The following is a 72,089-nucleotide window of genomic DNA, read 5'->3' as shown; positions in this document are numbered from 1 at the left end:
TTCATTTCTCCTCCTGGATTTTGTCAGATATCATACCCCTCTTTGTTCTTCTTTGCTTTCTCTTAAAAAAAAAAAAAAAGCAATCCATTTAAAAACATAACCTAATTCTAAGCAATGTTATCCATGGGAGCATGATTAGTAGTTTGATTTCATATTCAATATTATCCCTGTGCTACATAAATGCATCTCGGTGTCTCCAATAGTTTGCTCTCCACCCTTAGCAAGCTCTAGCCTGACAGCTTCTTCTTCCTTCTCAGCAAACTAACCTCCTTCCCCAGACCATGACCTAGACAGGAAAGGTAGAGGGACATCCCTGCTGGACTCTTCCTCTTCCTCTCCCTCCACTCTGGCAAGTGTCTCTCCCATTTCCTTCCAAGTCCATTTGATTTCACAGAATTCCCTGGTGCATAACAGGAATGCTCAGGTGGACTTGCAACATATGACGAGTAATAGTTCATTTGTCCCTGTTCTGTCAACTTAGTGTTTAACCACAACTTCCCCGTCTCGATGGACTATCTCATGCATGCAAGCAGAAAAGGGGAAGTGAATGAATTTCTCAGGAACAAACACAGGATCCCGTCTTTCACACGGGACCCCTGATGCCTGCACAGACAAGGGACATCGGGAAAGGCGGTATTTTCTCCGACAGGCAGAATACAGGCTATGCTTTCCCAGCCAGGGTGAGGCAGAGCTCCCTGCTCACTAGGGAGCACACTCTCTGGGAATGGAGGGACTGTTACCCAGCTCTCCTGGTGCTTCCAGCCAGGGATCACCAACCTCACTCAGCGGCCACAGCAATAGGAAGGGAGACCTCTGGGAAACTCAGGAAACCATAATTAGGATTAATAAAGACTCATATGATAAGTCTTGGCAATGAGTTTTTACACCCCTGAAGGCTTTACTCAAACAGCATCACTGCTGATGGTTGCAGCTGGAATGGTTTGAAATAATTGGGGAAAAGTCCAAGTCAATATAAGTGCCAAAATATTTAAACCCAAGGAATCACAGTGCTCTCTTAGTAAAATTATAATGATCTAGGTGCTATAAAATATATAGACAAGCTCATGTTGGTTATAAAGCCTTTGAATTTTTGTTTGTATAAATGAATTGAATAAACATAGACTCCCTCACTGATTTAATAAAACATATTTGTGAAGATTCTATTGTATGGGAAACAAGGGTATATGTTACTACGGTCCTTAAAATTCTGCAGAACGTTTGAGTATGATTTTCATATTCTATAGGGAAATTCATTTCTAGGAAGCCACAGATCACCACAATTTTAATGGAGGAAATCGTTTTAAGGTGGGCACACATCACCAATTTTTTTATGAGATAGAACAGAAAAAGAAATATTCAATACACAAGTCAGTGCTTTCCAGGGACTTTCCCCTCTGTGTACTCATTAGCTATTGCTGCATAACAAATTGCCACCAATTTAGTTGCTTCAAACAGTACCATTTGAGGTATCCAGTAATGACTTTGGATCCGAGGAGACTTGTGCACGTGTGAGGAGGAAGGGGGTTCTTTCATACCATCTGTTTAGAAACCTTATGCTCTCCCTGTGTTTCTCTTTTACTCTCACATTCCTGCCACACCGACACTGTGACGTCAGATGTGTGGGTTTTTTCCCCCACAACTAACAATTCTCTGTGACACCAGCTGGGTGTCCTACAATTTAACCCAGTTCTGACACCATCTACCTAGAGACAGCATCAGATTTCACAGAGTGAGGGCTCATTTCCATTAGACCCACTCCCACTCCAAATGCCAGTCACAAGTAGTGGGTCTCCAAGTTACCCACCACTTCTGTTCCACTTTTACTACAAATTGGAGGTTCCCATGACCCCCGTCCCCTACTTGAATTCAATCATTTCTAGAACAGCTCACAGACTCAGGGAAACCCTTACTTCCATTTACGAGTTGATTTTATACTAAAGGACATGATAATACAGATGAATGACTAGATGAAGAGACACATAGGGAGATGTCTAGGGAGCTCATGAGCTCAGGTGCTTCTGTCCCCCTGGAAATGAGGTATGTCATTCTCCTGGTGTGTGGATACATGGAAGCTCTTCCAGCCCAATACTTTCAGGATTTTTGGAGACCTCATCACATAGGCGTGATCAGTCATTAATTCCACCCCCAGCCCTTCCCTCTCTGGAGAATGGAGTGGGCTGGGAACTCCAGGCTTTCTAATCATAGCTTGGTCTTTCTGGTAATCAGCCCCCATGCAAGAGCTTATCAAAAATCAAGGGGACATCTGTAAGACTTTCAACAATAAAGATACAGTTTTTAAAAATCACCTCATTAGTGGAATGGAGGAAGCAGACCCTGGAAAGCAGAAGTAGAAGCAGAGCTGCGGAAAGATCTGGAAACAGCAGGTACAAACCCACCCCCCAGAGCCGGTCTCCATTCTGGACACCAGTGCCTCAGGACCCGCCTGTACATCTGGCGGGTGGAGAAGATGAAGCCAGTGCCACTTTCTTCCTGGGGGGCTCCTACCTAGTGCTGTTCAAAGGCACGGAAGCGTTCTCCCACCTGTACCTGTGACTGGGCCGGCGGTCCTCCCGGGACGCGCAGGGAGCCTGCGCTGTGCTGGCTGTGCACGCTGTGCGCCCCGTCACCCAGCTCGGGGAGCGGCCTGTGCAGCACCGAGAGGTGCAGGGCAATGGGTCCGACCTCTTCATGAGCTGCTTCCTGAGGGGCCTCAAGTGCCAGGAAGACGGAGTGGAGACAGCATTTCACAAGATCTCCGCAGAGGCCACCCCAGCTGCCACCAGGAAACTCTACCAGGTGAAGGGGAAGAAGAATATCCGCGCCACTGAGCGGGGCTGAGCGGGGCCAGACAGCTTCATCCTGGACCTGGGCCAGGACATCTTTGCCTGGTTGGCGGAAAAGCCAACATCCTGGAGCGCAACAAGGCGCGGGACCTGGCCTTGGCCGTCAGGGCAGGTGAGCAGCAGGGCAAGGCCCAGGTGGAGAGCGTCACTGATGGGGAGGAGCCTGCGAGATGAGCCAGGTCCTGGGCCCGGGGCCTCACCCCTGACCAGACTAATGCCCACGCGGTGGCTCTGTAGAAGGTCTCTGACGCCACAGGGCAGATGAACCTGGCCCAGGTGGCTGACTCCAGCGCCTTTGCCATCGAGTCGCTGATACCTGATGACTGCTTTGTGCTGGACAATGAGCTCTGTGGCAAGATCTATACCTGGAAGGGGCGAATGAGGAGGAGCGGCAGAAGGCCCTCAGGTGGCCGAAGACCTCCTCTCCGGCATGCGGTCCCCGCCAAACGCTCAGGTGGAGATTCTGCACCAGGGCCAGGAGAGTCACATCTGCAAGCGATTCTTCAAGAACTGGAAGTGAGAGGGCCATCTCGCTGCGCCCACCCCCTGCCTGCCTGCTCTTCCCCCTGCTGCCTGGTCAGTGCCCAGCGGCCCCTGCAGGTGTTCAATAAAGGAGACAAGTGCTTAAAAAAATCACCTCGTTAGAACAAAAGACACTTCTATTACCCAGGAAAGTTCAAGGATTTCAGGAGCTCTCTGACAGGAACTGGGGGCCGAGACCAATATAGATACTTTTTCCATTAATTCACACTGTCCCCGCAGAGTGTTTGAGAAAGCGCAGAATTGGAGCCAAAGGGCCTGGCTTTGACGTCTAGCTCCAACACTTACAAACTCTGTAGACATGGAAACGTTTCTTAACCTATATCGTGCTCAATTGTTAAAAAGAAGTAACAGTTTTAGACTACCAGGTTTTTATAAATATACTTTTATAGACATGTGTTTTGAAGATTGCACTAATACAACAGCAATCATTATTTCCCAGATATTCAAAACTTTCCCTGGGATCAGGTGTTACATGGTAATACAAGGTAAAGAGAGATACTCAGGGAAATGTAACGCATTTTCTTGGTTCATGGTTAATATCTTTTTGCTCTAAAGGAAGAAATATAAACCATGTTACTAATAATATAAGACAGCATGATACAACTACCAAGCAATTGATATTCCAAGTTGCTTCATTGCAAATGCTGAATAATCTACACTAATAAAAGGGAAACATGCAAATTAACCATCACTCCACTAGGTCCAAAAGCCACTCCCATAAGCCAATCAGGAGTGAGTATGCAAATTAACCCAACCAAGATGGTGGCCGACCACGGAGCTGGAGCAAGCAGGAGGCTTGGATTGCCCTGGCAATGGAGGAAGCCTAGCTTTCCACTCGTCCTGGCCGGCCCTGGCCTCTGCTCAAGGCTACAAAGTTTCAATTATAGAAGATAAATAAATCCTAGATACTTGCTTCCAACCAGTCCTGGCCTCAGCTCAAGGAGGCACTGAAAAAAAAAAAAAAAAGTAAAAGAAAAAAAGAGGGGCTGGGACCTTGGGTCACCAGGGGTTGATCAGGCCAGGATGGGATGGCAGGGGCCGTTGGGGGTGAGCAGGCCGTCAGTGGGGGTCAGTGGAGGTGATCAGGACAGTGAGAGGGGGGCAGTTTGGAGTGAGCATGCCAGCAGGGGGGGCAGTTGGGGGTGAGCAGGTTAGTGGGGAGGGATGGTCGGGGTGAGCAGGCCAGTGGGGAGGGAAGGTCGGGGTGAGCAGGCCAGCAGGGGGGGGCATTTGTGGGTGAGCAGGCCAGCGATGGGGAGAAGTTGGGGGCAAGCAGGCTGGCAGGCAGAGTGGTTAGAGGAAATCAGGCAAGCAGGTAGGCAGGTGAGCGGCTGGAGCCAGCAGTCCCGGATTGTGAGAGAGATGTCTGACTGCCGGTTTAGGCCTGATCCCTGTAAACTGGCAGTAGGAGATCCTTTGAGGGGTCCCAGATTGGAGAGGGTGCAGGTCAGGCTGAGGAATACCCCATCCCCCGTGCATGAATTTTGTGCACTGGGCCGCTAGTTTCATTATAATAGGCTCATGGGATGTTGAATCAGAGGCAATACTTCAGTTAAGATTTTGGTATGAGGCAGATAGAGATTTGAAATCTGAGCCTACTCCTTACTAGGTGTGTAGACTCAGTTCAGTGCCTTCACTAGAAAATGGGAATAATAGCAACAATATCACCCTAAAATGGTTTTTACAATAATTAAACAAAATAATGTATGCTATATACATGTACTTCAATGTTTGTTACATAGTGTTTCTTGAGTGCTGATTCTTCTTAAAGTTAAAAATACCTTAAAAGTACCTAATTAAACCTTCTTACATTGGAAATGAGAAAACTGAGACCTTCAAATTCTCAGTTTTATTTCTTAGAAAGAAAAACAATTGTGACTATGATTCATGGAGCAGAGTAAGATCATTTTAAGAGGATTTGAACTTACCAAAGGAAATGAGTATGAGGAAATTATTGCTGTGCAATGAAATAAAGCAAAGAAAAACCAAATATTTTCCTCATAATAAACCGACAAGCTGAATCATCTGCTTCACAGATTGGGGCATTGCATCACTGTGCGTTCAGCAAGCAACTTGGTGGGTGCAAGCCTCTTGCCCACTCCCAGTGTCATGCACATCCTGGTGCAGAGGTTGCAATACCTTGGGTGTTTCCTGTCCACTCTGAGCAGTCACCCATGGGAAAATGCCAGCTCAAAGTTTCTGTCCTCTGCCAGGCATGGTGAGAAGGGGAGCCAGCAGCTCCTGGGCCTAGTGTGCACTTGCACCACCAAATTTTCAGAATGGTGCCCCAGGGAAAGTCTGAACTTGCCTCACAACTATTCCTGGGCTCAATGGAGTGTGACATTAAAAAACCTTGGGGTACTATGCTAAGTGAAGTAAATCAGACAGAAAAAAGCAAAGACCACATGATGTCTCTTACGTGTGGAATCTAAAAACAACCAAAACCCAAAAACCAAGCTCATAGGTACAGAGAACAGATTGGTATTTATCAGAGGTGATGAGTGAGGGGTGTGAAAAATAGGTGAACTTCTTTCTTTTTGGTTTAAATTTTATAAAATAAAGGGTATTATTGGAACAATTGGTAAAATTTGAATCAGACCTTTAGAATAAGTCATAGCATTTTATCAATGTTGATTTCCTAATTTGGTCATTGTTTTGTGGACAGGTAAGAGAAACTCCTTGTTCCAGGAAATATATACTGAAGTTGTTAGGAGTAGAAAAAGGCGTACACAGTGAACAAACAAAACATCATGACGGGATGCGAGAGACTTGACTGCCTGAGAAAGGAGCTGAACTCTGCTCTGGAGCAAGAACCCCGCATTTTGCACTTTGCACTGGGCACTGCACATCCTGTTGCTAGTTCCGTTTAGGAGAACAAACGATCACTGTTGGTAATAAAAGAGATGGTTGAGGCACGACTTTTGATTTCCACCAAATCCCCTTTTAATGATCTAATGTTGCCAACATTTCAGCAGATAGCTCATGGAGGTTTATCAGAGGCGATCACAGATCAAATGAGGCAGTCGCTCAAGTCATTCCAACAGATTTGATAGAGTAAATGCCATACAGTAAGTGCAAAGGCCAATGGGACCTGTACGCTGCTGTAGATTTGGCAAAAACCTTTCTTTTTATCCCAATTTCAGAGTCTAGCCTGGCAGAGATTTTTGTTATCCTGGAATGAAAACCAAGGATATTTGAATGTTATAATATAGTGAGGTGCGACAAGGATTTGATAATCATAAGAACCAGTTTGTGAACTATATTAATGATACCATGATACATATGATATCATCCACATCTCACACCAGCTGGTCTGCATCAACATGTCTTTTTTTTTTTTTCCATTCAAAGTCCTTATTACCCACAGCAGGATGTCTTGGTCTTTCTAACACCTAGCAATTTCTAGTTCTCTCATCACAGTGTGTCTGTTCTCCTGGGCCAAGTTTTAAGTTCTTCCGAGGGATCAGCACTTTTCTGAGTCCTAAGTCTTCAGGGGAGGAAGCTCTCTTGGCAGGAAGAGTAGATTTCCACTGAAAATCGATTTCCCCCTTCATGTTGTTTCATTGCCCTTTGAATAACCTTGACACATCCACCACTTCAGCAATAGCTCTGAGGTTATCCTTTGACCACACAGTGAGAGCCCAGGCTCATGTGGGTTCCCACAGAACTATACTGTGTATGTGCATTATCTCATTTGACCATCTCAGAGGTGAACTGACTTCCCACGGGGTAGGACTAGCAAGTGATGAAACCATCACTTGAATGCAGTTGGTGACCTCCCTCCAGAAACCACCTTTGATTTCCTTTCCCTAAAATACTCCCCACCCATCCCCAAAGCTGCATTCAGTCTCCTTACTCTTGGCAACGAAATTGCTGACCCACTATTGAAATGATCTGCTTTTCTGATTGTTACCCCCTCTGTTCTCCTTATAACTGGATTAAATCACAATTGGTATAGTCTGTGCTTAGTAAAGAACTTAAGCACAGCAATAACAACAATAAGAATATTTATTGCTCCACCAGACCTGGTTGTTGTGCAAATTACGTTTGCTGTGATGAAGTTTGAAAAAAAGTGGGGGAGTCTTTCATTTTGCAAAGTGCTGAATGGAAAGTGGGTGAGTGGAAAACCTTGCTTGTCCTCTTCGATTTGAAATACATACAGTTGGCTGTTCTCTCTTAAAGAAAGAGTGATGATAGGGGATATATAAAATGCAGTCATTTTAACCAGCTGCTAAATTTATTAACACTATGAAGGTTGAGGCATGAGAAAAGACTATTCTTAGTCTAACTAGCTGGAACTTAAACTTTTTTGAACTTTCCAGTCCTGTGTCAATGTCTGGATGCACATCTGGATCTCCAGGTAACCCTCTAATTATCCCCTGAAGGACTCATGTATTCAGGCCACCTGACACGCATTATCCAGACCACTGGGACTGACCAGACCTCCTGGTACCCACCTTCCATACATTCATCCACCTGGCACCCATCATCCTGACTGCCTAACATCTGACTGATAACACCTGCATGCCATGTGATCAGGTGTTTCTGCATCAGCATCACCTTGAGATAAAGTGTGATTCTCAGCACAACTGCTAAAATGGCATGTTTCTAAGAGAGATAAATTGTGCCCTAAAGTCATGGATCTTACATAACCAAATTTTTGGTTTAGCTCAGTGGTAGGCAAACTGCGGCTCGCGAGCCACATGCGGCTCTTTGGCCCCTTGAGTTTCTAGCAAAGACCAGCCTAGGAGTACCCTAATTAAGTTAATAACAATGTACCTACCTATATAGTTTAAGTTAAAAAAAATTTGGCTCTCAAAAGAAATTTCAATCGTTGTACTGTTGATATTTGGCTCTGTGGACTAATGAGTTTGCCGACCACTGGTTTAGCTAATGACAATGCAACACCACCTCATTAATGTTTGGGGAAAGCTTCATTGATGTAATCACTTACAAATCAGCTTTCAGATATTAACTCATCTATCACTGCCATGTCCGTGTTCCGGGGCAGACTCTTCCCAAGGAACTGTGTTCCCTACTGACCTTGCAGGGATCAAGTTTGTACAAATCCTAAGTATCTCTGTGGCAGGTAAAAGAATGGCCTCAAGTTTTTTGCATCTGCCCCACCTTTACCCCGTACCCTCTTGGCCTCTGAGAGGTTAGGTCTTTGTCCTATCCTCTTGAATCTGTGTGAATTCTATGACTGCTTTGATTATTTGATTAAAGCAAAAATGTCAGTTTCTTGTCAGCCTTTACTTTATGTCTTACATTTGCGTTTGGAGTCCTGAGCTGCCATGTACAAAATCAATCTTTGCTGAGGCCACAGGCTGTGTAAAAGGCCAAACCAGACAGAAAGGCTACGTGGAGGGCATCAGGCTATTTCCACCGTTCCAGCCAGGCGCCAGACGTATGAGTGAAGGAGCCTGGAATGACTCCAGCCCCAGCAACCATCTGACTACAACCACATGAGAGCCTGAGCAAGAACTGCACAGCTGTAAATAGTCAACCACAGAGCCAGGAGGGATTATCATTTTAAGCCACTAAGTTTTGGAGTGTTTTTATTGTTGTTGTTATGTAGCAATAAATAACCAGAAATCTCCATTGATTAAATCTTTGGGAGACTAGGTCATTCCACGGCCCCCCTCTACTCCCCCTCACCCCCCGGCACACTTACTGAAATAATGTTTATCTACTGAGATTTTAGAGAAATGTAGTATGTAGGCAGCAGAGGGTAGGTCAGTGTGCTTCTCAGCTGACTGAATACATTGTTTTTTCATTCACATCCTGTCTGCTTCAAAATTAATTTAACACTATGACTGAATGGTTATTGAATGAAGAAATTAATAATGGTGGTAAATGAGTCATTGAATACATAAGGTAAGCTTAGACATGAGCTTAATGATAAATTGACAAGTTGAAGGCTTCTTGATTTTCTTTCCAAAATGTATATCCAAATTCCTACAGTTCTTGACTCTTATCAAGCATCATGGGAGTCCCCAAATATGGCAGGTCATCTAACAACTCCATGCCATTGCTCACGTGGTTCCCTGAACTTGGAACCCCCTTCCTTTCCAAATTTGTGGCCTTACAACTCCCACTCATTCTTTAATCTAAGGTCAAATGGTCCTTCCTTCCTAGGCTTAGGGATCCATTTATTCATTCATGCAACAACCATTTATTGAGTATCTACTTCATGCCAATTATTGTGCCCTTGAGTAAGTTAAAGTGGTTAGTAATTCAAGGAAGTTGCAGCCTGATATGAGATAAATTTGACGTATTTGGGGAACACTTCAGCATGATATGTGATACATCTCAGACAAGTAGCTCCTGAGCTGAGTATAAAGAGGTAGCTGGAAAGCAAAAGAGAGAAGTTGTTGGGGAGAGCTTTTGTGGTTTGTTTGGTTTTCTCTTTATGTTTTTAATCAAGATGAACTAAATAGGGTTTATTGTAAGAAAATTTTCAACAAATAATAAAATTACTTAGAAAAAGGGATAAAATAAAGGAAGTTTTCTTCATCTTCTTGCCCAACATTTTCCCATTTTTTCTGTTTCAGTTGCTGGGATCCTACTGTCCCTATCATACTAGTCCTGGTGTTAACAATTCGGGGTTCTGAGGCTTTAATTGTTACAATTTACTCAAGTGCATAATCAAGTTTTAGACCATCCATTAATCTGAATGCTGCTCTACCCAGAGAGCACTTCTGGCGGTGGAGTTCCCTGATTTCCCCTCTTGCAATGCATACCTTTACTTGTCTACTACAGGACAGTGCTACTCAAAGTGTCATCTTTGCTGGCCCATAGACAGTTTGTTATTATTCCATAATGAGATGAGTACGAAAATGGAGAACAAGTGCTTAGAAAATTTTCTAGCAATTTGACAGAGTGATCAATGTCTATTGAATCTACTAATTTAAATATTGGGCATTCTTAAAATCTTTGTCATTTTATTTTTCTAGTAATTCTTTTTTATTGTGTTTAACAAAAGTATTGTTCCATAATTCATTGAAAGTTTAAGAAACTGGTTCCATCACAGATGGATTGAAAAGCACTGGTTTAGACCACAAGGTCTAAAATCCTTTCATATTCCCTTCTCTCTACCTGGACCACCTCCCTCCCGCTTGCTTCCTAAATTTTTGCTCTTTGATTTTCCACTCAGATGTTTCCTCTTCTTGGTGGCTTCCCATGACTTGTCAGTACTGGATATTGGGATGGATACCTTTCCACAGGATCCCTCAGCTCTGCGTACTTCTCCCATTATGCCCACTGCACTTGGTATCATGTCACATAGACTGTCTTCCTCTGGAGAATATAAGCTCTGGAAAGGTGGAGCCATGTCTATAAAGCTCTATATTACAGACATGAGTCCTCAATATGGTGCCAACTATACAGTAGACCTCACTGAATATCTGTTAAATGAGTGAATTAATCAAGAAGGGAGGAGTTGAGGGGGTACATCCAACCTCCAGGAACCTACTTCATGCAGTCACCTCTGTCTCCACTTGGAGAGCAGTCAGGGCTTGTGTCTTAGGTGGACCAGCTTGAACTCTCTCTGATCCTGGTCTTTGAGGCATACAGACCCTCCCACCAGGTTTTTTGTTCACCCCGGGATTTAGGATGAAACTGCTCTTCAGTCTACTCTTCCTTCCCCGATCTCTAGGTTGCTTCCTAGATGGCCGGGCCTCGTGTAACTTCCTAATGTAGTCCTGCCTTCTCTCATCTTAATCTTTTCCTTCTCCACTCACTCTGCCCCTCTATCAATCCACAGACTTTTCCTACTTAGGTCTGAGCATGTCTGGATCATCTCTCTGCATTTCAAATGCGGTTCACACATTCTTGCCCAAACTTGTGCTCAATGCCACCATTCCCTTTTGCTTCCTCTAGTCTCTCCTTCTTTCTCTGTCTGTCTGTCACTCTGCCTCTTTTCTCTATCTCCCTTGGTGTGTATACTAGTATGTGTGTTTTGCTCTGACTCTATCATTTCTCTGTCTCTTACAAGCATATTTAACACAAACCCCTAATACTTGTCAATAGCAAGAAAGGGACATTTATAACTCAAACATATCAGGCATATTATCACTCAGAATTTCATTAATGGCTGCAAATATTATGCAATAGTGTTACTTGATGCCTGGATAAAAAACAGAAAGAGAAAAATACCCCAAATCAAGCAAGGCCATAAATGTTCTACTTAAAAAATTTGCTTCAGAGCTCACCTAGACAGAGTGATGTTTTTCTATGTCCAGGGTAAGATTGCTAGATTATAAGCTCCCAAAAAAGGCATTTCTGCTTTCAGACTTTCTTTAGCAGAATTAGATTTTGACCTGAGTTATCTGGTTAAATGTTATATGTCTGTGACTCCACATAATTCACTATGGAAGACATGTAATACAGATTTAAAATACCACAAACTGTGGATTCAAACACACATTTATTACTTCAGTTTCTGCGAGACGAGCGTCTGGACGTGGCTTAGCTGGGGTCTCTGCATAAGATCTCCAGGCATTATCTGGAGGCTCCACAGAAATCTGCTTCCAAGCTCCCTCAGGCTGTATTTACTTTCTTTCCTGGCTCATTACCACCTCCCGAGGCTATTTCCTGATGAGTCCCAGCTTGTGCACAGAAACAGCTTCCCTCCATCTCCCCAAACCTAGAGTTACTGGATCCCTTCCTGCAGGTGCAGTCATACTTCTCCCAATTGCCTGAACCAAAACTGACCAAAGGTAGGAATCACTAATACATCCACTGCACCTCTTTCTGAGAATCCTCCCCAATTCACCATTGATGTGCAAGCTCAAGTTTGTCAATAGTCCTTGGTTTCACATTGGGTAATTTGCTTTGTTTCAGTTTCTTTTTTTTTTTTAAATATATTTTATTGATTTTTTACAGAGAGAAAGGGAGAGGGATAGAGAGTTAGAAACATCGATGAGAGAGATACATCGACCAGCTGCCTCCTGCACATCCCCCACCGGGGACGTGCCCGCAACCAATGTACATGCCCTTGACCGGAATCGAACCTGGGACCCTTCAGTCCGCAGACCGACGCTCTATCCACTGAGCCAAACCGGTTTCGGCTTTGTTTCAGTTTCTTAATAGATTTTTGTTCTGATATTAGACCAGCCTATGACCAAACTTTAGCTGGTGGTTTTCTCCCCCACATTATTCTCCCTTGCCACTCTGTCATTTCTTTAATAACATCTTTATAATTATCAATTATATATTTATTTGTGTTCCCTTTGTTTGATGTCTACTCTCACTAGACAAAATTTAAGGAGGTTGCATTAAATGTGTTTTCCTCACTGTCCTACACCTTGCATCCAAGACAGTGCCTGTCATTTAATGAATGGATAAAAGAATGAACAAGCTTCTACATCATATCTGGTATGGCGCAAAGCATAAAACTTAGTGTTGATAAACCTGTCATACAATTAGCATCTGCACACAAACTCTTATCACCAGGAACTGCCAAGTACAAAATGGTAACAAATAACAAGGGAATATTTTAACGAGACAATGAGGAGGATATGAGAAATTTTGTCTCCAGGGCATTCAGAGAGCTCAATGAAAGAAACTTTTGGATTAAAAAAGAGGTGGCTAAATTTCAAGCTAATTCTGTTTTCTCATCTGTAAATGATGACATGGGCTACATGATTTGTGAGGTTTCTAAGCTCAAATATTCTAGAATTCCATTTCCCTGTTTTGTCCAGAATCAGTACTATGGGACAACTATTGACTAAGGTTTTTCTTCCTTAGGTGTGTAAGGAATTTACAATATCTGGGAGGTAAAAATAAAGATCCTGTTGGTAAGGGAAGGGGAGAGGGTATGTGATAGCGATATGCCCCACCATGGAGTGTGTGTTCCTACTACACTTACTAGCAGAACATCTGTTCAATGATCAGTCCACAGTGTGGTCATTGTGTTGAAAATAAATTATTCTAGAAAGTAAGGAACAGTCCAAAAATATAAATCTTTATTTAAACAGTAAATAAAACCCCCATGGAGATACAGTCTCTGCCTATTGCACACGAGTACTTCTCACTTCTCTTTAATATAATCTAACAGCAAGTGAAGTGGTCCAGATAAATGCCCATGACCTGTGAAGATGACTGCAAGGCTCGTCTTCTTTGGCATTGCACATGCAGAAAAATCCATCATTCTGACTCATTATAAATTATGTGAAAAATTATTAAATTCATTAAAAATGAATCTGTCTTTTCCATATCTCACCTCACATAACCAGTTGTTACTCTTCAATATGCATGTCACCATCCTGATGTTGAGGTCAAACTCAAACTTTGATGATCCACTGAAGAAACAGAAAAATCCTGTAAATATAAATGAGGAAGATAATGAGGAGTGCTTCAAATAAATCAATTTGCAACACATTTATTATCAGAGTGGGTTGATAATAAATGGCATTTAAGTGGTTACTCTATGCCAAGGACTGTTCTCATGCTCTGCATGCTTTATTTCACCTATAGTTATTATAAAAGTGTAAGGTACTGCCAATGAGGAAAACTCTGAAAATTAGGGATATATTGCAATTTTCCTAAGGTAACATCTCTAATGAAAGATGGAGGAAGTACTTCATCTCATCAGTCTGACTCCAAAGCCAATGCTCTAAAACATGAAATTATACTACCTTCAAATTGATAAAATTCTGTGATATTTCAAAAATTTAATTTATTCTCTCTCTTCCCAGTCCCCTCTTCCCCCACTAGGTCCTAAATCACAGTTTAGGAGGAGATTGGACCCAAGAGAATTAGGCCAATGATAAAACGCACTGGGGGCCACTTCCTGCTGAGCACACATTAACTTTACCTTAGTAACAAGACCATCAGCCTCATGAGCATTCTGATTGTTAAGCCCTGGCCATTCTCTCCAAATTAATTAAGAAAAAGAACCAATTTTATTTTCTTATCTACCCATTACCAGGGATGAAATCTTGTCTATTTTGAGCATATGGGAGGGCTACTATTTATTTACAAATGAATTATTTAGTGCAGACAATTGCCAACTGCCCTGAAGGCCAGACTTGGCACCTGGAGATGTAATAGGAGAGAGTGAGAGAGGAGGATGACACCCAGCCATTCTTAAACATGACTCACACTTGGTTGTATTATTATGCCAACGATAATGACTAAGCTGTTAGGAACTATCGTTTAGATTTGATGTGCAGGTGTAAAACAAGGACTTGGAAATTGTTCAAGAAAAAAAAAATTTAATCTAATTTGCATAAATTAGAAAATCAAAGTTTGCAATAATTTGGAGTAAAAAGACATAAGACTGAATAGTTTGAAATATTTTTGATTCTCCAAATCATTTTGATATAAAATGCCCCAACATGTCCCCATTGGCAATGAAATAAGTGTCTTCATACCAAATGCCTCTAATACAGCATCAACCTTTGGCTCAACTCCTGGAAAATCATCTGCTATCAGTCTGGGGAGGCCTTGCTCCATGGACTGGCTGTTTTCGTCACATCTGTACCGAATGAAAGAAACACAGCTCAACATTGTGCAGAGGTCCCACTGCATGCGACAGTATGAAGTAATGTGAAGGCTACAGTGTGGAATCCTGGAGAGTCCTCAAGTAGTGTTTTGAAGTGTTAAACATTTTTATGGTTAAAAACATATGTGACTTTCCTGGACTTTAAACTTAGCACATAAATCAGAATTTTCTCAGGAACAAAGACATAATGCTATTGTACAGAGGCTCCATATGTATGTGTGAGGTCGGTTTTCTAAACCTAGACACACGGAGCCGAAGTGCCCTTCTGCCAGAAAGGCATGAAGACTGCATACACATAAGACGCAAAGTGAATTAAATCATTTGACTAAAAATAAACGTTTTGTTCTCTATCACACTTGCCCCATAAACTTTGTCTTTACAGCCTGACACACATAAGCTTCCAATGGTGGCCATTGTCTAGACCTCAGTTAGTCTCTCCTGATGTCTTTTTTTTTTTTTTAAGGATTTTAAATCGATGTTTAGAGAGAGAGAGAAGGAGAGGTAGAGAAAGAGAGGGAGAGAAATTGATGTGAGAGCAAAACATCGATCAGCTGCCTCCTGCACGCCCCACTCCTTGGGATGGAGACTGCAACCCTGGCATGTGCCCTGATGGGGAATCGAACTGGCAACCTTTCAGTACACAGAATGACACCCAACCAACTGAGCCATGCTGGCCAGGGCTCTCCTTATTTTTTTGGAGTCTGGATATATGAGCCAGGAATTAACTGTTCTGAGAGCCCTTTATTCTATCTGGGAAGTTGAATAATCATAAGTTGGTTCCCTCATAATCAGAAAGTTTGAAGTTAGACAAAATTAGAGGGTAAGAGTGAAGGATATCCTTGAAGAAAGAAATAATTTTCTTAATTCATTAGGCTGCATACAAAGTCATTCACATTGTGTCTTACCTCCCGTATTTGTCCTCTACAAAGAAGTATGTTTTCTTTTCCTTATCAGAAACAGCTGCATCAATTTTCCTTATGGTTGGAGAAAAACGCAGGGTGTGGATGCCTCTCAGATAACCTGCTTGCACCTCATTTCCTCTGATGGCCCAGAACTGCTTTCCTATTGAAAAAAGAAACCCAAGAAATGGTGAGAGAACCCTTTTGGTTTTAGAAATGATTTTAGTGCGTTATTATGAAAAAGAGGAAGTCTTGGTTTTAATTCTAACCACTAACCCAATGCCCAGTTCATAGCTGATATTTAATAAATATTCTCTGAATGAGTAAATGAGTAAGTTAAAACGCCTTGGGATGCGGGACAAATTGTTAAAAATCAGGACTGTCCCGCCAAAAGCGGGACATCTGGTCACCTTAGCTTATATGCATGCATACAAGTCCTTTGGTTGATCTCTCCCCCTAACTTTCCTGACAATCATCAGGGGGAAGCTAGGATGCCTCATTTCCCCAGCATCACTCACCATACAGCGACTGAATGCCATTCACATCATCTTGAAAAAGGCGGAACCTGGCCAGGTCTGTGAGTGAGTTGTAGACTGGGTACATCAAAGCTTCAGTGTTGGCCAAGTGTTCGAGACCCAGGGAATGGCCAAGTTCATGAGCAGCAACGAGGAATAAATTGGTCCCTATTTAGGAAATCATAAATAAGAGTTACTTATGTCTTAAATGCATGTACATTACAGATGTCAGCTGTGTATTTTATTTGTTTACTTTCAGGAAGCACACAGGCCTTTTTATGCCTTTGTTTTTTGGTTAATTGGTCAATTGGCTGATTACACTTTTAATGGAAAGTCAAGTATTTTTCAAGATGTTTTTCTGACATTAATCTTTGAGACAAAGGGTCCATCCATGTCCAACTTCTCCCCTCTCCAGCCTCAGAAACAGATTAATTTCATGAATACTGGGTCCCTTTCCTTGTACTCTAGAATAGAACAAACCTACTGGTTTAGTACATCATAAATATTTCTCTTCATTTGTCAGTGAAAACCTTAACCCTGTTTCAAAGAATTAACATTTCTGAGTTACTAAGTTAAATGAATCACAGTTTATTTATTTGAATTCTGAAATCCTTAAACAATCTTATTGCTATTGTTTAGCATCAGAAGATTGCCTACATAATTTCAGCTTCATGATTATTATTCAGCACATATTAGGTCCAAAAATATTAATAATAATAGATGTTATAAGAATTTTAGGAGAGCTTTTAGACATAACATGCTCAATCATGTCTAGTATTTGTCACAATACTAGCTATATTCAGTTGTTTTTCAGATTATTGAAAAAAATATTGTTGAGATTGGAAGTCATTGGGTAATTATGATTGATATAACAAGTAAGTCAACAAGTATTATTTGTGTAACTTGTGATTCTAGCAAAGTTCTCATTTTAAATTTTGCAGGAAGAAGTTAGTTCAATTAAATCAAGAATTTAATCTAACACTAACCTTCCATTTATACTTTCTGTAGAGATATTGTTTGTATTTTGATTATAAATCCCAGTTAAATCTCAGAGTTAGTATTATTTGTTTTAGCTAATTGGACTAATAATTTAGCTAACGTTTGAAAATTTTGGAATCCATTACTCAAAGTATACAGTTATAAAATGGGAAACATTCTGCCTAAAAAGTTTGGACATTTTATTTGGGGTTAGTCCTGTCCTTCAGAACAAGTCCATAAAAACTCTTTAACCTGGAGTGAGTACAATGCTGATTTAACCAGGAAAACCTGGTTAATTAAATTCTGGAATTTAATTCCCATTTTGTAATTGTCAAAATTTCATTCTTTAATATGACCTTTTCTCCTTTCTTTCCTTTTGATTCAAACTGGCCCAACCAGCACCCTGACTCACCTGCCTCCTTCTGCCATGCATATCCACACCCTTAATCATTAAGCCCTCAGGACAATGAGGTTCTGATAAGTATCAAATAATCTTAGGAACAAAGCCTGACCTAGAGACAGAGTTTTAGTCAAACTAGTGGTGCCATCTAGGCCTCAGGTGTTTCAGCTCCAGGCCCAGAAAAGAGGGGAAACCATGGCAACACCATGGCTGACATTAGGACCAGATGCACTGATCAACAACCCCTATCCTTACATAGACCAATGAGTAGAGACCACAACCCTGACCACAATCCTAACTCCCTTAGTCACCATGATTAATGATTTTCCCTCTCTCCTGAAAGCCATCAGGGAGCCAGGTCTTTGAGCATTAGCTAACCTGTCTCCAGGTGGGGTACACTTCCTAAAACAAACCCTTACTTTCTTTGCTACAAGCTCCTTTTTGTGTCTTATTGGACTCTGATGTTGGCAGGCAAATGACCCCTTTAGTCCAGTAACAACTTCTGTTTTGAAAAGTAAAGAAGTAACTGGGAAAGACTTTGTATGCATATCCTATCTAATAAAAGAGTGATATGCAAATTAACCATCACTCTGCTATACCCACAAGCCACGCCCACCAGCCAATAAGGAGCAAATATGCCCAACCAAGATGGCTACGGCCACAGAGAGCAGGAGGGAAGCTTGGGTTTCCCGGGCAATGGAGGAAGCCAAGCTTTCTGCCTACCCTTGCCGGCCTAGGCCTCCACTCAAGGCTACAAAGTTTAAATGATAGAAGATAGATAAGTCCCAACAGAAATGGCTGCTGCCACGGAGCAAGCAGAAGGCTTGGCTCTGCTCCAGGCTACAAAGTTTCAATTGTAGAAGATAAATAAACCCCAGATACCAGGGCCTCCGCTTGGGTCACCAGGGGGCGTGGCCAGCCTGCAAACCACCACAGGCCCCTTGCCTAGGCCGCCCCATGCCCCAAGGGAACCCCCACCCTGACCTGGGACACCCTTCAGGGCAAACCAGCCAGCCCCCACCCATGCACCAGGCCTCTATCCTATCTAATAAAAGAGTAATATGCAGATTGACCATCAATCCAACACACAAGATGGCTGCCCCCATGTGGTCAAAGATTCTTCTCCCATGTGGACACAAGATGGCCACCACAAGATGGCCAGCAGGGGAGGGCAGTTGGGAGGGACCAGGCCTGCAAGGGAGGGCAGTTGGGGGTGATCAAGTCTGCAGGGGAGGGCAGTTAGGGGTGACAAAGCTGGCAGAGGAGTGAAGTTGGGGGCAACCAGGCCTGCAGGGAGGGGAAGTTGGGAGGGACCCAGGCCTGCAGCGGAGAGCAGTTGGGGGGGACCAGGCCTGCTGGGGAGGGCAGTTAGGGGCAAACAGGCTGGCAGGGGAACAGTTAGGCATCAATCAGGCTGGCAGGGGAGTTGTTAGGGGGTGATCAGGCTGGCAGGCAGAAGCTGTTAGGGGCAATCAGGAAGGCAGACAGGCAAGTGGTTGGGAGCCAGCAGTCCTGGATTGTGAGAGGGATGTCCGACGGCCCGTGGGATCGGGCCTAAATGGGCCGTCGGACATCCCTCGAGGGGTCCCAGATTGGAGATGGTGCAGGCTGGGCTGAGGGACACCCCCTGCCCACCACGAATTTCATGCACTGGGCCTCTAGTATGTATATATATATATATATATATATATATATATATATATATATCTCCATGGGATATATAAGACCCTCATATATATCCCATGGACACAGACAATAGGGTGCTGAAGGCCTGGGGTGGGGAGGTGGGGATGGGCTGGAGGGGGTCAATGGGGGAAAAAAGGGGACATCCGTAATACTTTCAACAATAAAGAATTATTTTAAAAAAATAAATGTAAAAAAAAATTAAAAAAAGAAGTAATTGGGGGAAATTTTCCCAATTGGATATAAACAATAGCCAGGACACATGTTCATATAGACTTAATGCAATATATTATTCCTTGGGTACCTGCAATTTGATATAATGAGAAGTTATTTTTAATGAAGGTTCTAAGATCAGACAAAACCCACAGTCATCAAAGAAATACTTAATGGTCTATCCTATATTTTGCTTACCAAAACAGAGAGTAAACTTTTAAGACATCTGGAAATGTTTTTGATAATGATTAAAATAAAAGTATATTCTGTAGATGCTTGACTCATTGGAAAATCCAGAACACCCCATTTCTGGAATAATCTTAGTTATCAAGACTATTATTATTAAGTTATTAGTTACAGTTTCCAAGTATAAAAATAATCAGCACCAAAATTATTCTGACAGAAGTATAACTAACCTGATGCATCCTTTGTCCATTGTTCATCATCATCAAAGTGAGCATCTCCATTAATCTCTGGCCCGGGTGGGCAGGCATGAGCCAAAACCTTTCCAGGTCCATCAAAAGGGTAAAAGTCTCTATGTTCTAAAACAGAGAATGTTTTTTACTGGAAAGAATGGTAATTAGAATCTCTTTGGACCCTTTTTCAATAAAACAGCATCATGTAAAATAGATGCATTTCATGATTTGTTTGTTTGTTTGTTTCTTACTTCTAACTGCAGAAGTGATCATTATGTCAGCCTCTCCTTCATACATCCTCGAGAATGTCAGTGGAGTCATCTCCTCCCAGACTCTCAGAGCTTTCTCAATGGCAGAATCAACAGCATCTCTTGGCAAATCCAGTGTGTAATTCACAATCCTGAATGAGAACAATTGAAGAAGATATTTTCTCCTGACATAGCCCTTTATAAAATCCCAGTATAATGTGGAAACCGCTCAGGCCCCATTCATTACCTGTAGGTGAGGTGAGTCTTCCTCCACTTTGGCATGCCAGGAAAGGTCCTGAATGCTCCCACGTCAGGGACTCCACACCTGGGCTTGCGCATCATCTCCAGCATGTCTGGGTCCAGCTTCCCTGTCACCGTCAGCCCCAGGAACTTCTGCATTTCTTGGATTTTTTTAACCACAGGGCTACTGTCCTTCCTTCTAGCAAACTGTTTTGTGTCTTTTTTGCAAGGTTGTAGTAGTCTTCTAGGTAGTGCTATTGGGATAGAATGTGTAGTTTTTAGGTCATTCTTAGGATTTTTTAGCCTTTTGGAGAAGGACATTTGTGCAGTTGCCCACTTAATCTATTTGAAGTATTTCTCCAGTTTGCTGAAATAAAAATAAATGTCATATTCTGTTTTGCATCCTTTGCAAGGTTGTAGTACTTTTGTAGATATTGCTTATGTATCAATAAATGCAATTTTAAGGTTATTTTTAGCAATTTATCCAAATTTCAGAATTTATTTTAGTCATTGCTTAGTTTATTAAAGCAAAAGTAGTTATCACACTTAATCTGATTTTTAATTAAGACCCTCATTTAATCATTTTATCTTCATACTAAATTTTAAGTTCATTGCAATTTAGCTTGTTTACCAAGTAAGCAATTTAAAGTTAAAAATTTGAGTCCTGCATCCTTAAAGAAACTCTCCTTGACATGACTGTATGGAGAGTTTGGGTGAATATATATAACTTTATCCACTTTGTTAATATAGACTTGGTTCAAGACTGAAGTGGAATAAATTCTTTTGACAAGTAACATATGAATCAGAAATCATTTGAAGATTAAAACGAGCAAGTTCTCCCTCCCTAATTATTTTAACTACATAAATTCTAAAGCAAGAGATGTTTCATGCATTTTTTATTTGCTATTTTCATTTGTAAAGCCCCAAAGCTGCTACTATTTCATTGTAAAACATTGATTAATTTTATCGCCTTCCTGTGCCTTTCTTTCCTTCTCTGTGAAAATAAAGGGACTTCCCACCTCCAGCAAATTTAATATTGTCTAATGTTAAATTGTGGCAACACAGTAACCTCCAATCCGATCACATTTGCTTTACCACTTGGGGGGCAGTGGTGGAATGACTGCAACTTAAGGAAGTACCTGGACAAGATCCATGTTGGGGCCCTCCTCCTCCTCCTCCTCCTTCTCCATCGCTCCATTCAGGGAATACACCTAGCAGACTGACAGACAAAACAGCACAAGGATGGTAAGACGGTTCATTCTCACTGTTCTTCCCTTGTTATAGAAGACCGGAGAAGAACCAAGCAATGCTTAGAGAGATGGAATTACACTTTATTATTGTTACACGTGGGCCAAGAGAAAACTGTATTTCAAATTCTGGGCCCCAACATGGAGGAACTTTTCCTATTTATATCTTTTTACCTTCTTTGTCTCCCAAATATGGGGTGTTTCTGGCCCCCTTTGCAACTTCTTAAAGAGCCCCTATGTGCTGGGGCTTTGAGACCTCAACCAAAGGCTTGGCCTGGTGCCAGCACTGATAACTTCATCTGGGGAAGGTTTATGGCCTCTCTGGAATGGCAGTAATCTTATTTCCTTATTATTTAAGCAAGCATTTACAGAAGCCAAAATAGCAGGGTTAAAATTTCAAACAGCAGTTTTTATATAAGTTGAATGCTTCATTCCCCACTGGTTTTATGTACATGAGTCAAATCATTGACTCTTTTGGGTCATTGTTGGGGAGGGAGTTATATTGACCCCTGAGGACTATAAGCTTAATAGAATTAAGTCAGTGGACCTGTTTATAAGATAAGGGCCAGAATGAGGGCCCAGAATAATCTCTAGAGGGTCCGAAGAGTCCTGGACTCTCTATTTTGCCTGGCTGTCTTAAGTCGGGTGTGATGAAGATATGTCGGGATCCTGTCGACCTTGACTGCCGTGGGGGTGGTCCTTTCCAGGTAGGAGTCAGTCCTTGGGTGGCAAATTTCTTTATCTAAACAGAGTAACCAGGGCAGTAGGGATGAACCGGATCAGAAGTTGGTACAGGCAGAGCGTCTTGGATGTGCTTCTGGACTGCTTTCTGGGTGGACTATAAAGCCTGTAAGAACTTGAGTAAAGATTGGTTCTTGATTTCAGTTTTTATTTACTAGAATCTGTAGAGGCCCCACTGGTTTTTAGGGCAGCCTCCCAGGCTGCTTCTTCTGCTTCTACTGCCCGGAGGCAGGAGATGCAATGGGGTCAAATCTTTTGGATCAGTAGGCCACCTGCCCTTTTTTAGGGGCTGAGACTTTGGGTAAGAACCCCTTTAGCTATGCCCCTTGTCTCACATATGTAGGGGTGTAAAGACTTAGTTACATCTGGTAGCACTAGTTGGCCCATTGTCCTTGCTCTGCTTATGTCTGTCTAACTGCCTACTATATATTACCTCAAGGATCCTGGCTCTGAATTTTTTCAGGGAAAATGGACGTCGGATTTCTTCTGCAATTACTTCCTGCTAAAGGGGGACGGAGTTTTCTTTCAGAGCCAAGAGATCCTTGCTGTCTGTAAGAGGGATGATGAGGCCTGGGCACAGAAGGAGGTAGGCTTGTGACCTGGTGGAGACAAACTGTAACAAATGGTCCAGTGGAAGGGAAAGAAAACATTTCAGTGTTAATAACCTCTATTGAAATAAAATTTTTCTCCTCAAAATTACCTCTATGTTTATCAAAAGAGCCAAATCAAGACCAATTTATCTATTGTATTCAATTTGGCCTGATTGTTTGCATAAACAACAAGAATGGTAACTGACTACCTTTGCTGGAATTTCATGATTGAATCTTAATGTGCCCCGTAGAGCCAGGGAGCCAAGCTATCCAGCTGCCATCAGGCCTGCCTGCAGTAAGGCCCATCTCAGTAGCCCTCCTACTCATTGCAGCCTAGAGTGCATGGGAGTTCTGCAGGGACAAAGAGGCACCCTTATTGCTCCCCTTCTACTCTGACCAACCGCCGGCAATGGTAGGATATGGGCCTGATGCTCCAGCGCCAGCTGTTTTCACGGCTACCAAGCAGGATACCAGGCTTTCTTTGTGGCACTCTTATTGTCTTCAAGTCTCCAGAGTTCAGACAGGGCTTTTTAAAACATGATACTCCAGTCAAAGTTTTCAGTCAATAAAACCACTATTGGAAACTGTTCTTATTGATTTTATGCAAATAAATGTATTGCCATGATTTATTAAGCATTGCCAAATTTCGAAGGAATTATATAAGGAGAAAAAATATACTGACTTGCTTTAAGATCTTCTGATTTTCCTTGTCAGTCCTTTTCTGGACTCTTCACAGTAATATAACTGTCTACAAATGGCAAGAAGAAATTCAAAATGTGTCTATACTAAAATAGACAGTTACAGCTGTCCCTGTAGTAGGGTTCCCCCTACTTGACTTGTCCTTAAATTATATATGGTCTCTGGAAGGGGTGACTCGCCCTCTCAGAATGGTTAAGGAAGCTTTATTCCTTCACAGGGTTTCACATGTCACATGTCACAGGACCTCACAGGGTCTGTAATTCCTGTGACAGAGGGCTGGCACTTACCATTCCCCTCTGTTCTATACAGGCCTTCCCCACTTTCCTAAAGTTGAGGTTTGTGCCACCCCTGACATGGGCACGGTCACACAGGCCTGCAAGGCAGTATACAGGTCTCAATAGAGACCAAAACCTGAGGGGTGTTTTTCTTTTCCCATTTGGGCACCTGCCCTTTTGGCAACTGCATTCAAATCTGCAAGAGAATTAAAGGTCAATATATTTACATACTGAAGTATAACATTGGCACTGTGGCTGCTTCTGACAGTCAAATTTTCTGCTACCAAACATGACACATAGTAGGGCTATGCAAACATCTCAGGGAGGTGACTAAAGTCCATTTTTACCTTCCTACACAAAGCAAAATTGTCCTTGTCTCTCTGGAGTCATGTCCATGAAGATGCAGGCATCATCTAAGTCTATTATACAGTTTTCTGCAGGCCACAGTCAGGGCTATGCGTGGCAGCCGGTTCTTCTTTCTAGCCATAAACACAGTCTGTCCAATTTCCCTAAAATGTATTCTGGCATGGGAGAAAGTTGTTTTGCTGTAAACAGGCAGCTTAACTCTTACATAACTGGGCTTTGACATCTGCCTAGAAAGCCGTAATTTATAAGTTTACCATGCGGCCTTAGGTCCTTCCAACCTGGCAGGATTTCTGCCAGTCCCTCAGTCAGACTCCCCCTCTCTTGGAGAATCTCAAAGTCCTGAAGGCTTCTGGGTCCAGGAAGCGCGCCTTTCCTTTGCCCTTTTTGTTAACCCTGTTTACTAGTTACAGGGCCCTGCCTTCCTTGTCTCTTGTTGCCCTTTGACTTTAAGCTGCCAGTCCAAAACAGCCAGAGTTGCAGTTAGAAACAGCTTTGCATATTGCAAAGCGCTCCTGTGGCAGTGGCTTGGGTATTAGGCTCCTGCCTTCCCACCCGTCTCTTTGTGGCAGAGCAGCGACCAGGCCTCTCCCAAGGGAGTGCACTGGCAGGGGATCTCAGCCCCTCTGCTCCCAGCAGCAGCAGGTATTGGCAGTTGTTCTTGTAGTTCTGAACCCTTTCAGCACATTTGCAAACAGGGAGCTTTCACTAGCTCTATCTGCTGCTTTCACAGATCCCGGGCTCGCTGCTCTATTCCTGGGGCTGTTGGAAGGCTAAGTAGCAGTCACTGGCTTCTGGTTTAACCCCTGTAGCCAGCAAGCCAAAGGCCTAAGTCTTGTATTGCTTGTTGTAAAATGCTCGGCAGCTGGGCAGCTCTAGTGTCAGGTAAACGTCTGCAGTCCCCCGCTTGTCACTATTGCTGCTGTTTCTTCCTGTGGCTGCAGGCTTCTAGGGCATCCTAAACAACAGCCTCAGGCCCGCGTCCCTCCCCCCCCCCCCCCCCCCCCCCCCCCCCCCCCCCCGCACCTACCTTCCTTCTCCTGGCTCTTGGGGGCTGAGTCTGCCTAGCAACCAGTTCTAAATCACCAGGGCGGCTGGGGACTTCAGCTCTGTTTCTCCTCTGCTTGGCTCCTGGGAGTTTAGGTTTTTTTTTGTTTTGTTTTGTTTTTTAATGTATTAGAATTCTTTATTCTTTTTTTTCTTTTTTTTTTTTAGAATTCTTTATTCTTAGAAACCTCAATCCTTTATGATTACCAAAAGTGAACGTCAGCATTTTTAGATTAATATTTATGAACACACTTTAAATGTACTTTTCCAAAAAAATATACCTAAACCTTCTGTGATAAAGCTAAGAGCAGGTAAATTAAAACTTGTCTAGTAAAAACTGCTATATTTTTCCTTATGTAATTTCAAGTATATTGCATCAGTCTAATTTAGTATTGGAAGGGTTAAAAAGAATAAAACGAGGCAAAGATTAATTGTGCTCGCAGAAAAATTGCAACCTTGAGTCTAGTGCAGTTCAGATAAGACACCTGGTGGGCTACAGACCAGACCCCTACGCCAGCAGAGTGGTCTGCAGCCAGTGAAAATCAACAAAAACCTACGAATCCCTGCTTCATAATTAACTGCCAACACCCACCCACCCACACCTTTCTCTATTAACTATGTACTCTGAACTGAAACAAGGTAAATGGTCTGAGAACCTGTATATTTAGGCTTTTTACATTTAAGGATACTTTTTTCTTTCTGTAACAGTTGCTTTCCCTCATAGATTTTTCCTCTTTACTCTAATCCCCTAGAGAATCTTAAATCCTCCTTCTTTACTACTCTTGATCTCTCCAACCACCCCTGTCCCCCAGCCCAGGGCTCCTCTATCTCAGCAGGCTGAGAGCCTACCACCCTACCCAGCGAATCCCATCACCACTACCCTATCTCACACCCGCTCCGGAGCAGTTTTTGGCTCTCTTCCTCCCCCCACTCTGGCACTAGCCTTAAAGTGCCCCCTTCGGGAGATTGCTGGTGCCAAATCTGCCTTCATGCCCAGGGCCACGCATATACTCCCCACTGGTGCCCCCCCCTTCTAGTCAGAGCGGGTGCTGTCTCTGATAGAGACCCACTGTAAATCTATCAGGAAGGGCAGGCAGGTGGCTGGTCTCGGGATCACATGATTCTCCTTTTGCTAGCAGGGCTAAAAATGCAGCCTACAAAGCAGTTAATTATGAGAAATCTGGCAGTCTTTCTCTCTCACCTGACGGAGGCCATGAGAAAACGTATTCATCTTAACCCAACAAGCCTTAGCAGGGGAGAAAAGGGGCGTGGTCTAGCCTTTGTTTAACCTTCTCTGCTGGAACATTTCCAAGAAGCACCCAGCAGCCCCGCCTTACCAGGGTTGGAGGCAAACCTTTTTTTCTAGGAAACCTCAATCAGCCAGAGGGGAGATAAGAAAGCCATAAATAAAAGTTCTTTGTTCTTTGAAATATACTACTTTGTTGCAAATAGTTCACTTGAAAAGACTTCTCTCTTGCTTTTTTACAAGCAATCTTGAAACCTAGTCAGCTTTTGTTTTAGCCTTTTTTTTTTTTTTTTGGCTACAACCTTCACAAATTTATACCTTTAAATTAACCCCAGAATTCCAAAATTTCAACCTAATACAGTAAAATCACAAACATAGACAGGAATTTCATTAGCTAAGTGGGCTGATTCCCTCTCTGACAGAGAGCAAAGAAACAAACAAACAAAAACCCTGGGAGAAAGGATATCCCAGCAGCTGCTTGGGGGGTTTTTGCAATTTGCCAGAGCACCCAGCCTTACTATACACAATCAGGCTTTCCCCTAAAGTGGGGTTTGCCCTATCTTTAAACAAATTAAACAACAGAAAGAGATAACAAATACTCTCATGTGTACAGCCAGATGGCACAAAGTAGCTTTTGCTTCACACAGACTCTCACACTTACATTTATACACCAGACAATCTGAGTTTTTGACTTCTACCAGATATTTACTCAGAGTTTAAACAGTCCATCTGATTCCTGATTAATTACCTGAGGAAGCCGTATGGCTTCTGGGGAAGTGATCAAACTCCCCCCTCCACTCACTTGGAGTGGGCCTGACTGACTGGGGCCCCTACCATACTGATTCTGTCGACAGGTCCAGAAGTGTCTGTCCACTCTCTCCAGATGCCGCCGGCCGGGTCTTGGGCTGAGGTCCATGGGCGCGCAGAGTCCCCTGGTTCAATTCTGCTAAATCAGCAGGGTGTGCCTTCCTGAGGCCTGTCTGGCGCCCCCTGGCCCCAAACCCGGTCCACTCACCGGAGGCCAAAAAGGCCAAATGTGGTTGATTTCCCAGTCGTTCAGGGAACCATTAATGTTATAGAAGACCGGAGAAGAACCAAGCAACGCTTAGAGAGATGGAGTTATACTTTATTATTATTATTATTATGTGCGGGTTGAGAGAAAACTGCATTTCAAATTCTGGGCCCCAACATGGAGGAACTTTTCCTATTTATATCTTTTTACCTTCTTGGTCTCCCAAATATGGGGTGTTTCCTGTCCCCTTTGCAAGTTCTTAAAGAGCCCTATATGCTGGGGCTTTGAGACCTCAACCAAAGGCTTGGCCTGGTGCCAGCACTGATAACTCCATCTGGGGAAGGTTTATGGCCTCTCTGGAATGGGAGTAGTCTTATTTCCTTATTATTTAAGCAAGCAAGCTTTTACAGAAGCCAAAATAGCAGGGTTAAAATTTCAAACAGCAGTTTTTATATAAGATGGATGCTTCACCCTCAGAAAAACACTTTCCTTGCTATTGGTTTCTGTGTCTACCTTCTAGTGGCTGCCCTTTTATAGGGTGGCAATCTGAACAGCATGATCATGCATCTGTTTTCTTAATCTGAATGACATCAGGAATGTTCACAAAAATTCAATGTAGAAATTATATAGCTAGCCTACATCAGTAATTTACCCCAACCTTCTAAACTTGAGTGATAAAAGAATGATTAGTTTCCAGGAAATGACATTATGTATTGGTAAAGGGGGGAAAATTGACCAGATAATTTATGTTTGTGTGTTTACTGAGAGGTAGCTGACAAGCCTGGTAAAATGCCATGTGTTTAGACAATTAACCAGTGTGATTTTCTTTTATAAAGTCAGTATTTTAAACTCAAATATAAGTAGGTTAGGAATAAATAGATACATGGAAAGAAATTTTAAATATAATTATGGTCTAAAAATGGGAATTGCTGTCTAGGAAGATCTTGGAAGTGATGTTTTATTTCTTGAGTCCTTGTTTGAAACAGCTACTACTGATTTTCAGGTGGATTTGCTGGCCCGAAGGAGGAGGAATGTGAGAAGGAAGGGCCTGTGGAGGAGGGGAGGAGCATGACGATTCTTCTCTGGTGTTCACTCAATTTTGAATGGATATTATGGATTTCAGAATGAATAATATGTTTCTAGCAACCACTCCCTGAAAGCTTGCTAAATGGAAATAAATAAAATTGCATACTGGGCTGAAATGTTCCTCCTACTTCTTCTTCTTCTTCTTTTTTTTTTTTTTCTTTATAAAATTTTTCTTTTTATCTCCTTTCCTCAACCCCCAAGTGCAGAGGAAGAGAAGGATTGAGATTGCTAAGGAAGAATGATTTCAAATCTTCCCTATCTAATCACTCACTTCTGCCACTATAACTTTTTTACATAGTAAGTCTTTCATAACTATTGTTATTAAATTAACCTATTGCTATAAAGGGCTCTAAAATTCTTATTGTATAGAATTATATTTGTTCCTTCACTAAAGATAAATTAACTCTACCATACCTGAATTATATACTTTCAAAGTGGTGGGAGACTAAATTAATGAGTGTGCAGGAAGGATCCTCTGGGCACCGCCCACCACTTCTACCTTACTTGAGGTAGAATGGACAGAGTGCGATTTCTAGGCTCTCAGATATCCAAGCTATGCACTGAGCCAGCCAAGTCAACCTGTGACATAATGCAGCTGAGAAGTTAGCTAGGCAGCATGATGGAGTGTAAATGGACATCAGCTTGAAAATTAGAGGGGTGGGTGGGTGGTGGCACTGACCACCAGATCAGATTTAGAGCAAGCATATATTTTCCATGAGCCATTGTTCTTCCATCCATAAAAATGGGGGTGGATGTAACCTCATTCACAGAGTTATGCTGGGAACAAGTCTTCTCTTATTCACTATAGTGTCTTTACTAGACAAAGCTTGTTGGCATGAAAAATCTGTGGCAGTGCTCTCAATCACTTACTTAGCAAGTTCTGAGATGCCTCATCTTTGTTTGAGTCATAATTTTATTGGTGTTGGCACATTCTGTTGATGGATCTTATTATGTGGTTAGGATACAATGGAAGTTCATGTACTAGGAGCTGTGATTATAATTGGCATTAGCCAAGTACTTGTCTCATGGGAGTGATGTTGGTATATAAGCTTATCCTATATTAAACCATCACATCTTGAAAAATTAATGATTTGAGGTGAGAAGGGACCTACGTTTGTCTTTAAATAATTCATAACTTGTTAAAATTCTGGAGTATGTATGTGGTCAGCAAGTATAGAGTTGTTCTTACAGCAAGGTGAAACCTTTCTAGATACACAGCTGCTCCTGTATGCCAGGCCCTAAATGTGTTATTTCTAATCTTTAGAACAACTCAACAGGGTAGGGATTAGGATCAGAAAAATTAAGTAATAAACTAAAGGTCAGCCAGCTACCCTGATAAGGGATTACTCAGAATCCTAATTATTACAACTTATGTTTATCTAAAACCTCTTGCCTTGCTGAAACCGGTTTGGCTCAGTGGATAGAGCATCGGCCTGAGGACTCAAGGGTCCCAGGTTCGATTCCGGTCAAGGGCATGTACCTTGGGTGCGGGCACGTCCCCAGTAGGGGGTGTGCAAGAGGCAGCTGATCGATGTTTCTCTCTCATTGATGTTTCTAACTCTTTAACCCTCTCTCTTCCTCTCTGTAAAAAATCAATAAAATATATTTATAAAAAAATAAATAAAAATAAAAACCTCTTGCCTTAAACCTTAGCTCTCCCCCAACTTCTTTCTCTCATGTTTTGACAGTTGTTTTACTCATTCTTAGAACTTACCCATGAAATTGCCTTCAACTTACCTCCTTACTCTCTGTTCCCCCCACCACCAACTATCTGATCTGACTTTTCTTTTTATCTATGTCCACCTCCTTTGTCACCTGTGGCTCTTGGCCTGGCTGCACAGATGTTATTCAGATAGAACATATGTCGACAATCCTTTACATTCTGTAACTAAGACTACTTACTTAAAGGTGGAAGGTGGTCCAATTCTTGGGAAAATTGATCAATTTTCAACAACTAACAGCCTCTGAAACTAAAATTGTATATATATATGTGTGTGTGTGTGTGTGTGTGTGTGTGTGTGTGTGTACACACACACACTAAGTCAGCTGTGGCATAATACTAATGACAATATTTTGCAACTTCTTTCTTTGGAAACTGATTTTATTACAGATTTAGTTATTCTGCTGTCACATACTGAGAAATCCACCTCATTTCCTATGCTTTTAATACCAATTTGACTGCTTCAGAATGAGAATACAGTTTATTTCTCGATTTTTACCCATTTTATTTCCCTCAGAGTAATTTAGCTAAATATTTAAGTCACCAGTACTTGCCATGAAAAAGGTTATCTGCTGAAGGAAGCAAAGTATCAAAGTAGGGGTTAGACATATCTCAGAATTGTGGCTTCAGTGCTTGTTATAAATATTAGAAAGCAATGTAACATAATTAAAGCATTGTAACATAAAGAGTCATTATTATTAATAACAGTTGGATACATAAAATAATGCTACCATACTTTCCATTTGCATTAGGTTTCTTTGTTGGGTTGGTTCATTGGGATGGCAGGCTTTTTGGTGGGGGAGAAGCTTATAACTCTTCAGGCCTTAGAAAGGTGTGGGCAGGAAAAGGCACTTGTTTATTCAATGCTTTATCCATGGCAGGCTCTATGCTAGGTGATTTAGCCTTGTGCATCCTCATGACACTCCTACGAGTTATTGAAAAGCCACATCATTTGCTTAGGATCACAGAGAGTAGACTGGCAAAGCAGAGAGCCACCACCATGGTGAGCCAATGAGATACCAGTGTGTCTCCTCACTAGTGTGTTCCTTCCATGCTCAGTGAAGGGGTGTTCTCTGGGCCTACCCAGGGAAAAGATTCCAGTGATGGGTTCTCTAATCTCATGTAATATAACCATTCTAAGGTTTTCATTTACATAGGCCCTCTGGCTCCTTCTGTAATATTATGCCACAGAAGTTTTGGCATCCCTACCTCATCCTATATAATAAAAGCGAAGTATGCAAATTGTCCCCTCAACCGGGAGGTCACCCAGGAGTTCAACCAGGGGGTGGGGCTGGCCGGGGGAAGGGAGGGAGGCCCCGACTGGCAGCCCACAGCCACTAGGGACCCTACCAGTGCACGAATTTCATGCACTGGGCCTCTAGTATACTATAAGACATTGTAACAGAGATTTGAGAATCTATGTCTGCAGAGTATCTGACAAACTTGTGGTTTCTTTGCCAGAATATCAACTGGAGTCATGAATGAGTGCAACATGTTCATAAATTCTTCCCTGTCCAGCCTTGTATTACTCCATCCCAGTTCAATGCCTTTAAGGTACACTCCCACACATGATCCCCTGGTTAAGGGCCAGATCCTCTAATTGGTTTGTAAGTGATTGCTGTTATAGCTAGAATTTGAACTGTGCTGAGACCTGACCTTAGCTATTTTCCTGAAAATAATGATGGGTACAGGTGTTTCAGAAAACCGGAGAAGAACCAAGCAATGCTTAGAGAGATGGAGTTACATTCATTATTATTATTATTACGCGCGGGCCCAGAGGAAAATGTCTCTCAAATTCTGGGCCCCAACATGGAGGAACTTTCCCTATTTATACGTTTTTACCTCCTTTAACTCCCAAATATGGGGTGTTTCCGGACCCCTTTGCAAGTTCTTAAAGAGCCCCTATGTGCTGGGGCCTTGAGACCTCAACCAAGGTGCCAGCACTGATAACTAAAAGATTAAATAGAGGGCCGGAGACCGTGGGGTACCAGGATACAGGCTTTATTGGAGATCACCCTGCCGGGCCGTCTTCCAGAAGGGAAAAGGGCCGGGCCGGGGGTGAGAGCGCCTTTTGAGGGGAGGAAGGAGGGGACGGGGCTTAGGGTACTCAGTCCACGCTGATTGGTGGTTTCATGTGAGGTACATGGTTAGGGGCCTAGGGAATTAGGAATTGGGGGCTTAGGGTATATGGCAGGTGCTGATTGGTGGTTCAATGTACAGTCCATATAAGGTGTTCAGGAATGTCCGGCTGCAGGTGAAGTTTACGTCATACTCTGTCCATCAGTTGGGGGAAGGGAGGATCTATCAATAACTTCGTCCGGGGAAGGTTTAATGGCCTCTCTGAAGTGGGAGTAGTCTTATTTTCCTTATTATTTAAGCAAGCAAGCATTTACAGAAGCTGAAATAGCAGGGTTAACATTTCAAAAAGCAGTTTTTATATAAGATGGATGCTTCACGGGAACCAATTTTTGAGGAGTTAATATCTTGTGAGGTATTGACTCATATAAAGTATTTGTTGATTCTCTATGCAAGGAAGGCTGCATTCCTCTGGCAAGAGGGAGATACTACTTTTGCCCATATGGAGCTTTCAGGGAAATGTAGGTCTTCAATATTTTCAGGTTTATGCACCAATTATTCCAGCTAGAAAGGGTCCAACTTTGCAATTAAATCTGGGACTGATTTTCAGCACAATCTATAATAGATACAGGATTTCCTTTAATGTTGCCATTAATGTCTGTTGGCTTTCATGGTGTAGTTGGAGTAGGTATTTGGTTGTCCTAAGCCTATTACTTTCTTCTGTCAAAATCCCAGAGCAGTTAACCAGCCAATGTTACATGTGTAATTACCATTCCTCTCATACTACTGAAGTGTCACAACCACCTGATTACTCAACACCTCACCATCCACCTTTATCTCTTCACAATCAACCACAGGTGAGATTCTTAGTCACTGAGTCACTGATGCCACTGCAGTCCAAGGGTTATCACTATCCCACTTTCAACACAAATGATCTTAATCTGGTATTCCTAGAAAGCAAAGCCTAAGTTTCAGCATAAGTACCTATTGAGACATATGATCCAGAGGGCTGGATTGAGGGCCAGGGAGAGCAAAGCAGGGAAAATGGAAGAGACAGAAACAAAGATGAATTGTCAACTGAACAGAGATATGAGAAATATGTTGCTCAGTATGAGACTGAAGACCCACTTGAAATATGTTTTGGAGGACATCCTTCTGAACAAAGAAAGGAGGGTGACTTTATCTATTCATTCCTCTCACGTGGTTAAACATTTGCTCCACAAAGGATTGTTCTTTTCACTTTTAGGTTGCATGTGAAGGAACTCTGCATTCCCCCCCCCCACCCCCCCCCGCAGAGCTTGATGCAACACACATAGGAGCAGGAAAGGCAAACAGCGGCGGGGGTGGGGGGTGCAGGGGGGGGGGGGGGGCGCCGGGGGGACAAGAAGCCCACAGCACAGGCCTGTCAGTTTAAAGGTGGGTTTAGAACCTTCACAGAATAGTCGTCACTGCTGTGGTTAGGATATAAGATAGAGATGAGGCCAAGGGAGAATCTGAAGGGGTGTCTGGTAATCTCTGTGACTCAATAATTGTGTTCTTAGGAACATAATCGACAGAAATGCCTACAGATGTGCAGCATTATTTGTAAAAGTTACCAAATGGGACAACCCAAAGCCCATCAGCAGGGGATGAAATGCACAAGCATAACGCTGAGCACAGTAAGGCGTATCAAAGAGAATATATAGTTGATTCAATTTAGTTCAAGAATAGACAAATTTAAGACATGCGTCAAAAGGTGGTTACCTTTGAGCAATAGAGCATAGGGAGTGGATGCTCCTGTGCTGTTTTCCAGGTCGTTAGCCCCAGGGCAGCCATCCTCCTGGCTACTGTGAGGGTTGGTGGCTTCAGCTCCCAGTGTTCCCTGTGCCTTTGTCAGACAGGAGCTATCTTGTCTGGGAGCTATGCCCCTCCCCTCGAAACCAGACCTCAACTGATGACTAATTGACACAGGGGCACAAAAGGCTCATTCCTTTGCCTCAAGGTGAGACTAATTGTGATTCAGTTTTTGCTGGGAGCTCCCTGCTCCTGAGATCAGAACAATCTCTGCCTGAGGCCACATACTTTACCATTTAGCATTTTTTCCTCCTCTAAGATGTTTCCCCGACTCCTCTTCTACCGTGAGCACTTCTCTCCTGTGGCCACAATGAAAAATTCCCATTTCAGGTTCTAACTCTAATGAGCTGAGCTAACACAGAGTTGACCATTGCTGAGAGAGACTCCAGAGGGGCCTGCTGTGATGCTGGTAATGCTCTATTTATTGTTAACTTTGTGATAACTCATTGATATAAACATTTATGACACGTGAATTTTCTGCATTCACGTTATACATCAATATAAAAATGCATCCTAGAGAGAGAGAGACTTGGCCAAACACTGTGAGTGATAGGAGCAGAAATTGAATATTGGGGACCAATTGGAATGATAAGAAATATTAATCATGCTCTGTTAACTGTGAGTTTTATTCTGATTAAAGAAGGCGCATTCTAACCTGGCTGGGAGCTCATCTGGAATTGCAGCCCATCCTCCCCATCAGGGAGCTGCCTGTTATCAGGGAAAGATTAACAACCTTGTTGCAGAAACCAGAGTTGCCAGCCCTTTGAAGACCCCCAGCCTTTGTATATCACTAGCCCTTTGAAGGCCACCAGCCTTTCTATACCCACAGGCCATTGCAAATCTCCAGCCCCCATTACCTGTAAACTGTCCATTTGGCATATACTTTTTGCCTACTTCCCCATGTAATCTTTGTCCTTCTACCCAATATAAGCAGCTGGCTTATGGTGGGGTGCAGAGCAGATTTCTGTGGATGACCTGCTGCTTTCTCATACTGCTGGCAGGATTGGAATAAAGACTCATACATGATTCAACCCTGTCTCTGCTGAATTGGCTCAAGTAGTGACAGGCAGCATGGACCTGTCACTACTTGATTGTCTGGTTACATGAGCACCTTCTGAGCAACTCGAAATTCATGGTGCTGGAAGCTACCTGTATGACTTCTACGTATATTAACACCCTCCCAAATTAGGCATGATAGACTAGACAGCACTTGTCTAGAAAAACTAGATTATGCAGCTTTAACCAAGTCTAAAATCTTATGTGGATGCAAAAGAGGTCATGTACTTGTGGACGAAAGGGGCCACATGCTAACCTGACAGGCTCAGGGGAGGCCTGCATGGCAGCCTTGCAAACTCAGAGACCTAAAGTAACCACAAAGGATGGTCTGAAATTGAACTTCAACTAAACACAGTGATGGTGGGCAATTACATCCTAGGCCAGTATCTTCATTGACAAGGTCAGCCTTTACCTTAACTGAGATGTCTTTTTGCATCTATGATAACATACCCTTGAAATGTCTGGGTAACTTGTAACTTCCCCTTTTCTGGAGCCCCTGGGGCACAACCAAATGTGGTGGGCGCCAGGACAGATGCCACAAATTCCTTCATTATCATGTTAATTGTTTCTGTACCCACCTAAGTATGTGTCCATCATTTTACTTTTTATCCAATCCCAGGGGTTTCCCACCACTTGGCTTTATCCCACCTCCTTAATCTATCACCAATGAATTTCATGTAACCCACCTATGTCCCTCCTTTGATTGCAACGTATAAATACAAATGTAATCCGCCATTCTCCTGAGCATTATCTCAATTCGTTGAGGTTCTGCTTCCCAGCATATGTCCACAGTTTGGCTCAAATAAACTCACAAAAATTCTTTATAGGTTTCAATGTGTTTTTTTTTCGTTAACATATTAAACCTGACAAGCTCAGGGGAGGCCTGCGTAGCACCTTACAAACTCAGAGACCTAAACTAACTACACAGGATAGTCTTAAATTAAAACTTTCTAACTAAAAGCAGTTCATGGTGGATAGTCATGTCCTAGGTCAGTATTTTTTCCTAACAAAGATCAAGCTTTACCTTAACTGAGTCTGTAGATTTTTCACATCTATGATAACATACCTGCTAACACACCTTTGGAATAGCAAAGTAATATCCCTTTTTTTCTGGACCCCTCAAAGCACAACCACAGAACCAGAGCAGAGACCACAAATCTCATTGTTATTGTATTAATTGTTGACTGTTGACTATCCTATTCCCACCAATGTAAAAGAAGTATGTGTGTATTTCCTTTATTTTTTATCCAATCACAGTGGTGTCCCCACTTTGCTTTCTCCTGCCTACCTAAGCTATCATCAATGCATTTCATGTAACCCCCTTATGCCTCCTCCTTTGATTCTAATGTATAAAGTGAGGTGCAACACTGCCATTCTCTAGAGCATTTTCTCCATTTGTTGAGATACTGCTTCCTGGCCAATCGTCATCAGTTTGGCTCAAACTCATAAAAATTCTTACAGGTTTGGACATTTCTTACATTGACACTTAGTAGCTTAACACAATAAAAGATTGAAGTTTGGGGTAACTGTTTGGAGTAGTGGCCCAGCAATTCAGACTTCTTCCATCTTGTGGAAACTCTCCTAAGACATGCTTCTAAAATCGGCACAGCAGAGGAGGGAGACCCCTGGAGAAATTTGCACCAGAAATCAAATGTTTCCATCTGGAAGTGATCTTGGTCACTTCCAGGCACCATCCACTGGCCAGGACTAGTCAGATGCCACTGCCCATCCCTCCCCACACCAACTGCAGGAAGGTGGACGGTAGGAAAACATAACCCTTCTGTGTGCCCAGAAGAAGAAAGAAGAATGTACCCTTAGAAAACTCTACCATGCTGCTTTTACCTAGAATTAATTTTAGAATCCTAATATGGAACATGGAAAATAGACTTTCTCCCCCTTCTATATAATATAAATTCCATAAGAATGAAAAATATTTGAAGTTTTTGTATTTCTAGGTTTCCCACATGAATATTTTGCATGGTTGTCTACTTCCCATTTCAAATTTGAAAATTAAGCTCTGTGAGTGGGGCATTATAATCAGTAATAAAAGTATTATAACTTAACCATAATAGAAAGTTTATAAAACAGTAGAGACAAGGATGGCTTTACTCCAAACATAAAACATTTTATTTTCTGTAACGAAAGCTGTCCCTGGCATTTCAGAGTGATAGTAGGTAGTGGCTGTGCACTTTTTCCCAAACTGTTTTTTCTCTGGTGTAGACTCGGATCTCTGCCTCTTTCTTTCTTGGGAGGAGACGTTCATCACCGTGGCTGCTCCCAGGTTTAAAATAGAGTCTTATACTTTGTAAAAGAGCTTCTCTCTTTGCAAAGTTGGCCCATACGTATCGATAAGCTATGAAACTTGACCTTTCTTAGCGCTCATTTGTAGAACTAAGTTATAAAAGTACACAAAGCATTGCATTCTAAATCATGCAGAATGAGGTATAGATAAAATTATACTAAATAGCTATGAATTAAAAAAATATATGTGGCTCTTCAGGAAAATTCTTTCCTTGTGCTCTTGAAATACATTTTTCTGTTCAATGTTGAAACAGTCGATCAATTTTGTCTACAGTTGAACCAGCTGTTAGCTTTCTGGAGAGTCAAAATTCTCTTTGTTTTAGGATCAAATTTGTACTGCCTCGTTCCACGGAAGAAATAGAAAAATCCTAGAAATAAAACAAAAGGTATTTACTACATTACACAAGTAATTTCTAGGTTTAACTTGAATTCTTAAAAAACCCAAGTCATTTGTGAGAACAAATCTTTTTTTTGGCATTTGCTGTTCTAAATAATAATACTGATGCTATTCTATGGCAAAAAAAAAAAAAAATAGAGGAAATAGGTGTATATTCACTTACCATCTTTTTGGAAAACCGCATCAACTTTGTTGCCAATTCCAGGAAAGTTAGCTGCTATCTCTTTGGGATAACCTGCATCCATGGATTGTTTGTATTCATCATACCTGATCCAGAAATGATTAAACGTGTCAGAACCATTTGTTAAACAAGTAGCCTTCTCAAAATCACTACAGGGTATTCACCAACAAGAATGTAATAAGAACTAATTCCATAGATCATGTGTACAATGGCGTGGGGGTGGGATGAGGTGAGGTAGGATGTTGGGTAGACTAGAAGATTCATGAGGTCCCTCTAAACTCCAGCATCTAAACCTAATTTTCCAGGTGATGCCACACAATGTCTTACTAAGGTATAATGTGACTAAACATAAGTTTCTTTTAGCTGAAGTAGCTCTCTTTCTCTCTCCTTTTTTTTTTTTTTTTTTTTTTTTACTTCTGCTTTTTCAAATTCATCCCCAGCTGATCCCTGAATTTCTGGGACAGGTATTGCATGATGATTATTGATCAAGAGACTTGGATGCTTGACTGGCTACAGCCATTCATAGAAAAGGCAGCTAGCCAAGGCAATATGAGAATCATCTATGAGTGGTTCCATTTAGAACTTTCTTTCTATGTAGAGAAATCTGGTGCCCTAACTTTTTCTTTACCTCCAGATCTTGTCAGCAACAAAGAAGTATGTTTTCCCAGTATCTTCCTCAAAAACAGCAGCATCGATATTCTTCACACTTCTAGGGAAGCCAAAGGACCTGTAGATGTCTTTGGGGTATCCAGGCAGCGTTTGCTGCCCCTGAACAGCCCAGTACTTATTGCCTGCCAATCAAGAAACAGTGATTAAAACACCCTGAGCACCAATAGGCAGTGAGGAGATTTCTACCTAAGTTAGTTTCACTGACTAGAGCTATGTCCTGGCTACACATCAGAATTAACTAGGGAAATTGTTAAAAATACAGATGTTGGTATCCAACCACAGACAAATTAAATCAATATATTTAAAAAAAGTTTTCTTGATGATTCTAATACGCAGCATCTTTGAGAATGGCTGGTTTATGGGGTTGGGGACTTCCATCCGGAGCCAGGCATTGACATGACTAAAGAGTTCATGAGGCCACCTCAGGGATAGTCAATTCATGGACTTTCAGGACCTCTCCTGCTTTGATGTACATACAAATTGCCTGGGAAGCCCGTTAAAATTTAAGGAAGTCTGGTGAGACCTGGCATGAATGGACCTTGAGGGCATTCTGCTGAGTGAGATTCTGTATTTCTAACAAACTCTCCAGGCGATGTCAATGGTGTTGGTCTGAGGATTACCTCTTGACAGCAAGGCTGCATGGCAGCATCCCTATCTGGCTGAGGGGAGTCATTTATATAAAAATAGCTCTAGGACATTACACAACTCAAATGCTTCTGTTGCATCCCCTCTACAGCATTGGTCCAAGTCTCTGTATTTCATTTCTCAGCAACCCCAAGAATGTAGATAGGGTTTAAAATACATAACTAGTATTCACAGAACACAATTTTGTAAGTCTAGAGTCATAAACAGGTTAAAACATTTATATCTCCAATCATATGCTTTTGATTTAAAATGACTCAGAAATGCACTGTGCAATTCTTAATTAAGGCGATGGACTCCCTTAACTGATTTGGTGAGACTTACATTTTTAAAATTTCTTAAAGAGAAAGAAGGTAGTGCTCTCTTCTATCTCAGCCAATGAAAAATTAGTTCATACAATCATTGAAAGCATTACCTTTGAAAAACCGGACTTCATCTCTATCAGCAAACTCATAAGCAGCTTGAAGTCCATTGGGCAGATTTGGCCAGAAGATAGTGATGAAATTGAGCTCAGGTTCCGGGTAGTAAGAACTTATGCGTATGTAGAACCTGGTTTGAAAAAAAGAGAAAAGGGTTTTTATCTAATCTATAGCAATTTATGGTTGATGTCCAACTCCTTACTGCTGGCAGGAGTGGTGTGCTGGTAAATGTTTAACATCTGGCTCTCCAAGGTGAGGGTGGGGCAGAGTTCTAGCATTTGCTTATTCCCAGGTTGGAAATATTCCCACCATGGCAGATTTAAAGAGATTTGCAGTATCACACCATTGTGTGGTATTTCTGCCACCAAACACATTAGGCATAAACAATCACAGAATATAAATAAAGAGTAAAATGTAACAAAATAATTACAAAAGGGTGAGTTGTTCTTTTTAATCCTTACCTGAGTATATGTTTATTTATTTTAGAGAGAGGAAGTAAGAGAAAGAAAGAGAGAGAGAGAGAAACATCAAGTGAGAGAAACATCGATGGATTGCCTCCCTAAATGTGCCTCTACCAGGGATCAAACCTGCAACCTAGGTATATGACCTGACTGGGATTTGAACCACAACTTTTTGGTGTATGGGGTGATGCTCCAAGCAACTGAGCCATCTGGCCAGGGCCAAAGAGGTAAGTTTGGATTATTTTTATTACCTTTGGTTAAATACAATTGTAAGTTGATGTAATTTAAAAATCTTTAAATTCATTTTTAGAGAGAGAGAGGAAAGGGGAGGAAGAGGGAAAAGGAGAGAGAGAGAAACACCTATGTGAGAGCAAAACATTGATCATATACCTTCTGCATGCCCCCCATCATGAATAGAGCCCACCTTTTCTCTCTCTCTCTCTTTCTTTCTCTTACTTCCTCTCTCTAAAATAAATAAACATATACTCAGGTAAGGATTAAAAAGAACAACTCACCCTTTTGTAATTATTTTGTTACATTTTACTTTTTATTTATATTCTGTAGGCATGTGCCCTGACCAGGAATCAAACTGGAAAACTCTTGGTGCATGGAATGATGCCCAATCAACTTAGCCACACTGGCCAGAGCTAACTTAACTCTTAATAATGTTTGTGTTTAACACCAGCTTGCAAAATTCTCAAAATTTAAAACTCGGCTTTGGCGAGCCCTTAGGATTCTGCTGCAGCACACCGCTGGCTGGAATACAGCACTAACATCCTACACTAGTGTACACTTTCAACACCCAGGGCCTTCCCTGCATCGTGCCCTATCTCACACAGACCCTGCAAGAAAGCATTACTCTCCTTTTACAGGTGAGAAATTAAGGTCAGGGGAGGTGAAGGGAGCTATCTAAGGCTGGGCAGCTGATGAGACAAAGGTTAATTTTAAACTCAGGTCTGGCAGCCCCTCCCTTTGTCTTGCTGTGGCTGGTGGTTTGCAATGTTGATTCTACAGTCCATAGTGACTGCAGAAACAGCAAAACATAGACTGCCATTGGCCCGTCAGAAGCATTTCCAGATTCCAGGCCACAGGAAAGACTGTGACCGTGACTTCTAGATCCAGTCCTGCCTCAGTCCTACCTCAGCCTCTGTGAGACCTCGGAGGTCGGTTACTGTCACTGTTTCTAGTCTTCCATGTCTTCATGACTTGGTGATGCTTTCATGATCTCAGGGTCCCTTTAGTGCCTGCAAATCCTAGACTTGGTCCTATTCCTTGGAGTAATCTTTCATGTACTCGCTTGAATAGGTGTTCTATACTGTACTGAGAGCTTTCCTTAAGCACCATGTATTTCCTGAGCACCCCCAGCACTGAGCTGCACCCAGTGGCTTACATCCAGCCTTATCTTTTACATTCAGAACTAGTCCAGAAGGGGATAAAAAGCATTAGCAGTCAATGCCCTGCATTGTGGGGTAGATATGACCACGATGTATTAGAACAGCACCACTCCATAAAGAGGAGATTAGAGCCTTTCTGAGCACCCCTACTTTCTATGTGCTGTGGACTGCATCATTCAGAAAAAGAGAATATAGTGATGATGCCTGGTCTTTTAGGAATCAGTACAGTGTGTAGGGCAGGCCTGTTCTTCATGTGTGAGGGCTCCCCAGCCTTCCTGAGGCCACATGCTGCACAGGGAGAATCTAGGATCCTCCTTTGAGGAGGGAAGCACATTGTGTTTGCTCACATCTACCCAAGAGAGGGGCCTCCTGAACTCATGGGGATTCTCCAGCAAGGGCTCCTGCCCCTCTCTGGGCCTCTGGAGGCAACAGAGACCTGTCACCACCACAGGCTTTGGGAGGATTATCTTTCCCAGAAAGGAAGGGGTGATACTTAAAGGGGACAAGCATGATGGTGCCATGAAAATAACTGATTTCTCTTAATAATGCACTAACATCCTGATCATCATAAAGAATGTCATAAGTGACAAGAGCCCTGGAGAAGGAGTCAGAAGACCAACTTGGTATCCTCAAAGGATCTCTTTCTTTCTCTATGCCTTACTTTACTGATCTGTAAAATGGGATTATATTTACTGACTTTCTGCTTCGGTGTTTGTTTGCTTTTCCTGATAGTCAAATGGCAGCATACATGTGGGAAAACAAAGTTGTTATAAATTAATTAGGTTTTTCCAATGCAAACAAGCGCTATCACATAATTATGTATGTAAACAAGTGTAAGATAAGCAATGTGTGAGGCATACTAGTGGCCCATATGGATCCGTAGTAGTGAATGTTGTTATTATTACAAACACCAAACAAGAAGAATTGATGTCTTACCTGTCTTTGAGGAACATCACTTCTCCTCGAATCGTAGTGATAGCATCAAAGGTTAGCTTACTATCACACACTTGTGGGGTTTGGGGGCCGATTGGCTGGATGGGATTTTCAGAGGGTCCTAAAGAAAAAGTAGATCTGAAGTTAGTGCTGCCTGGCTTGTGAAAAGGACATAAACAATGAAAGGCAGCTTCTTAAAAGATACTGTATCTAATGGCCCCTTGTCTGTGATGGTTTTCTTAGTACTCACCATATATGGTCTGGATACCATTGATGTCATCCTGGGAGAGTTGAACATCACCACTGAAGATGTAGTTGGGGAACATCAAAGCCCCAATATCAGTAGAATGAGAGAGTCCAAGAGAATGGCCCAATTCATGAGCAGCAACACGATACAAGTTGTAATCTAAAAGGGCCAGTAAAACCATTTGCAATTACTTGAAATGTTTTCAGTTTCTAGATATTTAATGAAGATATACAACTCTACAAGAACTAATGCTCTTATTTTCTTCATAGCTTTTTAAAATATATATGAAACGTCTTCCTAAGGTGAAAGGAATGCATTAGTTAATAGTAAAGAGCGTGGTTAAAGTCTAAAGTCTATGATTATCCTGATATAATAAAAAGGCAAACTCAGTTGACTGAGGGGCTAGCACAGACTCATCAGTCTCATCAATGATTGGATAACACATATTTCACAGAGAAGCAATGGATTTCTATTAACACAAATTGTTTTTCCTATTTAAAAAACTGATACATCCTCCATGTTGGAAATTTTGTAAAACACATAAGCCTCTCCTTCCTTAATTTCCATATAATCTTACAACCACTATTAAATTTTGGTATGTCTGCTAGTAAAAAAAAAAAATTTTGGGAGATGCCTACAGGTAAACCAGTAGGGTTCTCAACATTTTCTTAATAGAGATTTTAGTGTGGCCTATTTGTAGCCAATAAAATGCTGTTACTAACAGAAATATTATTTTCTTACCCTTTTCTAAATGTATCATGACTTTTCTTAATGGTAGTAGAAAATACATACTTCCTTTAATGCGTTTTTTTTTCAGTTAAATCAACCAATTATTACATGCATCACGAAGGGGTGGGAAAAATTGATAAAGGCAAGATTAGTTGACTTACTTCTGTAATCTTTGGTCCATGTTTCATCTTCATCAAAGTGAACATCCCCTCCAATATGTGGGCCTGGCTGAAAAGCATGAGCAAGGTTTCTTCCAGGTCCATCAAAGGGAGAGTTGTCACGATGATCTGCAAGAAACAGAATTCAGCCAAAACCGGTTTGTCTCAGTGGATAGAGCGTCGGCCTGCAGACTCAAGGGTCCCAGGTTCGATTCCGGTCAAGGGCATGTGCCTTGGTTGCGGGCACATCCCCAGTAGGGGGTGTGCAAGAGGCAGCCGATCGATGTTTCTCTCTCATCGATGTTTCTAACTCTCTATCCCTCTCTCTTCCTCTCTGTAAAAAATCAATAAAATATATTTAAAAAAAAAAAAAAAGAAACAGAATTCAACAAGTGTCCCCCTTGGTTATTTAGGGTAGCACGGGGGAGAAGTTTTTGCTTTGCCATGAGGCCAAAAGACTTCTATCCAATGTGATATAATTTCCCCCCTTAAACCCATCCTATCTGATAAAGAGGGAATATGCTAATTGACCATCATGCCATCACAAAGATGGTGGTGCCCACAGCCAATAAGGGGGGGATATGCTAATTGACTGTCCTGCCCTCAAAAATGGTGGTGCCCACGCACAGGCAAACCTCAGATGTCAGCTGCCCAGCTGCCCAGGGCTGGCCTGAGGCGCAGGCAAGCCTCAGATGGTGGCTTCCCAGCCACCCAGGGCCACCCGAGGCTCAGGTAATGAGAACCGGCTGAGGCTTGCGCTGCTGGCAGTGGCAGCAACAGGGGTGTGATGGGGGCATTGCCTTCCCTTGATTGCTGGGTCGCCTCCTGCTCCTGAAGGCTCCCAGACTGTGAGAGGGGGCAGGCCAGGCTGAGGGACCCCCCCATGCAGTGCATGAATTTTCATGCACCGGGCCTCTAGTGAAAGCATAAAAGCAATACTATTAATCAAGAACTTGAACTATGAAGCTGAAGAGATTTAGGGGGCAGGTGAAGTTAAGGTGAGAATACATTCATGCTGCAAGAAGAGCTTACCTCCCCTGACGAAGGATATCAGTATGTCTGCTTGACCCTCAGAGACCTTGGAGAAAGTTAGGGGTGTGACAGCACTCCAGAGTTGAAAGGCTTTCTGAATGGCATGGTCCACATCTGCTCTTGACAAATCTGGTGTGTAATTTTCAATTCTAAAAATAAAGTAGAATAGAGACATAGAGGACCTCATTTCTTACAGCTGTGATGGGAGGTGGCGTCCTCCATCTGTTGCTCAGCCTCCTTACCTATAGGTCAGCTGTGTTTGCTTCCACCGAGGGTTCCCCTCAGTGAGGACAAACGAAGCCACATCTGGTACCCCACATCTGGCCTGCTGCATCACCTTCAGGGTTTCAGCATCTGGCTTCCCAGTCACTTTCAGCCCAAAGAATTCCTGCATTTGCTTCAGTTTTTCAACCACGAGGCCACTCTTTCTCTGCCTTCCAATTTGTTCCCCATCACTCTTCAGGTCATAGTAGTTCTCCAAGTATTGCTGAGGAAAGATAGTGTTATTGTAACACTGGCTCGGAAATCTTTCTCAAGATTGACAGTGAAACAGAGAACTACTTTGAAAGACTGTGCTTGGATTTCATGATCCTTATTATCTTTATCACTGGTGGAAGCTATAATTCAGAGGTAAATCTCCCTACCATCAGCTACTATGAAGTCAGAAATACAATCTGTAGAGCCCCATTTGCATATCCTTCCTTTGGTTTCCTTTCACCTCCAGCTAGAAAGGAAGCGTCTATGCATACATACATTTTGGAGGAGAAAGAGCTTTCTAACAAAAATGTCTCTTTGTAGAAAATCCACCCTTAAATAAACTTTATTACGCTCACTACTACTACTCTGATATACTGTGGGAAAATGCAAATAGAGGCTTTTCCATTTCTGGCATTGAAATTCAACATTTACCTGGACCATCTGCTCAGCATCCTCTTGCATTTTTAAAGTCGTTGCTGGAAAGCCTTGAGACCCCAGGCCCCAGAACAGCAGCAGCAGGGGAAGGCTGAGCATGCTGACCTCTGTCTTCCTTCTCAGCTAAAGAAATCTGATGGCTCCCCACCTGCCTGCTGCTCCAATTTCTCAGCTAGGGAGCTCCCTCTTTATATAGAGAGCCCTTGCTCTTCCGGAAAACCAGAAGTGGTCTGAGTCACATTTCATAACATCCTCTTGATTAGCAGTGAATCGCATGAGCAATCATCAGAACTGGTGACTCCAAGTAGATTATTTGGGTTCGCTTGGTGTTGCAATCTTATGATTAATACCAGACAGGACGCATGTGAAGGAGACACACTAAACCAGGTAAACAGTTGTTTTCTTTCATTTGTTTCTATTCTGTTTGAGAAAGGCCTTGTTACACAGGACACGGATCACAGAGTACTCCACGACCTCTTAAAAACAGGTCTTGATTCTGCTTGCTATAAAGTGATCCACGTTGTACACACCTTGCTTCCAGGGCAGAGGTCAGGATGGCTGACATCACAGGCTCTATGCCGACTCAGCACCTGTAGTGACTGAAGTTTGTTTAGCTCCACAGGCATTCACCTTGGGATGGTTTTCCTGGTTCAGTGGGGTTTCCTGCTAAGCTGCCTACTACACTTTTTGCATAGCACCATGGTTTCCCTTAATCTTTATTCAGGCCCAGGATTTGAGAACCTTGGGTGAGATGACCCTAGTTCACAGGTGGCCTATGAGAACTCTCTGCCATGTGTAGATAGACCCTGGCCCATCGGCATCATGGGAAAAGGAAGATCCTTCTCTGAAACCTGTCAGAATGTACCAGGTCGGGCAAAGGCTGGCAAAAGATCAAGTGTGAGTCTAGGGTCTTACTTTTAATCATCCGTGTTCCCCTGGATGTGAACACATCTTTGCTCCTTGGGCCAGGCAGCAATTATTTATTCTTACATGTATGCATCCATTCATATATTTATTCATTCATTCAAATGATCTTATTTAACATCTTCTGTGCACCAACTACTATGGGAGAAACTAATTAATAAACAGACATCTGTGGGACAACTTAAGATGGCTTTAACGGAAGTCTGTATAAAGTTGCACAGATTAGTTTTACCAAAAAGTGCTGGTCTAAGAGAAGCTTTGGAGCTGGTACAGCCCTAAGTTTCCTGACGTTCATAAATCCTCCTACTTCCGTCATAATTTTTGCCAAATCTTTGCCAATACTAGTGCCACCTCTGGTGTTATTTTTTCTTTAAATTTACTTTAAAAGCTTTCCCTCTTTTCAGGCTATCGTATCTCTAAAGTCATAGCTAAATGAACTATTCTTGTTGCATGCACTTTAAAATAAACACATGGCTAAGTTACAAAAAATGTCCCTTCAGGTGTCCATGTTCGACATCCAGTTGTCTTGGTGGTATCCATTCCAATCTTGGAGAGAAAAGTTGGTCTAAATCTGTAGCTTCCTGTATTCACATCCTACCTTCCTTCCTTGAAAGTGTTTAAATGAGACATAAAGTTGAGAAACACTTTCCTGCCTTTCTCCTCATGGCATGTCAGTTTTGCTTTCTCACGACTTTTCTCACCTTACAGACTTCTGTTTCCCTCCCTACACTAAGAACAACATCATATGCAAAAATATGTTGCTTCAATATTGTGGGACTGATATAAAAGAACGTATTTCTTCACTTAACCACAACTTCCTTATCCATGTGGAGTTCAAAGGGGTATAAGGAACTGGAAGAAGCTCTCACAAAAATGAAATTCTGCCCTTCTCATCGACGGAGATAGAGGGCGGGGCAGTGACCAAAGAGCGCTAGTGATGGGAGTGACCTCAGCACAGGCGAGGAAAGCAGTGAAAGGAGCTCTTTACACTGGAGGTTGAATGCAGACTGTGTCTCAAAGTCAAGGAGTGGCTGACACACCCTGGCTATTAGGGGATCTGGTCAGTGTGAGGAGGTTGCCCCCAGCTCTTTGGCCTGGGAAACAAGAGTTATCTCAAGAGAACAGCATTGTGACCATCCGGACTGGACAGGAAAATACATAAGATATCATTCTGGGAGAGTTTCATAAAATGTTAATTCTGGCAAAAGTTGATATATACTGCAGTTTAGAAGTTTACCAACTTTTAAAAACTATTATATCCTTTTTAAAAATCCCTTTTGGAAAACCAGCTCCTAAACCAGAAAAAGAAGAAATGCTCTGATGGAAGTGGGAAATGGGGGCTGGAAGTCCCACCTACTTTGTCCCTAGTCCTTTCTCTAGCAAAGTCCCCAGTTTCTATGGAACAATGAGAGTTCAGTGGCATGAAGTTCAAAAACCATGGGTCTAGTCCAGTATTTGAAAAATCAGTATTTTTCAAATACTGGACTAGAACAGAGGAGTTGCCTCCAGGCCGGGGGCCACACTTCTGATGGGGGAGGACATAGTGGGGAAAATTACAGGTAGAACTTGGACTGATATAATTTTCTCCTGGCCTGAGTCCCGAGCTCTTGAGCTAAAAGTTCTATGTTTTCTTACGACTTCAAGGATGCTATGTGGATTGGAAACTGGTTACTTAAACCAACCTTTTGTTGAATTTCTTCCTAAAATAACAAAGAAGTTTAAATTAAGTTTTGGTTAAGCAGCAAGCTTCAGTTTCACCTCATCCTGAATCTCAAAATCTCCAGTTAGGTATTCATAGCAGAACAAATGTAACTTCTGGGCTAGTGCTAGTGCGTGCTCTACCTGTGAGTGAAAAAGAAAACATGAATATCTAGAACAAAGAGCTAGGGATGAAATCTTACCCAAATCCCAGCAATGCTTGGACTTGGCCCAGTTTCCAAGAAGCTCAAAACATGTTGAAATTTTTTTGCTCTTCACATCCAGATTTTCTTGTTTGTTTATTGTTGTTCTCTATGAGCTGCTTTTTTTCTCCATAATCCCCTTTTGGATGTACTTTTTTTGGGAAATTATTCCTGTACACTTTATCCCCTGGGAGACTGACAGGTTTAAGAAACTCTCATGATATTGGCCAGGGCAACTAACTCCTAACTGTTTCCAAACAGGCAGATTATCTCCTTTCCATGGTTTTCTTGGTTGCTTCCTACTGACTGCTCTGTGAAGTCTCAAATATGTTTGTTACATTCAATCTTGGAATTTCAATTTTGTTTCCTATTTTTTTTAAGATTGGAAATCCAACATTTTCGATTTTATAATTCAATTTGAGTGTCAGATATATTTGTTACTTCTTCAATCCTATATGTCTTAAAATGGTCTTTAGCTAGAAACTTTTAATATTTAATGCTGTTTTGTTTAGGGAGTAACATGAGGGAATGATGTGCTCCACCCCAAGTATTCTCCCTACCTACGGCCAGGTGGTAGCTTTATGAACAGTCACTGTGTGCCAGGCACCTAACAGACACTTTGTACCTATTGGTTGCCTCAGTCCTGGTGGTTAATCTTCAGGAGGGAATGATTGACGCATCAAACCTGAGTCACTTATTGACAGGTGTCTGTGTAACTCCAGTCCACCGCTTAGCAGTCTTCATGGTGCTCCTGTCACCAAAGATGAGGCACGTACTCTGAGTATAGAAAATTTCCCCCCTGTCAACAATATAACTAGTATTGTGAGATACCAGGCTGGTTACATTACTTCTCTCATGTCTACAATTTCTCCATGCCAACACCCTGTCCCTCAGGTCTGAAAGAGCCTTTAAACTACCTCTCACCTTTATTTCCTTTACTAAAATCCATGAAATTGCAGATTACAGTTATTACCTCAACTTAGTAGGTGTTTACAAATGACTGTTGGATAAACCAATGAATGAATAAATCAATGAATAGCTACGAAATGATATAAATAAGAGGGCTGTTTCTCATTAGGCCCTGTAGCCCGCAAAAAGTCTAATGCCCTTGGTTAGATTTTTATTTCTTTAACCTACTCTCCTAAGATTCAAATTATTTAAAATCTCATGAAAAAAAAATGGATAGTGTTCATTGAGTGTAGATTTTGAATGAAGCACTAAATATTTACTTTAGGCTATTTGCCTACCATACTGTAATTGTTTACTCTCTGTTTATTTTGAGCATTTTATTGATATGTTTGCCAATAATATTTTTCCCATCTGGATAATTTCTTAGATACTTTGGAAAATGCTTATAGGTGCACATCTTTGAGACCAGCCTACAGACTTTTGCAGTTGTAGGTCTCCTCTAAGGAGGTTCAAACTTAGGGCCCTGGTGGGGCTAAAGGCTGCTTGTACCATTGCTCACCTCAGACATGTTGGAACCATTATCTCTCAGCCCTCTGTCTGTGCACATGGAGTTGAGATGTGTGAGGAAGCTCAGGGCATCCCTATGGGGTTTTGATAATGGGGCAATGCCCAGACCTATGACTTGCTTGTTTTTGGAACCTCTGATGTATGTACCTGTGCTGACTTCAGAACTTTTGTCTATAATTTAGGCCTCAAATTATGCCCTATTGCGGCAGAATTTTTCTGTGTTTTAGATAAAGTGGAATGTTCAGTAAGCTGATAGCCTTTTGTCCAGTTTTTTAAAAATATCTCTCAATTACTCATGCACCTGCTGTAATTCATAGCAATGAGAGTGAGGCTGATCAGCTGGTTTTCTAGGTCAACCAGTATTAGTGCTGGGTAAAAGAAATAGCATTTAACATTTACTGCATCTTTGACAACTTTAACACACATGACTGTTTTGTCCTCACAATAATTCTATGGAATAGTTAAGGCATACGCTATTATTTCTATTTCATAAGTGAAGAAACTGTAGCAACTTTTCATGATTAAGTCTCTTGTTCAGGTTTTTCCACTCTACAGTGTTAGAGATAGAAACTTGAAATTGGGTCTTTGATTACAAAATCAGGTGACTCAGCTCTTACTACGAAACATAAACCATGCAGATATTTTTATATACATGGTGTTGGGATACATTTTTTAGTTCTAGTAGAAAATTACTGTTGAAATAGCCCACGAGACAGCATAGTTCCTGTTTGCTGCAGCTGACATCTCCCCTGTGATTTCAACCTTCTACCTTCCATACGTTTCCTTTGGTATAGATCTTTTCCCTCATCCTGTGAACATGTCTGCCTGTGAAATAGATTGATGACCACAATGATAACTACTATCACAACCTGCTACTCCTCAAGCATCTCTCCGGTCATTACCATCAATCTATTACTGAAACTTATGTTGACTTTTGTGCCGTGCCAGCACGACTAAGGGTGAACCTGAGGAGGGCGGTGAAGGATTAAAGAAGACAGACAAGAGGATACAGCTGGGGCTTGGCGGATCTCCCATGCCTGGATGAGGACACAGAAAGACCCAGCCTGTAAGCCAAAGCTTTATTTTATAGACAGATCAAAACAAGGGTAGTGGCCAATATGTTTACAATGAGTTTCACCTTGTTTTGGCGCACTTGCTGCACCTCCCACAGCCCATTAGCTACCTAGGAAGGAACGAAGGAGGGCTATAAGGTTAAGCTTATTTATGCTAAGAGGGCTCTGCACTCCAAGCTGGGACTTGTTTGTGGCCCTGTCACAGGTCAGTCTGAGGCTTAACCCTATAGCCACTCTGTATAGACTTTAACCCCTTGCACTGCACTCTCTCTTTTTCTTTTTCAGTTCAATGCTTTATTGTAAATTGACAGGTACAATAAAGGAAAATAAAAGTCACATAGTTCTGATGAAAATCAACCTAAAGGAATAAACAAATTCTTTTAATATTTCTTTGAGTTTTGTGTCTAACATCTGCATACCATTTATCTAACTACTTTTATTGGTACATCTTTCTGTTTTGTTTTTTTTTTGGTAATTAAATTTATTGGGATGATATCTCTCTATATAAAAGCCTAAGTGACCGAATAACCAAACGACTGGTCAACAGGTTGCTATGATGTGCACTGACCACCAGGGGGCAGACGTTCAATGCAAGAGCTGCCCCCTGGTGGTCAGTGTGCTCTCACAGCCAACCTCCCGTGGCCAGCCAACCTCCTTCAGCCCCTCCCCCAGCTGGCCACACCCCGATGGGCCCCCACCACCCTGATTGGGCCCCACCACCCTGGGTGGCCAACCTCCTGCAGTCCCTCCCCACAGCCGGCCCGCCCCTGATGGACCCCACCCATGCACAAATTCGTGCACCAGGCCTCTTGTTGATTAATAAGACTCTATAGGTTTCAAATGTACAATTTTATGATACATCATCTCTATATTGCATGTACTGCACTCTCAGTGTTTACTACTAACTCCCACCACCAACCATATCAAATGGCTTTTTCTCAGATCACATTCTCATTGATCCATTTTGGCATTTGATACTCAGTATTGGGATGGGAGGTGAAATCAGGGGTGGGGCAGCCAAGAGGAGGGGCTTCGGGCCTACCGTGGTGGGGCAGGCTGATTGGGGGCAGGACTAGGGGGGGAAGGGAAGAGGCATTTGGCTGGCCCCGCTCTTGATGGGGTGGGAGAGTCCAATCAGGGGCAGGCCAGCAGCGGGGAGGGGCCGCGAGTTTGGCCAGGTGGCCCCACCCCCTGATCAGTCCGGTTCACTGGCTACAGTGGGTGTCATAGCGACTGGTCATTAGGTCATTAGGTCGTTATTGCCATTATGTAAGCTGGATTCATATATATATATATGTATATATAATGGCTGGAACATAGAAAGTACACATAAATGTAAGTATTTTTATGAGTAAAATTCTCAATGATTTCCATTGTCTACCAGAGCAAATATAAACTAACTGTATCACTGAAGACCTTCCATGCTCAGGTCTAAAAATGACTCCCCTGTCCCACTCTTCCAAACAAATGTATAAAAGAATTACATTTCTTCCCAGATATGTCTTACACCTTGTTCCCCTGCTTTGTCATACTTTTTCTTTCTCTTTATGGCTACCCGATACAATTCTACCCATTCTTTAAGGTCCAGTGTAAGTGTTACTTCATTCCCAAAGTTTTCTCTTTTATCCCTCTGTGAGATAGTTCTACTTTGAATTATCATAGAACATTATACTTTATTAAAGCACTTTTCATATTATCCTTACCTTGACATCATTCTCCTTTGTTGAAAGGGGCGCTGATGTTTTATTCTTTTTGTTTTCATTTCCATTTTCCAGAGCTTACCATATCAAATATCTTTTTCTCAGGTATAATATATAAGGCATCAGACCATGTGCTAGGAATTGCAAAATAACCAGATACCAATTTTGTTCTTAGGAGTTACTTTTCTCATGAAATGGATACCACCTGTTTATTATATAAATGATCATTTCTTCAAGTAGTTGTTAACATTTTTATTTATTGATTTTTAAAGAGAGAAGATATTTGTTGTTCTACTTATTTATGCATTCATTGGTTGACTCCTGTATGTGCCCTGACTGGGGATCGAACCCACAACCTTGTTGCATCAGGGCAACACCCTAACCAACTGAGCTATCGGGCCAGGGATCTTAGGTACAATTTATATTATATCTATGAATATTTACATAGACATATATCTCCAAAATTATTATGGAAGGCAACAGGAAAAATAAGATTCATAATACAAGCATTGCTTCCCAGCCACTTTATCCAGGAATCTATTGATGGCTAAAACAAATATAATTAAAGTCCCATTTTGCTATTCATAGAAGCATGCTTCTTTCTGGAACTTCTTAGTGCTGATAACAGATCTTGTCATATTGGCATAAGTATCATCAGTTGGGCATTTTTAGAGAGGTAAATGAAGAGAGACTTAAAGGAGCTGCGTGGTTAGATAGCTGTCTGAACTATGTTTCAATAAGCTCTCCCTGGAGGGTCTTCTGTTGAGTCCTGGGGAGCTGATAAAGGTGCAAGGCTATCAAGCCATTTGGACACCAAAACATGAGTAACTGTCAGTCAGGATTTGGTATAAGAGCAAAGGCATGCAACTAGTCAGTTTCAGAATTGCCTATGACATTGGAGAGGATTTGGGAGATTTATTTCATTATAGAAAGGTGGCTAAGTTACTGAGTCTTCAAATTGCCTTATGAAATAATTTAATCTTAGAGATCCATTGAAAAAACAACCAAGTTCTGCTTCCTTATTTCATATTAGTGGTCTTTGAAGTTGGGGTAGCATAACATTATTTTCCAAACAAGTCACATGCAATTAGAAGAGTTTCCAGCACAGAAGAACAGAATAAGTGCTAAAGAAGTTAGCTTTATTACTGTTACTAGAGGCCCGGTGCACAAAATTCGTGCACTGGGGAGGGTGTCCCTCAGCCCAGCTTGCACCCTCTCTAATATGGGACCCCTCGGGGGATGTCCAACTGCAGGTTTAGGCCCGAATTCTGCAGTTGGACATCCCTCTCACAATCCGGGACCGCTGGCTCCTAACCGCTCACCTACCTGCCTGATTGCCCCCTAACTGCTTCCTTGCTGGCCTGATTGCCCCCTAACTGCTCCTCTGCAGGCCTGATTGCCCCAAAATACCCTCCCCTGCTGGCCTGATCACTCCCAAGGCTTTTATTAGTATAGATATGACCCTGCACAGAAAATTTTACTAATCCTGCTTTATAATAAGGGCTTGATGATTGAATCATTAGGATCAGACACCAAGATTTCCTTTCTTTGAATAGTGGAGGGAATACTTATCTTGTCTTTAAGTTGCCCGGAAATTAAAATGAGATAATGACTTAGAAAAGTATAAAAAAAGTATAAAAGCACCATATAAAGACAACTGTCTTTTTAATGAAGTGGCAAAATAAAAAACACTTTTTATTCTCCCCTTCCTTCCTTTACAACTTTTATTTAAACTTTGAAATTTATAAAAATTTCACTCCAATTTTCATTTCTTTACATTCAACATTATTTTGTATTGGTTTCAGGTTTTATATTAGTTACAGAATAGTGGTTAGACAATCATATACTTTACAAAGTGTTCCCCAATATTTCTAGTACCCACCTGGCATCATACCATCATTACAACACTACTGACTATATTCCCTATTTAAGTGACAATGGGTTTACAGGTTCCTTTCAGTCTTTCTTTTGAGTTTTTTGTCCTTCCTTTTCTTTCTCACTTCTTCCCTCATTTTCTTTATATAGTATCTCAATTGGCCATCAAAGCTCAGTGAAGGCACTGGGACACGCTTCATCCATTTTACAGACCAGGAAACTGAGGCCAATTCCAGTTGGCTGTGGAACTTGACTCAGCACACAGGAAGCCCTCAGAGCCATGCTCTTTGCACTTCTTAAGGGGCAGCGGCCCAGCAAACAGAACAAACCTTCCAGTCAGGCTTCCGAGCCTCTTTCTCAAGCACCTCTTCATTGCGGATGCTCCACATTCTTTCCTCTCCCCCCATTCTTTACTGCCCCCCCTTCTCCGAAGCAGGTGGAAGGCTTCCCACTCACTGCCTAGGCATGCTCTGCTATGGGACAGGGTGTAGCGAGCTTGCTTTTGGGTCAAGGCAGGAGCAGGAGTCACTGCCTCTGAAGTGTGAAGGCCGCCTGAGCAAGGCCCATTAGCACTGGGAGCTTCTCTGAATCATGTCAGTCAGTCCAGTACCCTGCAGTGCAGCACCCCTTCCCGGAGGTGGCTCCACCCCTCAACCCCCGTCTCAGGGGTGAGGGTCCTAGCCCCTCTGCCAGGAGTCCTTCCATGCCCCTTGATCCCTGGCTGGGCTCACCCACGTCTTGGGGGCACTGCAGAACCTCTGTCTCTCTGCAGATGAGGGAGATCCCTGCCCTAGGTCACCGCAAAGCTATGAATCTGTGGCCAGAGGCCTGGTCTGGGTCTCAGCAACCACATGCCTGAAATGTTCACAGGGACCCTGGGAGGGGCTGGGCGAGTCCTGCCATGCCCCCCCCCCCCAGGGTGGCAATCTCCCCGGGGACCCCCGGGAGCGCCTGACTCAGCCCGGCCACGCCCCCCCAAGGTTGGCAGCGCCTGGCTAGGCCCGGCCACGCCCCCCAGGGTGGCGATCGCCCCAGGGACTCCCGGGAGCGCCTGTCTCGGCCTGGCCACTACCCCCCAGGGTGGCGATCGCCCCCGGGACCCCCGGGGAGCGCCTGGCTCGGCCCAGCCATGCCCCCCCGGGCGGCGATCGCCCCCGGGACCCCCAGAACAAAGAGGATTGAGCGCCGCCATCTTGGTCTTCTCAACGGCTGGATAGGCCACCCGGAGTCCCGCCCCCAGCCTCTCGCAGGCCCAATCATGGGCATAGCGGAGGTGCGGTCAATTTGCATGTTTCTCTATTATAAGGTAGGATTTGTCTTCTACCAACTAAATTCAGTGTGAGGTACACAGAAAGCCACAGCCTGTCACTTCCAGCCAGATTCTGTGGCTGCCTGGGGTTGGCATGGGTTTCCCATGAAAGCACATAAAACACAGGGCCCGTCCCTTAGGCACAGCTGGTACCCCTCCATGGTTCTGGGAAAGGAAGTTAGGTTTCCAGGCTATGCATCTTTCAAAAGGAGAATGCCTGTGGTGGGGCAGGAGAATGTGTACAGGTAGGATAAATGGAGCAGCTCAGAAGGCTCTGTCTTAAGTGCTACACAATTAGAACATGGGGCTGTTTTACTTTCTGGCCTTGGAGCTCAACCTCAAGTCAGGGAGTCCTCTCTAATCCCCCAGAGTCCTGTTCTCATCTCTCCGAAGGTCCTGCTGTTACGGTTGTCAGAGCAAATCCACATATAAAGGAATAAAAGGGGATTGGTATAAAAAGGATCAATATGAAATGGGACCTGTGTGTATTGCATATTTTACATATGTATGTATGTATGTATATATATGTCTATATACAAATATGCACACATGCATACATATATACACATATATGTTATTCTATAGAGTATATGTCATAGTGAAAGGGGGCAGGAGTAGAATGTTGGGGAACCAGCTAGTATTGTAAGAAATATTAACCATGCTCTGTTAACCGTGATTGTTTAGTTCTGATTAAAGAAGGCACATTCTAACCTGGCTGGCAACTGCACTCAGGACCTGGGAGCTTCACCTGGAAATGCAGCCTGCCCTCAGAAACCAGACTTGCCAGCCCTTTGAAGATCCCCACCCTTTCTTGCATACCTGCAGGCCTTTGCAAATCTCCAGCCTGCTTACCTGTTAACTGCCCATATTTCCCCAAGTAACCCCAGCCCTTGCATATCACTAAGCCCTTTGAGGATCCCCAGCCCTTTTGCATTTCTATGAACTGCCCATTTGCCCTTTTGCCTACTTTCCTTTGTACTTCTACCTAGATAAACAGCTAGGCTTATGGTGGCTGGAGAAGAGATTTTTGTGGACTTCCCGCTGCTCTCCCATACTGCTGGCAATATTGGAGTAAATGCTCATATATGATTCAACCCTGTCCCTACTTAATTGGCTCAGGTAGTGATAGGCAATATGGACTCAGTTTGTCTGGTTACAATAGACTAATATATTGAGACTAGAGGCCCAGTGCATGAAATCATGCACGGGGGTGTGTGTCCCTCAGCCCAGCCTGCACCCTCTCCAAACTGGGACCTCTCGAGGGATGTCTGATTGCCTGTTTAGGCCCGATCCTAAACGGGCAGCCAGACAACCCTCTCACAATCCAGGACTGCTGGTTCCCAACTGCTCGCCTGCCTACCTTCCTGATTGCCCCTAACTGCTTTTGCCTGCTAGCCTGATCACCCGCTAACCACTCCCCTGCCAGCCTGATTGCCCCTAACTGTCTTCCCCTGCAGGCCTGGTCCCCCCCAACTGCTCTCCCCTGCCGGCCTGTGTCACCCCCAACTTCCCTCCTCTGCCGGCCTGGTCAGCCCTAACTGCCCTCCCCTGAAGGCTTGATCACCCCCAACTGCCCTACCCTGCAGGCCTGATCCCTCCCAACTTCCCTCCCCTGCTGGCCATCTTGTGGCGGCCATCTTGTGTCCACATGGGGGCATCCATCTTTGACCACATGGGGGCATCCATCTTGTGTGTTGGAGTGACAGTCAATTTGCATATTACTCTTTTATTAGATAGGATAGAGGCCAGCTGGTTTGCCCTGAAGGGTGTCCTGGATCAGGGTAGGGGTTCCCTTGGGGAATGGGGTGGCCTGGGCGAGGGGCCTGTGGTTGTTTGCAGGCCAGCCACACCTCCAGGCGACCCAAGCGGAGGCCCTGGGATCTTGGATTTATTTATCTTCTATAATTGAAACTTTGTAGCCTTGAGCGGAGGCCAGGGCTGGCCAGGAAGTTTGGCTTCCTCCATTGCCAGGGAAACCCAAGCCTCCTGCTCGCTCCGTGGCCGCAGCCATTTTTGTTGGGATTTATTTATCTTCTATAATTGAAACTTTGTAGCATTGAGCAGAGGCCTGGGCCAGCCAGGGTGTGTAGGAAGCTTGGCTTTCTCCATTGCCAGGGAAACCCAAGCCTCCTGCCTGCTCCGTGGCCGCAGCCATCTTGGTTGGGTTAATTTGCATACTCATCCTGATTGGCTGGTGGGCATGGCTTGTGGGTGTAGTAGAGGTATGGTCAATTTGCATATTACTCTTTTATTAGATAGGATGAGAAATTGTATTTTTTGCATAATTTCCCCTGATCTTGCCAAGAGCTTCCTGTTCCCTGGTCTCAGAGGTGTCTTTAGGACTACACTCTAAATCTACTTGATTGAAGGTAATATCCCTTTCCAATTTTTGGGAAAGCTCGAGATCATTTGAGGAGGTTATGCCAGTGTCTTCAACTAAGGGGGTAAAGGAAAAGGGTGTGAGGGAAGCATGAGAGGAGCAGTTTTTTTAAATTGGAAAGGGAAACACTTGGGTAGTTCCCAACAGGTGTAAAGACTCATGTGCTACTTCTGGCTCCTTGGAAGCTCCTGGGGTGGTTGTGAGGCGGATCTAGGGAGGCCAGATCCCTCAGAGCTGAATGGTTCGGGTGCATAGCATAGGTGAGGAAAAATTGAACTCAGACATTCTCCAAGGCACCACTAGGTGGCAGAGTGGAGGTTTAAATCCAGGCTGGCTGCTTCCAGTCAAGGCACATTCCAGTATCAGTGATTTGTGCACAAAACAGTGGCTTTCTCATTGTAGTGAGCAGACATACCTCGTTCTGGGGAGGAGGTGTGTAGGAGAATCCTCTTTCAAGCACCCTCCAAAGGGTGTGGTAGAAAAAGCCCAGAAATTTGAATCAAATTGCATAGGGTTGAATCACAGCTGAGCAATCTTGAATGTTATCACCTGCAAAAAGGAAATAATAATGCTGAGCCCATTTGTTGAAGATAGACTTGAGTTGACAGGTACTTCGTAAATTGAATGACTACATAGAGGGTGGAGCATAAGTAAGTTTACAGTTGTTCATATAGCTAATAATACAATAATTAATAAATAATAATACAAGAATAAATAGTGTTTCAAATACTCACAACTATAGACCTATTTTTGCCCACCTCATATTGCAATCATCATTACTTTCTGATCTTTAAGACTGTCCCCATAATCAGGTACTACATAGTAATACAAGATACATAGGGATTCACAGACATAAAACCCATTTTCTAAGTCTATAGTTAGTATTTTTTTAGAGCAGATCTCTCTTTTTTTAAAAAAATGTTTTTATTTATTTCAGAGAGGAATGGAGAGGAAGAGAGAGATAGAAATATCAATGATGAGAGAGAATCATTAATTGGCTGTCTCCTGCACACCCCACACTGGGGATTGAGCTGGTAACTCTAGTATGTACCCTGATTGGAATTCGAACAGTGATCTCCTGGTTCATAGGTCATTGCTCAACCATTTAGCCACACTGGCCAAGCTATAGTGAGTATTTTTTTTTTAAATAACAAGATAAATATTTTCCTAGAATATTAACCAAAATACGATTCATGCATTACAAATTCAATGTACTCTTGCTGATTGATTCTCTAGGCAGTTTGTTTGCAAATGTAGAACTACTAGATGTACAAGAAACAGAATACAGAAACAGAAAGAGCATTCTGATGTGACAGAAAACTAATTTTTGTGTAAGGTAGATTTGAACTCAAATCTAGATTTTTCATCATTTTAGACCTGTAACCTTTAGGCATGTTAACCTCTCTGATATTTCATTTTCTAGTGGACAAAACGGAAATAATAATATTCAGGTCTGCTGTGATGGCATAGAGGATGGTTAAATCCCTGACTGGGACATACATCATGCTTGTCACATAATAGCCACTCAGGGCGTATTGTCCTCTTGAACTGGAAAGACACACAAAACCACCTACTTTATCCCTCTTACATTGAAGATGAGGAAATGCAGCCCCTACATTTTCATTTATTTTGTTTCATTGAAAGGAAAACTATTGGAACTACGGTTCAAGAGCCTTGATGAAAATGTATGAGTTGTAAATAATTACCTACAATGTAAATTAAATATGACTCTTGAGGAAATGTGTATTGTGCAATTAGATCAGGTCAATGGGAATATATATATATAAATGTGCATCATAAAACAACACAGTAAATTACCTCCTTTATTAACTTTGGAACTTTGCCCAAGAAACAGCCATGTTATAAAGTGTCGTATCATCATCATCACCTTTATTGCCATGTGCTAAATGTGATTCTAGGAATAAATGTCAAGGTGGAAATTATTTTATTGCATAAGTCATGGCCAGGAAGTCATGTGTCATACAGACTCACCTTTAGTTTTATCTGAGGAAAGTGAAACACATTTCCCCCTTAATCAAGCTGAGGAGGTTTCATTGATAAATGTAGGTAATGTTAAGAGTCAGCAGTTTCTCTGTGTCCTGTCACTTACCAGGACCACAGCCCAGGGGGGAATTCTCACCCAAAGCAATTTTCTACTGACTTACAGAGATTAAATCACCGATGTGGACCCTAAAGCTCCTACAGGGATTAAAATCACCGATGTGGACCCTCTAGCTCCTCTTGTCTCTAAACCCTTGGAGGGCCAGGGTGCTTATTCCCTATAATATTTGCCCCTCTCTGAAGCATGTTTAATCTACTTCAGAGATCCTTAAGAAATTTACTTGGGTGCAGGAGGTACTTGTCATTCCTGTTAGTGGAGTAAATTAATGGTTTAATTTATCGATGTTAGCCTGGATTTGCTAATTAATAGACTGAATTAATTAATTAATACTCTTTGGGAAGCACTGTCTCTATTGTTACATTTATTACATAAAAGTTAACGTTCTTAATTATATGATTATCAAGTTGAATAGTTAATATTTTCCCTTTACAGTTATAACTCAGAAAAAAATAAACCTTTTCTTCAATATAGTCAAACCAAGTTTCTGTGATTCCCCAAATATGGTATGTTCTTTCACAACTTTGCTCCATTGCATGAGCTGGTTCTTTCCTCTCCACCTTTGGCCTCATAGATTCTCACTGGTTGTTCATATCTAAGATCAAGCATTGTTTCCCTTTCAAACTTATTATTTATTCATTAAAAGCAATAATTAAGTGACAGCACAGTGCTGGGCAGTAGGGATAGTACAATCTCGGCCATATTTGAGAGGACAGTCACAGCATGCTGTGTATTAATGGGTGCACATAATAGGACCATTGAACACAGCCAGAGGACAGCATGTGGAGGTCACTGACTGTGCCCCAGAGGAGGTGACCTACGAGCTGGGTCTTCAAGAACAAGTGAGAATGGCAGGTTTGTTTTCATTAGGAACCAAAAAGCCAAACTGAATTCAAGGGAGGTTTATTGGAAAGAATCAGAGAAATCTCATGGAATCCAATGATGAGAAGTGGTTTGAAGGAGTGGGTTAGGCAACCAGAGTTATATCCCTCTAATCCCCTCCACCAGCTTTTCTCAGTGGTCCCTAACCCCAATTCTTGCCCCTCAGAATAGTAGCACCCAGTGGGACAGAGCATCTAACTGTTGCTGTTCAGCCAAATCCATGATTAATTTCAGCATAACAGGCTGTAAGAACTTCTGCCAATAGAGGTATTTACTGTATTTATTTATTTATTTAAAATATTTTTATTGATTTCAGAGAGGAAGGGAGAGGGAGAGAGAGAGAAACATCAATGATGAGAGAGAATCATTGGTTGGCTGCCTCCTTCATACCCCCTACTGAGGATCGAGTCCTCAACCCGGGCTTGTGCCCTGACCGGGAATCAAACCATGATCTCTGGCTTCAAAGGTTGACGCTGAACCACTGAGCCATGCCAGCTGGGCTGTCTTTATTTATTTTTAATAAGGACACCTGAACTGTAATATGTCCCTTTCTTTGGAGACTCTAGATGACAAGGAGTAACCAACTTCAGACAACTTTATTTTTCATTGTGAAACTCTAAAACTTTGCCCTGGGGAAGCCCATAGCTTGAGTTTTAGGGGACAGTTTATCAATGATGGCGGTTGAACCAGCTGCTTTTTTCCCTCTCCTTGTTGACTGCTGACTTCACTTCACCTGGACATGGCACTTTCCTTTGCCCTGCTGGGGCCCCACAGCTAATTCCACATATTCCCCAAAGGTCTGTGGCTTGCCAACGCACTCCCACTTTATGTCTAAGCCAAGAATCATTTTGTTGGCAGGCTAATTGCAGTGGATTTATAATAAGGAACTTGGGGAATCTCTTGGAATCTAACCTCAGGACTGTCTTCCTGAGAAATGGGGAAGATTACAGGCTCTCTCTGTATCTGTTTCATTCTCTCAGTCTCTCTCTTTCTCTGTCTGTAAACCAACTTTGCTTCAAGAAAGATGCTCCCCCATAGTAAGAGCCTGTGCAGGACTTTGACATGCCCCAGTCTTAATTCTGTACTGTGGGTCTGTTGTTTCTAATTCTGGGAGAGTGCCCAATCACATCTTCTGGGACTTTGGGAGGATATGTCTAAATATCCCCCCAAATATGTCATCCACACTATGCCGGGCAATGGGTACAGCAAGCATAAGGCTGGAAGAGGCACGTATAGGGAACTTCAAGTGGTTTAGCATGTCTGAGTGTAGCATTTAGGGTGGGATATAATGAGAGATGACATAAAGAAGCAAACAAGGATGGAATTGTGAAAGGCCTTGATGCCACGATAAGGAGTCGAGGCTATAAGAAGCCATACTCCCTCCTCTTCAGGCCCTTACACGTGGTGCACCTTCTATCTGGAGGGGACACCATCCTTCCTCTCCTTTATTCACTAAGTATTTGCCTTCAGCTTAGATGTACCTCCTCTGAAATCCTTCCCTGACCTCCCAAACCTGGGTTAGTTGTGTGTTTCCCTAGCTCTGCGTGTCTGCTCTGAGCAGTGCTCATATCTCTCTCTGTATTCTGATCGTCTCTTCACTTTTCTGTCTCTTTCACTAGAATATAAACAGCCACCTTGTCTGAATGTTGTGTTGTTGTTTTTTTATCCATAGCACAGTGCCTGATAACCTTAGACATTCAGTAAATATCTGTGAGTAAATCAATGCATGAGATGATGTTAAATCCAGCCATAGCAGTACCCCTTTCCTTACTTGAAGGTTAAGTATGATTTTTGCTTCTCAGGTAGACCAGCTGGCACTCCTTGGCCCCTGGTCCATGAAGAATGAAAGCCTTCCTGCAGTTTCTCTGCTCTCCACCCGACAACTTGATGCAAATCCTCTCCAGACACCTCTCTCCTTGTTCCCTGTCCTCTTCCTACATGACCAATCTAGATTACTTTCCATATCTGAGTCTATATTCCGTCATCTTAATCCTTTCCTTCCTCCTTGTTCCCTGTCCTCTTCCTACATGACCAATCTAGATTACTTTCCATATCTGAGTCTATATTCCGTCATCTTAATCCTTTCCTCCCTCCTTGTTCCCTGTCCTCTTCCTACATGACCAATCTAGATTACTTTCTCTATGTGAGTCTATATTTTGTCATCTTAATCCTTTCCCTTCTTCACTCATTTCTTCCTGATTTCCTTCCTTGACCTGCTGAAACATTCCTCCACTCAACATCTGCTCATCATTGAATCATCTGTCAGGATTTAAACATTCCTGTCCCAAACTGGCCATACCACTAGCACATCACATCCTCCTCTCTATGTCAGACACATTTATATGGATATAGCAATTCACATCCCTGACTCTCACAAGTAGCAAGAAGAAGCAATCTATAATTATAGATTATGATATGCCTGTTATTCTGACTTATTTCACTGATGACTCTGGTGCTTCAAATCAGTATTGTAGAACAGTGGTCAGATACATGTGTACTGTGCATGTGTTCTGTCATCCAGTATTGGAGCGCCCCAGGTCTCGACCTTGGGCCACTTCCCTTCTATATATTCTTCACTGTTAAAATCACCCAATTTTAAGACTTAAAAACCATGTATGCACTGATGGCTCCCAAATTTATATCTCCAACCCACATATTTTCCTTAAACTCCAGGCTCATATATCTAACATCTCTATTTGGATGTCCAATAGACATCTTAAATATACAACAGGTCCCAAACTGTACTTCTGATCTTCCCCCAAAGCAGGCTTCACCCACAGCCCTCACATCTTAGGTGATACCAACTCGGCAGCTTCATCCTTCGAGTTGCTAAGTCCCAAAGACTTGATGTCATTCTGAACTCTTTTTTTCACACTCCATAGAGCTTTCATCATTAAATCCTGTTGGTTTTACTTCCAAATATACCCAGAATAACTTCTGTCCACTTCCACTGCTACTACCGTGGCTGGAGCCACATCCTCTCTTACCTGGAACATGCCATTCTTCTACCCCTGCTCCTCTACAAGCTAGTTGAACAGAGACTCTTCGCTTTATCCAAAGGCTCTTTTGATCCACACTCTCTAATGGCTTCCCTGTTTTACTCATAGAAAAAACCAAAGTTGACCCATATAATCCCACGTGACTTGCTCCCCACCTCAACCCTTACCTCTTTGACTTTATCTTCTGGTAATCCCATGCCCCTCCCACTTACTTCACTGCTGCAAGCAGTCCTCTTGCTGTTCTTTGAACATGCTGAGCACTTCAGGATTTTTAACTCTAGCTGCTCTCTCTGCCTGGAGTGTGCTTCCCCAGATTCACTTGGAAGCTCTCCTGCCTCTTTCATCTTTGTTCAAATACCACCTTCTCAGTGAGACTCACTTTAACGGCACTATTTATACTGCAACCCATCATCACCACCCCAGTCCTCTTCACTTTTAATCCCCTCACTTCACCCTACTTTTTTTTTCTTTTCCCATAGCACTTATTTCCTTCTAATATATGATATAGTACAGTTAAGTCTCTAATTCTAGTTTCCTATCAGTGGTATCATTCCCAAATTGTGAGCCCCAAAAGGGTAGGAAGCATTTCTGTCTTTTCTTAGCAGAGTAGAATTTTTGACCTGAATTTCTACAAACTATAATCTTGTGGCTGTGATTCTCCTCATAAGAGTATCACTCACTCACTCACGAGGATGTGATTTGAATCTGAATAATCACAAGATTGGAATGGGCTGAGAGCATTGTGAAAAAGACTCTGTTATTTGCCTCAGAGCCAAATGGTAACATGCTAGAACTTTGTGGGAAAAGAAATTCAAAACAAGTTAACGTACAGAAAAATTTAAGGATTAAATTTTCATTTTTAGATGTAGAACTTGTCAAAGATATTGATTTAATATTCTGCCACAGATGTATAAAATTATTCTGTGCCTTTAAAAATCTATTTGTGGTCTCACGTCACATGTTGTCCTAGGAATGTGGAGGCCCTCCATCAGGCTCTTTTATGAGTCACCCATGCCCTTTCCTGTGGTATCAGGCTTTGCAGTAATTTCTTAATGGATTAACCCAACTGACAAATTGTCAGATGTTCTTCAAGTATGAAATGGGTACTTTTTGAATTAATAACAGACCATATTCCTATACACTTAGATGCACATGAAATATTTTATTACATGACTTAACATTCTTTATTGAAATGGGAAAGTAGTATAAAGCAGCTTTCTAGGAACATCTCAAGTTATGAGCCTTTGACTTTTTTTTTAAATATATTTTATTGATTTTTACAGAGAGGAAGGGAGAGGGATAGAGAGTTTAGAAACATCAATGAGAGAGAATCATTGATCGGATGCCTCTTGCACACCTCCTACTGGGGATGTGCCCGAAACCAAGGTACATGCCCTTGACCGGAATCGAACCTGGGACCCTTCAGTCCGAAGGCTGATGCTCTATCCACTGAGCCAAACCGGTTTTGGCAGCCTTTGACTTTTGAATGTCACTTCAACCCACCCCTTGATTCAATCTGCTACACAGAGTCAAGCCCTTCTATCTCTTTCTTAAGTCTTACCCTGTTATCTCTGTCACTCTTTTCTTTCCTTGTCCCTTTTGCCATTAATCACATTTACAGATCACTTCATGTCAAGACCAAGAGCAGGAAGGCAGCAGAGTGGATCAAACATAAACTTGATATCAGTCCAGGTGGATTAGATATTTGGCTCTGTCATTTATTTTCTGCATGACCTTGAGGATATGACTTAACTTCTATGAGCAGTAGCAATCCTTATATTTGTGAAATTGGTTTAATAATATCTATTCACAAATGAGAATTTAATGAGGTAGTATATATATAAGTATTTGTTTCTTTTCTGCTTTAAAACAGGGCGAGAAAATATATCAGTCTTTCCATTGGATTTGTTAATGTCTGAGGGCAGCTTTTTTGCATGCCTTGTAGAACAGTTTCACTGGTATTATAATTAATAATTTATTAAAGGCAAATCTTAAAGTTTCTTAAGACTTTAAGTTCAATTTTTTAATCTTGTTATTGTGTTTATTAATGTAGCTAATGTGTATAAAAATAAGTACTATCACTTTCACTATCTCTTTGATTAATATTTAGTTGAATCATATGTTTAAAATATTGAATTATCCTTAAACATTTAATAGTATATACAATCATAAGTAGTATTTTAATCAACACTTTAAACTATAATGGTGATTTTAATATAGCTAATTCTTTTAAATAATCTAAAACTATTATGCAGATTTAAATCCAACAAGGTATTTTTAAGTATTTAAGTATCTGTTATTAATATAAGAAAGCAAATAATTGAATGTATTAAATAATATTCTCATACACTTTTCAAACAACTTAAAAACAGAAAAAAAAACATATCCAAAAACAGTAGAATGATTACAAAACATACCACAGTGTAAATAAAAGTCTCAATATTGTATTCATTATTATCATGTCTATACATATTTATTATATATCCTCCTCCCAGAAGTGGCTCATTTGCTCTCAACCAAAAGGAAGATAATTACTATTTCAAGTCTATAGACCATAAAGTTATAAATATTGATCATTATTAGTGATTATAGATTAAGACAAAAGACTTTTGTACCAACTCCAGGAGGTTTCTACCCAAATTCTATGTTATCAAATGAAACACTTTCTTCAGTTTTACAAACTGTTGATTTCACACTATTCCTGCAGGATTTCAGAAGATTTAATATGCTCTTCCCACTGTCTCCCTTCACAATGGGATCACAATGAGTCTCCATGTTGCTTAGCTTTTTGTTATGGGCTTTTAAAAATGCTTCTGAGATCAAATCCCATCTGTTCACTGATGGGTGAGATTTAGTATCTTCTTTATTTTTTGTCATCTGTGTTAAGTCTACCATTCTGTTGCTTTATTACCAAGTTCCTATCTGATTCCTAGCTTCTGCTTACCTTTTCCCTCAACTTAGTGTTACTGGGTCACTTTCTATAAGTGCAAGCATTCTCCAAATTTCCAAGGCAAAAGGAACTAAGCCAGTTCCTTTCTGGGATTCAGTATCACATCATTCTGGGATTCAGTATCACATCACCATTAGGGCTAGGCTTGTCCTGACATAGATTACAAGTCTGGTCTCTGATCTTGGTTTCTTGTTGGTGTCAAGAAACACAGGTGAATGGCTTGTCAGCACACAAACACACTTGTCTTTCTGGAACAACACTGCTTGGAGAAATTCACAGAGGGGAACAGTAGTAGGCGTGAGGTTCCCCACTGTCCATTATAATTTGGGATAGCACAGAGAAATTTGGAGAGGTTAGGTTCAGATGCAGATAGAAGAACCCTGTCCCTTGGGTTGTGGGGCTTTTGAATTGCAGGACTGAGAAAGAGTCAGCCCCACCTTTTGTGGTTGTGCAGTATGAAGTAGCAGAACATCCAGTTCAAAACAGAGTCAAAGCTTAGGCCATCGATGCTGATTTATTGTCTGTTATCCTAGACAAAATAAGACAATAACCTTGGAAACCAGGGAGATATGCCACTCACTACATGACCATGGCAAAATTACTGGATCACCTAAGCTTGCATTTCTGTACTGTTGAGATAAACCACCAACTCATTAGTCATTATGAGGATTAAATGAACAGAACAGTACACATCAAGTCCCTAGTAAAGTGCCTGGCCAAACACACACACACACACACACACACACACACACACACACACACACCACATATCCAGTAAATAAAAAGTTGTCTAGTTTCTTTTTTCAACCAGGAACAGACACACATAAGAACTAGAATCAGGTCTAGCAGTATAAAAATGGATGTTTTGCTTCCTTTCTAACCCAACTTCTTGTTAGAATTATCTGCACTTATATTTTCACTTTCTCACCTCCCAAATTCTGTCTGTGGTGGATGGACAGAGATTGCTGCCTCTGTATCTTTTCCCCTTCCCCACTGTGTGACAGCAACATGGCCGGGGTGAAACAGACTCATCCTCCTTGCCACACTGGTTGTTTTAGGATGACCACGTGATCCAACAGAGGGAGGCTCAGAAGTGTGGTTTGAAGACTAGGGGTAGTGCTTTGTGGTGTGTGGTTCCTGGGACTACAAATGATATGCTGCTGTGAGGACAGCCAGCCTGAAGGTAAAACTGACACAGAGAACAGAGTCAAGACTAGAGTAAAGAAGCCAGATTCACACCATATTGAAACTAAAACCTGCTTGATTGCTATACTTTTAAGCAATGTGAATTAAAAATAAACTTCATTATTTTTATTTACTCTTTTACTTTTAAAAAACTTTCCCCCAGCTTTATTGATGTATAACTGACAAATAAAAATAGTATAATTTAAGGTATAAAACATGATGTTTTCATATAACTATACATTGTGAAATGATTGCCATAATCAAACTAATTAACACACCAATCACCCACATAGTTACTGTGTGTGTGTGTGTGTGTGTGTGTGTGTGTGTGTGTGTGTGTGTTGAGAACACTTTCACTATGGCCACCATCTATAATAGTAAAAGTGTAATATGCAAATTGACCATCTGGATGACCTCCCAGATGACCATGCTATGACACCCACTGGCACCAGGCCAGCCAAGGCAAGTGTGATGTGATTGGTCGGGCACCCAGCCATTGCTCCATGATCACCCTGCAGAGGGAGGCCCAGGCCACTGGTTGGCAGGGCAATCAATTGAAGGCTCCATGATCACCCCAAAGAGGGAGGCCCAGGCCACCAATGGGTGGGCTGCGGCTGATGGGCGGGGCCTCCCTCTGTGGGGGCGAAATTGATGGATGATCGCCCTGAAGGGGGAGGCCCAGGCTACCCCATGGCGGTGCTGCAGTGGGTGGACGGGGCCTCCCACTATGGGGGTGATCCATCGAGGAGCCCCCCACTAGGTGGGCAGGGCCTACCTCTTTGGGATGACGGATTGCAGGGCTCGCAGACTGTGATAGGACACAGGCCAGGCTGAGGGACCCTCCCACCCCCACCTCCACACCGAGTGTACAAATTTTGTGCACCGGGCCTCTGGTATTATATATTAGATCCCCAGAACTTCATCCTACATAACTGAAACTTTGTACCCCTTCACCAAAATCTTCCTAGAACCTAGAAACCACCATTAAACTCTCTGCTTTTATAAGTTTGACTTTTTTCATACATATAAATGAGATCATGCAATACTTGCCTTTCTGTGTCTGGCTTATTTTATTTAGCATAATGTTCTCAAGTTTCCCATATACTATTGTCACAAATACTATACTATACTACATATACTATTGTCACAAATGGTAAGATTTGGGTTTTTAAAGGCTTAATGATAGTCTATTATATATGCATATACCACATTTTCTTTATTCATTCATTCATAGATTGTTCTTATGTATGGTTATTGTGAATTATGCTGTAATGAACATGGGAGTGCTAATATATCTTTGAGATACTGATTTCATTCCTTCTGATATGTACCTAGAAGTGTATTGCTAGATTATGTGTTAGCTCTATTGTTACATTTTTAAATAAATTGAATACTATTTTCCATTATGACTATGCCAATTTACATTGCTGCCAAGGGTTCCCTTTTCTCCACATTCTTGCCAACACTTGTCTTTTGTCTTTTTTTATATACTTTAAAATTTTATTTTAGTTTTATAAAGTTTTTTATTTTACAGGAAGCTTTTTTCTACCTGTTACCAAAAGCATTTTAACTTACCAATATTTCTACCCACTTCAATTATAATTCAACTCTTGTTACTCCACCAATACTGTTACTATACAGAGCATCCAATGGGCTGCATGGTGGAGAATTTAGCAAATAGTTTTCCTGCTCCTCCATCTCAGCCTTTGAAGGTTAAATTTTTCATCAGGTATGCAAGTGTGCTCAAGGATACTCATTGTAGCACTAGGAATAATGGTGAAGTGTTGAAAATAATGTACTGATACACCAAATACTGAAAATAATCTTCTGATGTACCGAATTTTATTTAATTTATTTTTATTTCAAATATATTATGTGGTTTTCAAGTGTGTACTTTATATATTATTAAATTATTTTCTTTATGTAATATTTCTATTTATTTCAAACTAGAAGCCTGATACATGAAGATTCGTGCAAGAATGGGCCTTCCCCTTTCTATACACCAATAGTGAACTTACAGACAGAGAGACTAAAAAGGCAATCCCATTTACCATTGCACCAAAAAAATTAAGATACCTAGGAATAAACTTAACTAAGGAGGTAAAAGACCTATATGCAGAAAACTACAGGACACTGAAAAAAGAGATAGAGGAAGACGTAAACAGATGGAAGAACATACCATGTTCATGGATTGGTAGAATCAACATCATTAAAATGTCCATACTACCCAAAGCAATCTATAGATTCAATGCACTCCCCATTAAAATACCAAAGGCATATTTCACAGACCTTGAAAGAACTCTCCAAAAATTCATCTGGAATAAAAAAAGACTCCGAATAGCCACAGCAATCCTGAGAAAGAAGAATAAAGTAGGCGGGATCTCAATACCAGATTTCAAGCTGTATTACAAAGCCACTGTTCTCAAAACAGCCTGGTACTGGCACAAGAACAGACATATAGATCAATGGAACAGAATAGAGAATCCAGATATCAACCCAAACCACTATGCTCAATTAATATTTGACAAAGGAGGCATGAACATACAATGGAGTCAAGACAGTCTCTTCAATAAATGGTGTTGGGAAAATTGGACAGATACATGCAAAAAAATGAAGCTTGATCACCAACTTACGCCATACACAAAAATAAACTCAAAATGGATACAGGACTTAAACATAAGACGGGAAACCATAAAAATACTAGAGCAATCCACAGGCAGCAAAATCTCAGACTTATGCCAAAAGAAATTCTTCACTGACACTGCCCCTAGGGCAATGGAAGCTAAAGAGAAAATTAACAAATGGGACTACATCAAAATAAAAAGCTTTTTCACAGCAAAAGAAACCATCAACAAAACAACAAGAAGGCCTACTGCATGGGAGAACATATTTGCAAATGGCATCACTGATAAAGGTTTAATCTCCAACATCTACAGGCAGCTTATACAACTTAATAAAAGGAAGATAAACGATCCAATAAAAAAATGGGCAACAGACCTAAATAGAATATTTTCAAAAGAAGACAGAAGGAAGGCCAAGAGACACATGAAAACATGCTCAATATCACTAATTATCCGAGAGATGCAAATCAAAACAACAATGCGGTACCATCTCACACCTGTCAGAATGGCTATCATCAACAAATCAACAAACGACAAGTGTTGGCGACGATGCGGAGAAAAAGGAACCCTCGTGCACTGCTGGTGGGAATGCAGACTGGTGCAGCCACTGTGGAGAACAGTATGGAGTTTCCTCAAAAAACTGAAAATGGAACTCCCATTTGACCCAGTAATCCCACTCCTGGGAATATATCCGAAGAAACTAGAAACACCAATCAGAAAGGATATATGCACCCCTATGTTC

General features: G+C 42.0%; 2 protein-coding genes and 1 pseudogene across 2 annotated transcripts; 1 reads left to right on the top strand and 2 right to left on the bottom strand.

The window, feature by feature from the left end:
• Positions 1-1,987: 1,987 nt before the first annotated feature.
• Positions 1,988-3,363, top strand: LOC103293004 (macrophage-capping protein-like; annotated as a pseudogene).
• An 8,140-nt stretch (positions 3,364-11,503) lies between these two features.
• LOC129151149 (stromelysin-2-like) lies at positions 11,504-21,746 on the bottom strand. Its single transcript, XM_054725062.1, is given in 10 exon segments — positions 11,504-11,514; positions 13,617-13,709; positions 14,765-14,868; positions 15,801-15,995; positions 16,309-16,477; positions 20,000-20,125; positions 20,251-20,399; positions 20,495-20,712; positions 20,715-20,741; positions 21,627-21,746. Coding segments are annotated over 10 exon segments (1,212 nt in total).
• Positions 21,747-37,582: 15,836 nt separating this feature from the next.
• Positions 37,583-46,103, bottom strand: MMP1 (matrix metallopeptidase 1). Its single transcript, XM_008149205.3, has 10 exons — positions 45,951-46,103; positions 45,284-45,528; positions 45,042-45,190; positions 44,013-44,138; positions 43,126-43,281; positions 42,879-42,996; positions 40,084-40,217; positions 38,986-39,148; positions 38,340-38,443; positions 37,583-38,147 (listed from the first exon to the last, which is right to left on the bottom strand). The coding sequence occupies exons 1-10, from the start codon at positions 46,050-46,052 to the stop codon at positions 38,038-38,040; spliced, it is 1,407 nt and encodes a 468-aa protein (XP_008147427.2). The 5' UTR covers positions 46,053-46,103; the 3' UTR covers positions 37,583-38,037.
• Between the last annotated feature and the right edge of the window lie 25,986 nt (positions 46,104-72,089).

This window comes from Eptesicus fuscus, chromosome 13 (assembly GCF_027574615.1).
Source record: "Eptesicus fuscus isolate TK198812 chromosome 13, DD_ASM_mEF_20220401, whole genome shotgun sequence".
Lineage (NCBI taxonomy): Eukaryota > Metazoa > Chordata > Mammalia > Chiroptera > Vespertilionidae > Eptesicus > Eptesicus fuscus.
The sequence above is the reverse complement of the archived record's forward strand: the minus strand, read 5'-3'. Positions and strand labels throughout refer to the sequence as shown.

What these genes read in the sequence shown, in the direction of transcription:
- MMP1 (XM_008149205.3), bottom strand. Translation starts at nt 46,052, where the DNA reads ATGCTCAGCCTTCCCCTGCTGCTGCTGTTCTGGGGCCTGGGGTCTCAA. An exon ending in ATGCTGAGCAGATGGTCCAG is followed by an intron (nt 45,529 to 45,950) that starts GTAAATGTTGAA and finishes ATCTTTCCTCAG; the next exon opens with CAATACTTGGAGAACTACTA. An exon ending in TGCGGTTTTCCAAAAAGATG is followed by an intron (nt 38,148 to 38,339) that starts GTAAGTGAATAT and finishes TTTTATTTCTAG; the next exon opens with GATTTTTCTATTTCTTCCGT.